The sequence below is a fragment of the Amblyraja radiata genome, chromosome 38 (genome assembly GCF_010909765.2).
Source record: "Amblyraja radiata isolate CabotCenter1 chromosome 38, sAmbRad1.1.pri, whole genome shotgun sequence".
Taxonomy (NCBI): domain Eukaryota; kingdom Metazoa; phylum Chordata; class Chondrichthyes; order Rajiformes; family Rajidae; genus Amblyraja; species Amblyraja radiata.
In genome coordinates, this window is record NC_045993.1 from 8,654,480 (window position 1) to 8,726,568 (window position 72,089).

The 72,089-nt window shown below is 41.1% G+C and overlaps 1 long non-coding RNA gene across 2 annotated transcripts; it reads right to left on the reverse strand.

Moving 5' to 3' along the window:
* Positions 1-272: 272 nt before the first annotated feature.
* LOC116967022 lies at positions 273-40,535 on the reverse strand. Of its 2 annotated transcripts, none has more exons than XR_004410119.1 (5): positions 40,288-40,535; positions 18,330-18,400; positions 17,448-17,547; positions 8,057-8,125; positions 273-343 (listed from the first exon to the last, which is right to left on the reverse strand). It is a non-coding gene; the product is annotated as an uncharacterized LOC116967022 (long non-coding RNA). The 2 variants fall into 2 exon arrangements; XR_004410120.1 differs by lacking the exon at positions 40,288-40,535 and adding an exon at positions 22,754-22,831.
* Positions 40,536-72,089: the final 31,554 nt, after the last annotated feature.

Consider the following 72,089-nt stretch of genomic DNA (forward strand, 5'->3'; position numbering starts at 1 on the left):
TAGCTGATACATAGGTTTAATCACTCCTCCAATATTATTCCAATTGCATCTTAACAATACACCCATGCTGAGATCTCAGCAAGTTCATAGTCAGAAGCAAACAACTCCAAACATTTGATGAAAACCATTTTCTGTGAGCAGCATCAAGCCCTAAAATGGAGGGAATAAAACCACATCAAAAAGAAACACCTCACTTCAATGACAGCTCTTTGACAAAGCAAAGCATCATAAACCAACTACATCTACAACCTGAAATATTTTTCAATACTCACTGCTTGCTCTCTTCTCTGGGAGATTCTGATATGTCACGCTGCTCTTCTGATGCAAAATCTTCACGTTCAGTCTGCAACAGGAAAAGCAAGGACTGAGAAAGGTCACAAGCAGTAAAGCCTCACCAAACTCAATAACATTTTGTATTTTGTATTCTCTGTGAAATCTCCCTCGAATCACCTTAGTACATAGTACAGGAAACATAGCACAGGAAATATTTGTGATGGAGATAATGACATATTCTCTAAGAGTGAAAGAAAACGAGTTTAACAGAAAATGGGCAAAATGGATTAGGTATAGAAATAAAGACATCGACACTGTAAAATTGTATTGACAATAATGTAAGTTATTGGAAAATGTTTTAATAAGAAAATAGTTCTGTATACTGCATCATTAATTGTAAACTGAACCCCCCGCTGCACTGTTGTACGTTTCACTGCATTGTTGTACATTTCCTTGTTATATTTGTGTTTTATTTATGTATGCATAAAAGCAATAAAGACTAAAGCGAAAGAATCACCTCCCTTCCAGATCTAAACACTTTATTAATTTTCTTCACAGGACATTCCCTTTACTCAAGGGATTAGCCTTGCTATTCTTTTCTGTACCTTTTCCAACAGAAATGAATTTTATGGTTTGGTTTGTTGCTAGATCCATTATCCCCATAGGTGACTTATTTAGTATCTGTTATTACCTTTTGGAAAGCAGAGGAAATAAAAAATACCTGACCCTATTCAATTAAGTCCCCTGCACTCTGGTGCGCTCTCTGTTCCCAGAAACACTGTCCTCCTTCCCGTGCCCACCACTTCAAGCTGATGTATTCAATCCCACTCAAGCAGAGTCCATACTGCACACTGCCTTCATTATAGTCTTTCACACATCAAGCAACCATGTTTAAAATTGGTAGCTAACATTTGCCAACAAAAAATAGACCAGCTACCTAGTTACCACAATATCATATGTGGTTCCCTATGTGCAACAAGTGGCTGGTAGATTCGCCTATATAACAATGCCGACTAGCCTTTAATAGTAATTATCTAACTATGCACAGTTCCGTAACTTTGTAGGAAAGTACAAAATATGTACAACAGAGCTTTTGCTCCTTTATTTGAATCCATATATTACAAGTAATACTGCTACAGTAGAAGCCAAAACTCAAATTTTATGAGTGGGGAGTTAAACGTTTCTCTCTTTCAAATTTTTCGTTAAGTTTTACAGTTAACATTTTAACTTATCTATAACTTTAACTAGTACATTCTTTCATTGCCACTAGCTTTAAGTGAGGAATTACGAGTTCATTGGTGGCTAGCATTTCTTTGATTTTCTTATGTTTCAGCAAAAGTGGACCAGAAAAAGCTGCTCAAGGGTAAATTAATCGCATAGTAATGGGATGTATTCCAGAAAAGATTCAAGGGGTTCATCATAGATGAGCAACCTCACCTCCAAGCTCTGGGACCAAGGATTCAGCACCCACCTCTGCAACTGGATCGTTAACTTCCTGAACTGTAGGAATAGGTGACAATATCTCCTATTATCTCACGATAATTCTCAACACTCACAAGGCTGTGCACTCAGCTCCTTTCGGTATTCTCTATACACTCAAAACGGTGTGGTCAAATTCTACACCAACTCCAGCAAAACAATTTTGCAGATGCTACTACAGTAATGGGCCGAATCGCAAACAAGACGTAGTATAGAGATAGAAAGCTTAGTGTCAGGACAACAATCTCTCCCTCAATGTCAGCAACACAAAGCAGCTGGTCATGAACTGCAGGAATCAGGGTGGAATAGCCACAGTCTGCATCAATGGTACTGAGGAGAGGATGGACTGTTTCATGTTCTTGGATGAAAACATAACAAATAATTTGTCTTGGTACCACCGCATTGACACTACGGTCAGGAATGCACACCATGCCTCTACTCTCAGAAAGCTGAGAAAATTCAACATGTCCTCAATGACATCAACTTTTACATGCCCGATGCACCACAGAAAGCATCCTATCTCAGGATGTATCATAACTTGATCAGACAACTACTCTGCCCAAGACTGCAAGAGATCAAAAAGAATGAACACTGCTAGTCCATCATGTAGGCCAACCTCCCCTCCACTGACTGCCTACAATTCCCGTTGCCTTGGGAAAGCAACCTACCTAATCAAGGTCCACTCCCATCCAGGTCGGTAATTCTCTCTTCTCCCCTCTTCAAGGCAAGATACAGAAGTTTGAAAGCACATAGCACCAGTCAAGAACAGCTTCTTTCAATGATTCATCTCAAGAATAGCTTCTTTCCCAATTCATATCAGACTCTCAAATGGTCCCCTAACAAGCCAAGATGAATTCTTGATCTCCGAACCAACCACGCTGCAGTTCATGCACTTTTTCATCTACACCTTATTTGCAGATGTAGCACTATATACACATTGCTTTTATTTTCTACTACCATATGATCTGCCTGAATGGAACAAATAAAAATAATTGTATCTTGGTACATGTGACAATAATAGTAATAATAGATCTGTTGACATAAAGAAAACAGTTGCCAAGTATCCGAGGCTATTAAAAGCAGCGACGGAAGAAATTGCAGAGACTTTGACCATAATTTTTTAATCCTCGTGGCTCTGAAGAGTGATGCAGAGAATTGAAGAATTGACAATGTTTATAAAGGGAGGAAGAAATAATCGGAGCACTTAAGAGACTTTGTTGCCGAGCAAATTATTGAAATAAATATTCTGAGAGATACCATCATTCAAAAGGCACAAATTAATCAAGGATAGTGCACTTAGACCTATTAAGAAAATCTTGTCTGACCAACTTGATTTGAGCTTTTCTTTAAAAAAAAAGATAGGAAGTAAATTATGGCACTACATGAATTAGAAAGGCTTTTGAAAGGTTTTATTTGGTAAACTGGTCAATGAAAACATATTAAATCCATGGGAGAGCAGCAAATTGGATCCAAAATTGGTCAATGTCATGAAGCAATAAGTAATGGCTCACAGATGTTTTTGACGGGCTGTTTTCAGTGAGTTTCCACAGGGTTCAGTACTCAGTCCCTTGCTTTTCTGTAGTACGCATTCATGGTTTAGTGTCATGTAAGGACCATGATCAAGGATTTTACAGATTAAACAAAAATTAGCCATATTGTTTACATTGTAGAGAATCTATTAAAGTGCAAGAAAACAGATGGTTTGATTACTTAGGCAGAAATGTGGCAAATAGAATTTAATCCAGAGGAGCACAAGGCTATGCTTTAAGGGATTTGCAATGAGCATGGAATTATATACAAAAAAAGGTGTGGACAATCTCAGGGAGCTCAAAGTGTGTCACTGCACATCCTTGAAAGTAGTAGAGCAGATCAATATAATGTGACTAAAATGAGACTTTCCTTTATTTGCCAATGTGTAAAGAGCAGGAGCAGAGAGGTTACATTTGAACTGCATGCAGTTTGAGTACTGCATAAGCCTTTGGTTATCACATTACAGGATAAATGTGATTGCACTGGACATGGTGCATAGAATGTTTACCAGGATGTTTGTCATAGAGTCATACAGCACAGAAAATCTGTCCCAATTTGTCCATGACAACCAAGATGCTCCATCTAAGCTAATCCCATTTGCCTGTGTTTTACCTCTATCCCTCCAAACATTTCTTATCCATGTACCTGCACAAATATCTTTTAAATGTTGTTAAAGTGCCAGTCTCAACTACTTCCTCTGGTAGCTCGTAACATATACGTACCACCCTCCGGGTGGAAAAAGTTACCCCTCAGGTTCCTATTAAATCTTTCCCATCTCACATTAAATTTATGGCCTGCAGTTGACAGGACTGGAAATCTTTAACTATTATTAAAGATCGGATAAGTAGGGTTGTTTTCCTTGAAAGGTTAAGCTGAGGGTATACTTCTGAGATGAAGGACCCAGGTTGATTAAGTAGAAGGGACCTACTTCCATGAACAGAGGGGATTAAAGCCAGAGGACACAGATTGAAGGTATTTGTTGGATGGACGAGAGGGGAGATGATCTTTTGATCCAGTGAGTGGTGGGGTAAGAAGCTCACTACCAGAAAGTGTGAAAGAAATTCACTATTAGAACCACAAAACCCTCATCACATTTTTAAAAAGTAAATGGAACTATATTAATGCTGTGACCTACTGCCCTATGTCAGAAGGTGTTCTTTTTCAACAAACATGCACATGATGGACCCAACAACCTCTTTCTGAGATAAATGTCTCTTTAAATATTCCCTCATCCACATAAACTCCGAGTAGCTTTTCAACAAGTATCGTGTTGACATTGAAAACAAAAGGATAATTGGTCACCCAACTTCTTTCTTGCCAGGTAGACAAAAGTGCTGGAGAAACTCAGCGGGTGCAGCAGCATCTATGAAGGAAATAGGCAACGTTTCGGGCCGAAACCCTTCTTCAGAACCCTTTTTCATCTCCCCCGACCTCCCCCTCTCCGACACCGAACGGTCGGTCCTCAGCAGAGTGCTTACCTTTGTCCCCCTCCGTCCCCACCTCAATGAGTTCCGCGCTCACCACAACTTGGAGCTCTTCTAACATCGCCTCCGCCTCACAGCGTTCTTCCATGGGAATGAGTCCTCGCCCCCCCATTGCTGATCCCTTTTCCCATCTCCAACGAACCCCCTCCTCGTGGGCCCCCCCTCGTGGCCCTCCGGCTTTAGAACTTTTTATCCAAAATTGCCATCGCGACATCAACGGCCTCAACTTCTCCACTCCCCTGTCTCACTCCAATCTCTCCCCCCCCTGAATGTATTTTATCACAACCTCCTTTCTTGGCAGAGCAGATCATTCCATCCCACTCTATTAACTTCAGAAATGTTTATTAACTCCACTAAATTAAACCAAAGTGGTGAATAAAAATTGGTATAAAGCAGAACAGATGATAACTTTAGCCTGGTTTGAATATTTTAATCACACTGTTACCGGGACACCCAGTTACCAATAAAAAATGTCAACTAAGAATACAGGATTTTCTTTCAATCTAAAAATATCATCCATTTTTACAAATCAGGACATCATGCAATAACAAATAAATTGGTTTCTATGCATATTTTTATGCACCATTGCTGTGGCAGAACCACCAGCTAGTAACGCGTGGTCTTGAGTAGACATTGTCAGCACTGTCAGTAAGTGAATCTTGGGAAAATCTGACAGTTTTGGTTTTTGTGTTGCAATTAGGGATAGTAGGGGATGAGGAGGATAGGAAGAGTCTGCAAAAGGATATAGATAAGCTAGGTGAGTGGGCAACAACTTGGCAGATGAAATTTAATACTAATAAATGTGAAGTCATTCACTTTGGGGAAAAAAATGATAGGGCAAGTTATTTTCTAAATGAGGAGGAGCTGCGTTGTAATGCAACGCAAAGGGATCTAGGGGTATTAGTACATGAATCACTAAAAGTCAGTATGCAGGTGCAGCAAGCAATCAGGAAGGCCAATGGAGTTTTGGCCTTTATTGCTAGGGGGATTGAGTATAAAAACACGGAGGTCTTGCTGCAGCTGTACACGGTATTAGTGAGACCACATTTGGAATACTGTGTACAGTTCTGGGGTCCATACTTAAGAAAGGATGTACTAGCCCTGGAGGCAGTGCAGCGAAGGTTTACAAGATTAATTCCTGCAATGAGGGGATTGACATATGAGGAAAGGTTAAGTAAGCTGGGACTCTACTCTTTGGAGTTTAGAAGAATGAGAGGCGATCTCATTGAAACGTATAAGATCGTGAGGGGCCTTGATCGGGTGGATGCACCGAGGATGTTCCCAATGATCGGGGAGGCTAGAACTAGGGGACATAGTTGCAGAGTGAGGGGGGGGCTCTTTTAAAACTGAGATGAGGAAGAACTTCTTCACCCAGAGGGTGGTTAGTTTGTGGAATTCACTGCCCCAGGGAGCAGTGGAAGCAGAAACGTTAAATATATTTAAGTCAAAAATAGATGGTTTTTTAGCTGCCAAGGGGATAAGGGGCTACGGGGAGAGGGCAGGGATATGGACCTAGGTTTGGTTAGTATAGTAAGACCTGAGTGATCTCCTGGACAAGTGTCGATCGCCTGGATTGGGGTCGGAGAGGAATTTCCCGGATTTTTTTCCCGAATTGGACCTGGGTTTTTATCCGTTTTTTTGCCTCCCCCAGGAGATCACGCGGTTCTTGGGGTGGAGAGAGGTGATAGCGGTATAAAGGGGAGGGTAGTGTCTTGTGTTCTGTGTCTTGTGTCTACTGTTTGTGGGTAAGTGTGTCTGTTTAGTGTTCAGCCATGAGTGAATGGCGGTGCGGGCTCGACGGACCTGGTGGTCTACTCTCGCACCTACTTTCTATGATTCTATGATTCTATAATTACTATCTACCGGGAAGTGGTTGCACTAACATGTCGCAGCTGATATACAAAGCATCAGTTCCAAATTAGCTCATAGAATTATCCATAAATACAACAATTGTAACCTTAATGAAATAATAACTAAATTAGAAAGCAATTGTTTCCTCCATGAAAGAACAATATTACTGAACTGTGCGGGCTAGTCAATGTCTGACAAGATGAAAGGGATGGTTACCCTTTTGGCTGTAGAGTGTTCATTTCAGTATTAAGAAGAAAGGGTCCCACTTCACATAATGACATAATTTAAGCATATGCTGGTTTAGCTATTATGCTACCCCAGCACTTGCAATCACTTTGTATTTTTAAGCATTTGCTACTATTTTAAATCTATGTTTTAATTTGGATTCTGTTAAGGAATTCTGTTGGCAAACTAATCACATCTGCCTAATTTGTTCCAGTTTTACTAATCACTTTTCTAATGCTTTTAGTCATATTATTATGTACTTGCTTGTCATACACTCTTCCCACTGAACATTATAGTTAAACAGAAAGCAGATGGTGATTCTTGGCTGCTTCATGTTCCTACACGTCCAGTGAGAAAATGAACGCTTGCGATAACCAAGGTGACCTCAATATCTGATCTTATTAACATCTTACTCTGCTCGTTTGCCAAGACTCTGGGGATTAGATTACTCACTGGAATAAAGACAGTGAAGGAATAATTTGTATGAAGTTTTACAATGTTTATAAAAATAATAGGAGATACATTTTTTGGAGGCAGTGTGCTCACAAAATGACAATTGGATCAACAGAAGCTGGGAAATACTTTCTTTAAACAATGTGTGCTAAACGCACAAAACTCAGAGCATTCCAGCCCATGCATTGTTGCGTAAAGTCCAATATATATTGGCTTTAATGATCACCTAAAGTGAGAAGCTTCTCCTTTTCCCCCCAAAGGTGGAATTTGTGACTGTTAGCCTTAGTAAATCATCTGAACTTTAAGCTTAAGGGTCAACCCATCTTTGCAAATCTGAGACATTTTATTTTGTCAGTGGGTCATAAGTAACAACAATGCATAGCACAAAACAGGTAACCTATGAACTGTTAGCTACTCATTTCCAAAGCCAGACTGTCCTTCAACACCATTGGAAAGATATTGCACATCTTACCTTATTTCTAACAACTGAATGAGAGTATATTTTGCATTATTATTAACTGGGAAACAATATTTATTAACGGCCATGTTGTGATTTAATTGAAACCTATTGAATTTAATTGAAACCTTTAACACCAGGCATTCCCATGGTTACGGCTGGGAGTATAATAGATACAAGATGATCTTTAACCCGACTTCTCAGCATGAATGATGAGAACCAGTCGAGAAACCAGCTAACCACTGGACCTCTACTCCCCTATAAAGTCACATGTGCATCTCTAACATAAAAAACAATATTTTACCTGAATCTCCGTGTTCGCATTTTGTTCCTTGGTCTGTATGTGCAGTTCCTCTGTCATCTTCTCCATCTCCTAGAAACATAACAACATTAGATTGTAGACAATCTGTAAAATCACCAAGATCAAATTCTGTACGTTGGTTAGATCAGCACTAAGGTGGAAAATTCAAAAGACATGGCACAATAACTCAGGGAAGTCATCATAAAAGTGGGAGGTAAAGGAAAACAGAAAGGGATTGATTCGTCGAAGCAACTTAAACACACGTGAGAAGGTATACTGTAAGGAGGGGAAAGGGATAATGCAAATGAGAGTTAGAGCAGGTGATAGAGGGGGAAAAGGTAATAACAAATACCTCACAAAAGTAGGTCACCATCCAATGCAAGAAAGCATTCTAAAAGATGGCAGAATTGCTATCCTACAGATCCAAGATGAACCATAATGTGATTTTGTTGTTTAATTCTAAGAACCTATATAATACACTAGAGAAAGGCAAATAAATGCGACAGTTTATAACTTTGGATAGCTCACCCATTCATAAAGAATATTGCTCAAAGCCCTTTCCACAACTTGAATTTATCACATACTACTCCAGTCAACCATTGTGTTAAATTGATATTGAGAACAGCCTACAGATGCGACTATAGAGGAGGTGTTAACTCTGGATTTAGGTTTAAAAGTCTCACAATGCAATTGCAAGAGAAGTACAAAATTAATATGATTTGTAAACCATATTCTTGCCTCAACCAACAGAAAAAGATTAATCGATTATGTAGTCCGAAGCAGTTGACAAGAGCTTTCTATATGTAAAATAATTCCCATATTTACTCATGTCAAATGTGGAAGTCAGATTCACACAAAGATAAATAACTGTCCAGCACATTTCCTGAATCCGAAATGCAGAAAATAATTTAAGTAGCAGCGGTAATCAGTTTTGAATAGTTCATGAAAGCAAAGCAAACAAGCCAGCCCTTAACACTCTCCTCCTCAGTTTTGAACTGGGCATAAAGTGAAAATGTGCTATATAGACACAATGGTGATGAGTAAAGAGGCTTTAAAGTACATTTTGGTAATATTTTGTTCTCATTTCTTCCTTCTTTCCTTACGCACAATTCTCCATCTCCTCAATCAGCAGTACATTTTCAAACATAGAGACCAGATACTAATAGCTGTAAGAATACGTCCATAGATCCTAAAGTAAAGAGGAAACGCCAATGAGGTAGTCAAAAGGCTTATGGGATGTTTTCCTTTCTGGCTGAGTCACAGAATATCAGACTATGATAGCACTGTGCAGAGAACTATGTAGCCCACAAGTTGAGTACTACATAGTTTTATTCATTTATTTTGCTGGCAATCAAGATGTTTGTACTTATTTCCATGCAACTGTATTAATAACACACCTTGTAACTGAAAATAAATCTATAATATGTAATTATTCCATGAATAATATAAATAATGGGTTAAAATTATGTCATTTCAGTTACCAATAAAAATGTAAACACTGAAAACGTGCATACAAAAATTCAACATTATATTTTTAAAGTATAATTACCTCTGAGACTCAAATCATTTTCTGCATTTAACATTCAGGAAATATGCTTGGCAGGTCAACTCAAGTACAGTTCTCTTTGAATAGGTATGTATTCTGCACTGCGTGTAAATTTACCTGATGATTTCAATATCCAAGTGCTTCAGAACACACCATTTATTTTTAATCTGGCTGAAAAATCTAGTGGACTCTGGAGCCACCAACATTTAACTGACCACAAGAAAAAAGCACTATGTTTCACGATTGAGGTAAATACATTTTGAGTGGTTGTCCCAACACCTTTGGAAAACTAATTTCAACAGAGAACTGGAGTTGTTTGAATTGAAAAAAACAAATCAGAAGGGATAAATGGTAACAAAGACATTTTCCCCAATAGCATTAACAATCATGACAAATCACTTGAACTAATTTGTGAACTAATAATCATGAGCCATTGCATAGTATTGGTGGGTCAAAATTCCCGATTAACATGATTAAAGCTCCTTTTAGTGCAAAATTATATGATGAAAAACCGGGCAAGGATGGAGAGTTTAAAAATTCACCAAGAAAACGTAAGCTTCAATGTCTGTCACACAGTCAATAGATTATTATTAGCTTCAAAAGAAAATTCATGGTCCGCAGAGTCATTTGTTTGGTACCAAAATTGCTCTTTCACATAACTATAGGTAATTCAAAAAGTGTTGAGTACCATTTGAGAAACAAGTTGCATCAGATCATAAGGTGAAGTAACAATTGAGCTTATGTTTTTCCATCAAAATTATTCCTATTGCATCATTGTGTTTTATTTCCTAATTTCCTAATTTGAGTAAATTCAAAGCATCTCTTGCCAAGTGCCAGTCAAATGTGCTCGCAGATTGGTTTTCAAGTGTTAAGCATTTACCATCATAAATACATGATGTTTTAAATCCCTGGTTGACAACCTTGTTCTGCATAGGGGCCGGGACGCATGTCTGTGAGCGGATGGCGGGTCACATCTATCACGTGTACACATGGATCCCGCCCCGGTTGGCAGGCACCAAATCACGTGTTTACAAAAGGTAGACAAAAATGCTGGAGAAACTCAGCGGGTGAGGCAGCCTCATGCAATCCTTGCATGTCTCACCCGCTGAATTTCTCCAGCATTTTTGTCTACCTTCGATTTTTCCAGCATCTGCAGTTCTTTCTTAAACGTGTTCACAGAAGGGGCGCGGCGTGCCGTTGGCTTTGCGCAGGTTGCGGTACAGCCAAAGCTTGGCCGCGTTCGGGACACCCAGCCACGGCTTGGGGCGATCGGCCGCTGCCTGGGGCTTTCGGCCGCTGCTCGTGGCGTTCGGCGGATGATTACGGGAAAAAAAAGCTGAATATGAAGTTCACCCCCCCCCCCCCCACCATGATAAGTAGCTATGATGCAACACCAGGGCAATTCTGTTTTTGTCTCCAAAATATAGCCTAGAATACTTCAATTAACATCCCCCCCCCCCCCCCCAATATGCCTGCTCCCGCATTCAATTAAAATTATTGCTTTTTTTAACTCAGCAACATCTACTTGCATTAACCCATATCGCTCAATTCCCATAATATTTTAAATCACATAATCTCTATATTTAAAATAGTCAATACAGGTCACTATAAAGTATGCATGCAATGCAAAGGGAGCAGAGGAATTTTGCCATGGTATCATCTGTACTCGATGGAGTTTAGAAGGATGGAGGGGACCTCATTGAAACTTACCAAATATTGAAAGGCCTGGATAGAGTGGATGTGGAGATAATGGATCCAGGAGTGGGAAAGTCTCGAACCAGAGCACAGAACCTCAGAATAAAAAGATGTACCTTTTGAAAGGACAGGAGGAATTTCTTTATTCAGACGGTGGCGAATCTGTGGAATTCATTGCCACAGACTGCTGAGGAGGCCAAGTAATTGGGTATTTTCAAAACTGAGATTGACAGATTCTTGAACAGTAATGGTGTCAAGGGTTATGGGGAGAAGGCAGGAGAATGTGGTTGAGAGGGAATGATAGATCAGCTATGATTGAATGGCAGAGTGGACTCAATGGGCCGAATTGCCTACTTCCGCTCCAATGATTTATGAACTTACATGTTTATCAGTCTGATTGAAAAACCATAACCGAGGAAAGATTCAAGAGCCTAAGTTACTTTCTTTGAAATAGGTTGCTGTGAGAAACCTTATTGCTGCTAAAAGATTAGCATTTAACGTGAATTATTGTAAAATTGAATAACTCGCACCCACAATTCAAAGGGCTTCATGTAACATCACTTTGTATATGAAACAATGAACCTTTTTTTCCCCCAAACTGTTTTTTTCTGCAATTATATTTTTAAATTAATCTTTCTGTATGTTTTCCCTGTACTTCTCTCCATCTGTCGTGACTTGATCCGATTCCATGGACAACAGTGGTCTGAAGTTAAATCAGTTGGATAACGGTTCATCCCTATTAAAATTCAGCAATATTCAAGGAGGGTACAAAATCAGAATGGATAGCAGAAGTATCTGATTATGTCCCTACCTAATGTTTATTCACATTCTCCTGGAATGTCAAAGGATAGTGGTCAATTCCAGGAAGATGACATTGTAATTTACTTCAAGTGTGAAACTTCATTCTGTTATCTTAAATGCTCTATCAGTCGAGAAATGCAATGCAGACTAGTGAAATTAGTGAAAATACACAAACCAGTGAATAATGTCAGATTAAAGTATCCAATACATTGTTATTTTCATTTCTGAAAAGAGAACAAAGATCAAAGCAGCAGAGGAAGAAGCAACAGGGTTTTAAGTGTATTCAATTAACAGCAGAGTGCTATGAAAATCACCTACATGCCTGGACTAGAGAAGAAGTAAAATAGCAAGGATTCCACATTCTTGACACGTCAGAGATGCATAGCTGAAAGTGAACATTGAATCAAACTGGAATCCAGTTTGGCCTTAATTTCTTACATGGATGAAATGAAAAACAAAACTATTTCAACGGCGCCTTTCAAAATTTCAGGAATAATGCAGGTGATAAAAGCAGGTGAAAGTGGTCACAGTTAAAATGAAGATAACCCAGCAGGAATACAATGAAAAAAGTGGCATGGTAATCAAAACACAAAAACTGCGGATACTCAACATTTGTGGAGAAAGAAATAGAGCTAACATTTCAGGCATGTCAGATCTACAGCATAGATTTTTGGGAAATTAATAGGTATTCTATTTTAAGTATTTGAGTGTTAGCATTGTAATTCTTATAGGCTTCTCTGAATAGCATCAAAGGATATTTTATATCCATCTGAGAGGGTAGACAAAATCAGAGTTTGATGTCCCTTTAAAAAAAAGAGGGGGACCACCACAGTACAGGATTCCCTCAGAAAATAACCAAACTGTCAGCCTTGATTATATGTTCTAATTTCTCCAATTAAACTTGATCAGACTACGATGCTCTCAGTGAACGAAGCCAGACACCCAGCAACAGTCACCGTCAAAGCTCACCCATAAACAAGGACCACTTAACCAAAATACAGGATGGCCACTGATTTTTGTAAAATACAGGATAAATTTACTAACTCTTCACTTCTGTGTTTGTCTCTTCCAATTATTCACAGAAAAATTCAGATGATACAGGAGCAAAGGAATTAGCAGAGGCAGCTAAAACGACAGGGTTGCCGAAGCATGCTTTACATCGATAATTCATTTCCACCGATATTAATTCAGCGTAGGCTCAATGACTTCTTTCAGCCAGCTGCCTCCAGTTCAGGTTATAAACACTGGTGTCACAGTCTCATATTTCCTTATCGTTGCAGCAGGAAGCAAATAGAACTCCCCACAATGTACGCTAAGATTTTATAAGTGTTTTATGATGTTTTTAATATGCAATGTATTTTTATGTAATGTTGTCCATTGTCTGGACCTTCAGCCCTAAATAAATTTTAAAAATTATATGTGATGCAACGATTCATTCTAAACATATGCTCGAAGGTATAAAAAAAAACAAGCCCATAGCATTAGCTTTGCGCATAGAAAACATACAAACATTCTAAAATAAATTTCTCCAATTTTGAAACAGTTATTCTTAAGTTTTCCCCATGGCCAGCATATAACTGAGTCATGTGTAGGAAAGAACTGCAGATGCTGGTTTAAATCGAAGGTAGACCTAAAATGCTGGAGTAACTCAGCGGGACAGGCAGCATCTCAGGAGAGAAGGAATGGGTGACATTTCGGGTCGAGACCCTTCGAACGTCACCCATTCCTTCTCTCCACAGATGCTGCCTGTCCCGCGGAGTTACTCCAGCATTTTGTGTCTACCTTTGATATAACTGAGTCAGCCAGCCAAGGACCAACCCAGAGCTAATTATTGGGCTATGCTGTATCAGCTCATTATAATCAAAACTGTAGCTGGAATTATACCAACCTCTTGACTACAGAAAAATGGTATAGAGTAATAATGATAATGATATTTAAGAATAAGGAGTAAGCAATAATGATATTTAAGAATAAGGAGTAAGCCATTTAGAACGGAGATGAGGAAATACTTTTTCTCACAGAGAGTGGTGAGTCTGTGGAATTCTCTGCCTCAGAGGGCGGTGGAGGCCGGTTCTCTGGATGCTTTCAAGAGAGAGCTAGATAGGGCTCTTAAAAATAGCGGAGTCAGGGGATATGGGGAGAAGGCAGGAACGCGGTACTGATTGGGGATGATCAGCCATGATCACATTAAATGGCGGTGCTGGCTCGAAGGGCCGAATGGCCTACTCCTGCACCTATTGTCTATAATGATGATAGTGCAAACGAGGGTGTAAGTGTCAGCAGGGGAACACTTTGGAAGCAGTGACCACAGCTCTATTCATTTTTAAATAGTTATATAAATAGATAGGACTCATCCACAATTTAAAGTCCTAAATTGGGCCAAGGCCAATTTTGAAGGAATTAGACAAGAGACTGGGAGATATAACTTACAAGTAAAGGGATGTCTGGCAAGTGGAAGGGTTTTAAAAGATGGGAGTGAGAGGGTTCAGACAGAATGTTCACGTTTGAGTAAAGGTAAGGCCGGCAGATTCAGGGAATCCTGGTTGTTGAGAGAAAATGAGGCTCTAGTCAGAATAAAGGAGACTTGTCAGGTATAGGCAGCTGAGATCAAACAATATCTGTGAATATAAGAAATGTTGGCGTACACAAGAGGGAAGTCGGGAGGACAAAAAGAGGACTTGAGCTAGCTCTGGCAGAAAAGATAAAAAGAAAATCCTAGGAGATTTTAAGAGTCAAGAATGTTTAATTGTTAAATTCACCGGGACCGGAACAATGAATTTCTTACTTGCTGCCGTTTTGCAGACACAGTAAACACAGCAGGTATATTAAGAGGAAATGGGTAACAAGGCAGAGAATAGGCCTCCTTAAGGATTAACATGTCAGGCCATAGGAGATGAGCCAAGTCTTAAATGATTACAACTCACATGCACTTACTGAGATGGCCATGAAAGGATAGGAATTTGCATGGTAGGCTATTCATGAGATCCCATTACATCACATGGGTTTTAGGGTGAATTAGTCAACTGTATTTCACATCGGCTTGGTTGAACAATCAGGTGATGGTAGTGGCCTGTTGGTTTTCCCAATTGATGTGCCACAGATGGATCTGTGCTGGGTCCACTGTTGTTTGTCTTAGCAGCATGAAATATAGATCGAGTCAATGGTGAGAAGGCAGACAAATCGATAGTATACGCACTATGATGCATTGTAGAAGTTGGTAAAAGGTGTTGAAGACATTTTTGGACTCCTGAGGAAGTAGAGCCATAGGTTGCTTTTTTGGCCGTAGTTGGTTGGTCCAGTATAAATTGTTAGTGGTATTTACGCCAAAGAACTTGAAATTCTCAACTATTTCCAATTAGATACCAGTGATGTTGATGGGGGCATGTACTCCACCTCGCTTCTTGAAGTCAATAACTTGCTCCTTTGCCTTTAGAAGCATTGAACATAGAAAATAGATGCCCTTCGAGCCAGCACCGCCATTCAATTTGATCATGGCTGCTCATCCACAATCAGTACCCCGTTCCTGCCTTCTCCCCATATCCCTTGATTCCTCTAGCCCTAAGAGCTCTATCTAACTCTCTTTTGACCGCATCCAGTGAATTGGCCTCCACTTCCTTCACAAATTCACAACTCTCTGGGTGAAAACTTTTTCCTCATCTCAGTTCTAAATGGCCTACCCATTATTCTTAAACTGTGGCCCCTGATTCCCCAATATCGGGAACATGTTTCCTGCATCTAACTTGTCCAATCCCATAAGAATTTTATATGTTTCTATAAGATTCCCTCTCATCCTTCTAAATTCCAGCGAATACAAGTCCAGTCGTTCCATTCTTTCATCATATGACAGTCCCGTCATCCCTGGAACTAACCTCATGAACCTACGCTGCACTCCCTCAATAGCAGGAATGTCCTTCCTCAAATTACGAGACCAAAACTGCACAATACTCCAGGTGTGGTCTCACCAGGGCCCTGTACAACTGCAGGACCTCTTTGCTCCTATATTCAAATCCTCTTGTTATGAAGGCCAACATGCCATTAGCTTTCTTCACTGCCTGTTGTACTTGCATGCTTACTTTCAGTGACTGATGTGCAAGGACACCCAGGTCTCGTTGCACTTCCCCTTTTCCTAATCTGACACTATTCAGATAATAATCTGCCTTCTTATTCTTGCCACCAAAATGGATAACCTCACATTTATCCACATTATACTGCATCTGCCATGCATCTGCACACTCACCCAACTTATCCAAGTCACCTTGCATCCTCATAGCTTCCTCTTCACAGTTCACACTGCCACCCAGCTTTGTGTCATCTGCAAATTTGCTAATGTTACTTTTAATTCCTTCATCTAAATCATTAATACATATTCTGACATTGAGGGAGAGGTTGTTGACTTGACATCATGTTACTAAACTCTCTATATCCTCCTGTACCCATCTCATCATAGTTTAAGGTCCGGATCACTACAAACCTGTAAATGGAGTTAGAGTAGAATTGGCCACACAGTTGCGAGTTTATAGGGAGTATAGTAAGGCGTTGAGAATGCATCCTTGTGGGTCACCAATGATAAGTTATTGTGGGGGATTTAGTTTTACCTATCCTCACTGAATGTGGTCTGAATCAGAAAGTCAAGGATTCAGTAGCAGAAGGTGGTGTTGACTCCTAGGTCCAGCAGTTTGGAGATGAATTTGGTTGGGATTAAGGTATTGACCTAAGTTATCTAATTGTTTTATAGAGAAGTGTGATGCTGACATCTTGTAACAGTAGGCAAAGTGTAGTGGATCAAAGCTGTCTGGGAGGCTGGAATTAATGTACACTATGACCAGTGTCTGAAAGCGCTTCATGATATAGATGATACATGGTAGTCATTAAGGCATGCTACATTTTGTACTAATGTAGAACATCAAATATTCAGTAAATCAGATGAACCCCAACATGTACTATTATTTTTTGCAGATATCAAAAACTAATCCATGATACCATTTTCACAGACACCAGTGATCAAAGCAACTAGAATTGGAACACTCAATGTTTGATCAAATTTAAATGCCTTTCTTGGCTCCCGTTAGAAAACAAGCCCAGACATAATGTGCTGGCAAACTATTCTGTTGCATGCACATCACAACTTCTGCAAAAACAAGCAGTAGTAATGACCACCAAGGACTTTGGATGATTTCTTCCTCTATAGTCCTTGTAGAGGTCGATTATAGTACTCTCTGTTCTGGACAAGATTAAAGTATCTAAATCAATCCAGACCATGAATTTCCCAGAAAATCCTTTAATATAAACGTCTAAACAATTACAAGCATAGACCTGAATAGAATCCAGAAAGTCTAAAACTGACATCTTTACCTTGAACGTCTTGGGATTTGCTTCCTGGTGCCTTGACCCGTCATTAACCTGCATGAGAAGGGTTTCTGTGCAAATATCCGCAAACACTTTTGTACAAACACTGAAAAGAAAAACATTTTAATGTTACAAAGTCAGAAGATATTATTACAAAGACAATGCAATTGAAAGATCTATTTCAACCAATGATATACCTACTCAAGCATTGTAAGCATTTATATTACATCTGAGACCTAACTACCCTATCCACTAATATAACTTTATCATTCTGCTATATCATAATTACTATTATCTGAAACTAGACTCCAAAGATGGGGAATAGAATATTTTCCATTTCACCTGGACAGAGTTCACCGGTCAGGAGAAATGCAGAATAGTTCATGATAATCTGCACTAATATTATACATTAGACTACTCCTTAGTAACAATATGTATAAGTCTCATATGTATAAGTCTCAACTACACTCTAGTGTGACATTGCTCCATTTCCAATACCAGTCATCCAGCTATCAAGCGCCAGATTTGAACGGGAAACAATAATCTGTTGACCATTCGGTTTAATCTGTAAACGATTAGATAACAGGTTAAAACTATAGCACTGTTGACCTTTTAAATTTTGGAGGAAGGTGGAACCAAGCGTTAAAAGTAACCAACAAGAACAAAATGCCAATGATCATACATTTCCTATTTATTAATACCTTAAATTCATTAAAATAAATATTTTCACAATTCCCACAAATCAAATTCCAAATCATTCTAGGCATCAATGTACATAGCTTGCTGCTACTTTATGCAAAAGTACAAAATAGATTTTAATATTAATTTGGAGACAGGTTTACATTAAAAAAAAAAAGCTCAACAGCTTATTTCAAAAATACATATTACCTGTAACAGTTTTTCAAGGGCGTCTATAGCCCAACAGGTCTTCACTCCCAACTACATATGGTGCAAAGATCCTGCAACACAAATAATTACACATTTCATTACTTCACCAGCTTGTTATATAATTTCACATAAACAGAAAAAATAAACTTTATGCACAAGCATTCTTATGAATTATTTAAAACAGATATATCTTTCAATTATACATGACAAGAAAATTGTATTTTCCAATAGATTCTTTCCAAGTCTAAATTCCGAATTTAGTGTTCCAAAATATATGTTTATTATATATTTTAACTAAGCTTTTCTGCAGCCATAGAATCAATCTACAAACGGGTATTATGGGATGCGTACATTTCTGTGAGATGATACCAATTGCAGTACTTTTTTAATAAATTACAATAACTACAGATGCTGGGTGAAAAATAGTTAGTCCCACGAATGTGAATAGCGAGAAGAAACAGTGCAAAAACAAATATAATTTTAAATTGTCTTGGGTGTTACGCATGCCACTCTTAATTCCCCACTTTAACTGCTTCCATAATTGACATAATTACTACATTCCTTAGTGGTTACACAAGGTTCAGTTTGTTCTTTTTGCATTTTGGGTGATGCAAAACAAAGTTATTCACCATAAAAAGTTATTCATTATATTCACCCATATTCCAAGAATCAATGAAATAAACGTTGAATATAATTTAAATCAAGATTCCATATAATGCAAGACAAAGGATAAGTATCTTTTTAATTAAGCTGTAAATTATTTCATAAAAATAACTCCATAACTGAATTTCCATTTATATTTTTCATGTATTTTTCCCAATCACTCCATCTGCTAATCTTCACCCCATCACCTCCGAGTACAGTTTGTATTTGTCAACAGAATTAAAAGAAAAATGAGGACCAAGACCCTCAGATTGATTTAGATGATGACTACAGCCCAAAATCACATCTGACGAAAAGCCATCCATACTTGCTTCCTATTATAACTTCCAGCCCCTTCCGCATCCTGATCTTAAACACATTCATTGGCAACCTGCTCCAGCTGCTGATCACCTTCAAAATATAAAAAAGACCACCTTAACATCTGTTTTTCCTTCACATCTCTTTTCCAGTTGTTCTAACATATACAAATGCAAATACCTTAAGACTACTTCTTCCCCTGTTCATTGTCGGATATAACTTCGTTCTACAAGGATACCTCGAACGTGTCTATGTGAACCTAAAGAAGCCCCAGTTATCAAAACAGAAGTAACTGTTGCCGAGTATCAACACCAGCCTGCGTTCCACAGACTGAATTTTAATTTATCATGGACCAAAACAATCCACTCAACCACCTAAAGGAAACGATTAACCAAACTGAAAATGAGCAAGTTGTGAACTTCTCCTTAGTTCCTAAAATAAACTTATGCTCGTATAGAAAAAAAGATTCTATTTTCTGGGTCTAATCTGGAAGCTTTAACGTAATGCATTCATCTATTTTATCACCAGTGGTGAATCTGGACTTCAATTTCTATCAAGGTTTATTGAGCAAAGATATTATGCAGCTACAGTGCCCTCCATAATGTTTGGGACAAAGACCCATCATTTATTTATTTTCCTCTGTACTCCACAATTTGAGATTTGTAATAGGAAAAAAATCACATGTGGTTAAAGTGCACCATCACCTTTGGAAACTTTTATTGCTGTTTATCAACATGAGGACCAAAGTTGTGCCAATGAAAGTCAAAGAAGCCATTATGAGACTGAGAAACAAGAATAAAACTGTTAGAGACATCAGCCAAACATTAGGCTTACCAAAATCAACTGTTTGGAACATCATTAAGAAGAAAGAGCACTGGTGAGCTTACTAATCGCAAAAGGACTGGCAGGCCAAGGAAGACCTCCACAGCTGATGACAGAAGAATTCTCTCTATAATAAAGAAAAAGCCCCAAATACCTGTCCGACAGATCAGAAATACCCTTCAGGAGTCAGGTGTGGATTTGTCAATGACCATTGTCTGCAGAAGACTTCATGAACAGAAATACAGAGGCTGCACTGCAAGATGCAAACCACTGGTTAACCGCAAAAATAGGATGGCCAGGTTACAGTTTGCCAAGAAGTACTTAAAAGAGCAACCACAGTTCTGGAAAAAGGTCTTGTGGACAGATGAGATGAAGATTAACTTATATTAGAGTGATGGCAAGAGCAAAGTATGGAGGAGAGAAGGAACTGCCCAAGGTCCAAAGCATACCACATGATCAGTGAAACACGGGGGTGTTATGGTCTGGGCATGTATGGCTGCTGAAGATATTGGCTCACTTATCTTCATTGATGATACAACTGCTGATGGTAGTAGCATAATGAATTCTGAAGTGTATAGACACATCCTATCTGCTCAAGTTCAAACAAATGCCTCAAAACTCATTGGCCGCGGTTCAATCTGCAGCAAGACAATGATCCCAAACATACTGCTAAAGCAACAAAGGAGTTTTTCAAAGCTAAAAACTGGTCAATTCTTGAGTGGCAAAGTCAATCATCCGATCTGAACCCAATTGAGCATGCCTTTTATATGCTGAAGATAAAACATGCATAAGCTAAAGATGGCTGCAATACAGGCCCGGCAGAGCATCACCAGAGAAGACACCCAACAACTGGTGATGTCCATGAATCGCAGACTTCAAGAAGTCATTGCATGCAAAGGATATGCAACAAAATACTAAACATGACTACTTTCATTTACATAACAGTGCTGTGTCCCAAACATTATGGTGCCCCGAAATGGAGGGGACTATGTATACACATTGCTGCAATTTCTACATGATGAAACCAAAATGTATAAAAATTGCCTTTATTAAAATCTGACAATGTGCACTTTAACCACATGTGATTTTTTTTCTATTACAAATCTCAAATTGTGGAGTACAGAGGCAAATAAATAAATGATGGGTCTTTGCCCCAAACATTACTGGAAGACCACTATGTTAAAATAGCTTATATAAGAAAGTAGGCTATTTTCTTCTTCATTGTCTACAATAATCATGGTTTATATTCCATCTCAACTCTTAACCTTCTGAACTAACCTTTCCTATTTGAAAATACAGCAAATCTAGGTTGAATTTGTTTCAGAGATATTTACCAACATCTAAGCTTTCTTTAGGCCATAAGGTCTGAAAATTTGATAGTTTTTAGTTCCATTAGTACTCATGTTCCTTTTCTCTATAAATAATATTTTAAAGTTCCTTATTTGCACCACTTTTATTTTGGATCACTTTCAATTTCAATATAAAATTCTATGATGATGATGGTTCCCTGGAGACACCTTCACAACAACAATATTGCAGATTATCAAGTGTTGCACAAAAATAGGTTTAAAATTCATCCTTCCTAGTTGTCCCATTATATATACTTCGAGGAAACTGGCACAATTAATAAACATCCTCTACTGGTTTGTTCAGTCTACGTGAAGATTAAAGATTCCAATTACTATACTGGTCTTATTACATTCTTGTTTAATTTTCGGATTACAGCCTGCCTAACTCACCAACACCCTTGGGGGAAAAGTGAGGGCAGGGAAAAAGAAGAAGAAATGGCACCATCACCTACTTCAACGTTTTGGCTCTTAGTCCCACCATCATCGTCAATATCCTGACTATCTAAGCTAAGAAATGTTCTATTTATTCCATAGTTCTCCCTTAGCTAGCATTTCTCTTTATAGTGGCATTACAACCATCACATCACACCTGAGAGAAAGAAGAGAAAGCTAATTAACCATGCCTCTTGATTGGTTTCCAGCTTGCTGAAAAAAATGTATGCCTGATTGTTGGGTGAGATAGTTGCACTGTTTCCAACAGTCAAAAAATTTGACATATTCAGAGTCAAGATTTGTATTAGAGATTGATCATTTGGGCAAAGGACCAACAGTAAACTGGCACCCGTGTACATCACTGGTCCTTTGCCCAATGGGAGGATACAAAATCCACAACAAATTTAAAAAAATGTGCAAGGTATTACATAGGAAAAGAAGCGCATCAGATCCTAAAAAAAGTAGTAACATTATGAAGTATGCAGTGGGGCAAATACAGAATAGCAAAATTACCACAAGGACAACATTTTGAACAGAAGCAATCAATAGAAGATTTAAAAAGTAACTGTACATTCTAAAAATACATAAAATGCAAATATCAACATTGCACAGCAAAATAAACCCACGATTAAAAAGAAATCTGCACCAAATTATCAATTCAGACCACATCTCAAGAAGGTCGTTATTTTCTATGGGAATTAAAAATGAAACAGCTTTTTTTTAAGCAATATATTGCAAATATAAGGATTTGTCATTTGAAATCTTCCCTAAATATGGCGTTTATTGTTTTCCTCAATGAGGTAGGGTACATTGCATTTTGGAAAAAAAATTGCATATTTCTCATTCCCATTTAACGCTCACCAATCTCAAGTGCGTCTCAACCGATGAGAGACCGGCAAAATAAGACAAAAGATCGCTGCGACGGTTGAAAGCCAGCCAAATACCAGGACAGGAAATAAAAAACTACATTTAAAAAAATACGAACATCGACACACACACAAACACACACACAGTGGGAACTTGAAAATTGCAATAGAATTCTGGTCTCGCTCTCTCTGTAGTAAAGTAGTTTTTGCTGGGTACTGAGGTCCTGATGAATGGTTGCTTGCAGGCACCGCCTCCCCAAAACGCAACGCTGTTTTGCATACGCTTAATTGCTGTCACACATTTTTGGCAGTTTGCCCATCTCATAACCAAACAGACGACTCTCGCTGAAAAGGTGGGAGGTGGCAGAGAAAGCAGAACCCCGTGTAGTTTTCACAACATCGCACTGAAAGAATTATGCCGAGGTGACTGTAGAGAAAATGGAGGCTGGAATTTGAAGAACTGTAGGGAAAGAACTTTATTAACCCTTGGCTGCCATAAACAGATTCATTGGTCTGAATTAAAACACACGTTTCAAATTATACTGCACATAACGAATAGGAGTTCATCAGATATTGGGCATCTGAAATCAAAAAGATCTTCCTGGAAATAAAAACTCAATCAAGAAACAGTTCTGGTGCTATCCATTCCACAATTTTCCTGAGCATTTCAACAGGGAAATAATCAATTGTTTTTTAATCTGTGATGACTGAGGAAAGAATATTTAAAAGCAAAGAGAAAGACAAAATTGTGCTTGGTTGTGATGGTTTACACTAATCATGCTAATCACAAATGGATGACCTACAGCCATCCTATTGAACAAATCACAAATCAAACTACTTGGGAGATTGCACAATGAGATGGTATGTTCCATTGTTCAACTAACATTGCGTTATCTCAATTTAGATGAATGTGGTCAAAAATCACTTGATACCATGCACTACAAAAATCTACTGTTCATTCTTGCAAGTTTCAATTGACCCAACAACTATAGTTTGTATTATGGCGAGGCAAATAGTAGTTCTTCCTAGATTTGTGTCGGCTCCAATTTCATTTTCCAAGTGGAGAAGTCCAGATGAATACTTACATCAATTGATGGATTTGCTGATCAGCCCAGATCATTCCCAGAATACAGATGGGCAACGTTTACAATTTCACTTCAAGGTGCATTTCACAGCTCAATGGACATAATATTAAACGCTTCACACAACTGTTGTCAAATTGTCCATATATATATATAAACAATACACATACAATAATAACATACAATAAACAACACACATACAATAATAGCTAGTTTTCAGATGAGGAATAGGTGCATTTTTAAGTCCTTTTTATCAGGAATTAGTTATTTTTATCAATTTCTTCAGAAAAACAATCCTGAGACAAACCTAAATAGCCATGTAAATGTCTATCAAAATCCGTACAAGTTGGCGTACAATTTTATCACATGTAGAAAGTTCATGTACATTCTCCCAAATTCTATTCATTCCCTTGGTGAAGAATTTGCCATGTGCAGTTTCATATTCCACTGTTACAGCATCTCATTTTGTTACTGCATATCTTTTACAAAGATTTTACTAACTTAGATTATGCTACAATATCTTTGTACAACTACCTCAGCACTTCCAAATATTGTTTTTTTGTATGAGCAATGCTAAAGACCACCAACGTGCCTCACTGTTACTTTTCGGCAATTATTTTTAAATTGTTTTCTTTGACCATGTCTGTTTGTTAGTGAAACTTTACAAAAACATTATCATTTTGGAATATTTTTTTAACTTTCACTCTGTCTTCGACAACTAAAGTTACAAGATAGCTGCAAAAGAAATGATTAAAACATGATTATGAATTAATTCTTGGTTATTCCAGAGTTTTGATTTCTATATAAAGAAAAGGGACTCATTTGGCCTGAGCAGCAATTAGCTATTACTAACGACCCGAACCATTTCAAGTGCTCAAATCTCTTTTGAGTGATGTATATGAATTGCTCATTGGCCACAATTCTCCCATTTACCTACACTATTACACTTGCAGGTTGCTGATAAACATGCAAAAAGAAAAAGGAATCTGATCCACAATACCAGTAGACAAGGGCACTGGTAAAAGACAGTTGCGCTGTTGCGCTTTCCAGCCAGAACAATTACATTGGTTGAGGACTGGCCAAACGATTGGTGGAATCACCCGTTAGTCTCATCGCTGGTAAAGCACATTGTTTATCCTCATACATTCCATGCATTACCTGGGCAGGACTGTGCTATTTTTTTTAAAGTCTTCTGTGAGAAAAACTAAGCACCCAACTGCCTACTCAGAAGGACATGGAAGATTGTATGATATGAAAGAGTTTTGACCATGCATTTGCCAAATATTTATCCCTCAGCAATTGTCATCAGTATCTACTCATTATAATCAAAGACTAAACTTCAAAAGTACTTAATTGTCCGTATTATACAATTAAGTACTTTTGAAGTGCAGTGTTTGATGATATGGTTTGGAATATCCTGCAGTCATGAATGATTCTTTATAAATATGAATTTTTCACATAGGAATGGCTACTTTGGGGGAGTATTGGAAACATCTAGCGGGTGAAACCAGCATTCCAGGAGTCAGTGTCTTTGCAAAAAAAGGGGGAAAGAAGATTAAAAGATAAAAGGATTAAACTTTGGTAAACTATAACAGGAAAAGGAACATCAATATCAGAGGTCAGAAAAACACTAAAGCCATTGTTATCAGCAAACATTTATTTCAGCAGAACACAAGAAATTGCAAAGTTGTGGACGTAGCCCAGACTATCACACAAATTGCAGCCTCCCTTCCATTGACTCCATCTGTACCATGCTACCTCAGCAAGGGCGCCAGCATAATCAAGGACCAGTCTCTCCCCAGTCACTTCCGCTTCTCCCCTCTACTAACAGGCAAGAGGTACAAAATTTAGAAAATGCATACCTCCAGATTCAGGAACAGTTTCTTTGCAGCTGTTCTCAGGCAACTTAACGGTCTTCTCATAGAAACATAGAAAATAGGTGCAGGAGTAGGCCATTCGGTCCTTCGAGCCTGCACCATCATTCAATATGATCATGGCTGATCATCCAACTCAGTATCCCGTACCTGCCTTCTCTCCATACCCCCTGAACCCTTTAGCCACAAGGGCCACATCTAACTTCCTCTTAAATATAGCCAATGAACTGGCCCCAACTACCTTCTGTGGCAGAGAATTCCAGAGATTCACCACTCTCTGTGTGAAAAATGTTTTTCTCATCTCGGTCCTAAAAGACTTCCCCCTTATCCTTAAACTGTGACCTCTTGTTCTGGACTTCCCCAATATCGGGAACAATCTTCCTACATCTAGCCTGTCCACCCCTTAAGAATTTTGTAAGTTTCTATAAGATCCCCCCTCAATCTTCTAAATTCTAGCGAGTACAAGCCGAGTCCACCCAGTCTTTCTTCATATGAAAGTCCTGACATCCCAGGAATCAGTCCGGTGAGTCTTCTCTGTACTCCCTCTATGGAAAGAATGTCTTTCCTCAGATTAGGAGACCAAAACTGTACGCAATACTCCAGGTGTGGTCTCACCAAGACCCTGTACAACTGCAGTAGAACCTCCCTGCTCCTATACTCAAATCCTTTTATAGAATAGAATAGAATAGAATATGTTTATTGTCATTGCACAAAACTGAGCAACGAAATTCCATTTGCTTCTCCTCCGTTAAAAGAAATACAACACAACAACCAATACACATATGTACAGTTAATAGTAAAATAATAGATACATTTTTTTTAAAGTTTAAAAGAATTTAGCGGTATTCCTCGAAGTTACTTCTTGCTTCCCAGTGTTCACTATTGGAGTTAAGCTCTTTTACTGCACATGGGTAGAAACTATTTTTTAGTCTACCGGTGCGAGCCTGCAGAGACCTGAGTCGCCTCCCCGAGGGTAGCAGAGTAAAAAGGTGGTTGGCAGGGTGGGATGTGTCCTTCTTGATATTTATGGCCCAGCGCAACTTTGCTACGAATGCTAACATACCATTTGCTTTCTTCACTGCCTGCTGCACCTGCATGCCAACTTTCAATGACTGGTGTACCATGACACCCAGGCCTCGTTCCATCTCCCCTTTTCCTAATCGGCCACCATTCAGATAATAGTCTACTTTCCTGTTTTTGCCACCAAAGTGGATAACCTCACATTTATCCACATTATACTGCATCTGCCATGCATTTGCCCACTCACCCAACCTATCCAAGTCACCTTGCAGCCTCCTAGCATCCTCCTCACAGCTAACACTGCCCCCCAGCTTTGTGTCATCCACAAACTTGGAGATGTTGCATTCAATTCCCTCGTCCAAATCATTAATATATATTGTAAATAGCTGGGGTCCCAGCACCGAGCCTTGCGGTACCCCACTAGTCACTGCCTGCCATTCTGAAAAGGACCCGTTTACTCCTACTCTTTGCTTCCTGTCTGCCAACCAGTTCTCTATCCACATCAATACTGAACCCCCAATGCCGTGTGCTTTAAGTTTGCATACTAATCTCTAATGTGGGACCTTGTCGAAAGCCTTCTGAAAGTCCAGATATAACACATCCACTGGTTCTCCCTTATCCACTCCGCTCATCAGCTAGATTGCAGTGCTGACATTGGAGACATTTGAACTAACTTTAATCAGACTTTATCAGATTTCAATGTTATAGCTTTACACTAAACGTTTGTAACCTTTATCCGTGTACTTGGGATGGCTTGTTTGTATTCATCTATAGTCTTTTTGACTGGATAGTATGCAAAAAGAAAGCTTTTCACTGTACCTTGGTGCACGTGACAATATTAAACTAAGCTAAATCGAATGAGAGACAAACAGATCTCTTGAATATCAGGAAATTCAGTTCATTAACCCAACACAAACAATGGAACCTCACTCACGGGAGAGGAGAATAATAGCGCATATTGAATATTAAACCTTTCTTTATACTCACCATATTAAGTCAAACTCCAAGCAGTATATTTTACTGAACCACAAAAGGGAAATGATGTAGCATGCTACAAAAAAGGGATCAGATTGCTATCCCCATGAAGCCCAATATTTTATCTGATCTTAAACACATCTATTCAACTTCAAATCATATCCTTCAATGTATTTTCAATCCACGGGTCATAAATAGGATTTGAAATCTGAACTTTAAGAGACTTGAGCACCACTGAGGGAGCATTGCACTATCAGAGATATAACCTTTCAGATTTGAAGCCAAGGCCCTCTCAGATAAATGCAAAAAATGCCACGGCATTCTGTTGAATAGTAGCAGAGATATCTGAGTACTTCCAATATTTATGATTCAATTAACATCACTCCAAACATTTGGATCATACTGCTCATTGTTAAAACATATACTGCACAAATTGGTTGTATGTTTCCAACCTGACAACATTAACATTATCTGCAATAACAGCATCGTGAATTAAGCTATGCAAATACTAGTATTTTTATTTGCTTTATATAATCAAATAGACTCTCAACAATATTTTTACTCATACACACCTTATTTTGTAGCTCTTAAAATATTCAGAATTGCTTTCTCCACTTGATTGTTTTTAAATGAACAAAGCATAAAAATATCCATGACCTTGCATTGAAATTTTCAACGATATTACCAAGGATACAAACCACCATTCCGTAACCTCAACCTAGACCACAAGCTATCAAGAATAAGAGAAGTAAGGCCAAAAAGTACCTTCTGTTAACACAATATATTGAAAGCAAAACAGAAAACGCTGGAAACACTCAGAATGTCAGTCTGCATTTGAGGAAAGTGAGGCAAATTTAGCATTTTGCATCAAAGACCCTTCATCAATACTGATGACGCTTTGACGAATGAACTGTGCCTTAATCATTAATCGTTGCCTTTTTCACAGATGCCAATTGATACCTTGACTGTCCTGTGTCATTTCCGATTTTCTGTATCTCCACTTTTCCTTTGATTTTCAACACCAAAATACCCCTCTAGGCCGCTATACATAAAATATTTCAATGAATATCACGTGTTGCTCACTAGATAAATGATATCTCTGTTAATGTTTGCAACAGAACTTCTTAGCGGCAAATGAACAAAATTGCTGAAGTATGTACAAAAAACTTTTTTTTTTTAAATGTCTAGTTTCTTTGTGAACATTTTCTAGAGCAGGAAGAAAACTACCTACATTGTTAGCTACAGCTTTCTGACTAAATATTAGCCAACCAAACATTACAACTTTTGTAACAGCTGGAATTCCAACAATGTAATCTTCTATACCTAATGGATTATATCTATTTTAATTAATACCTTCAGGAAGGACGCGCAAAGTCACCCATTGATACACAAGGATAAACACCTTAAGACGGAGAAAAGCTAGCTACTTAAGGATGTTATTTTAGCCTGGGAGCTGACCCAACAACATTTCAGAAATCAGAATACACATAGTTTTCCAAATCATTTAATGCGCAGCATCAGATACAATGATAGGTTTAGATGAGAAGCATAAATTGTATCAAAATCCAGTTCTCTTCCATCTTCTGAAACCTACCTGTATGATCAAATATTTTACCTTGCAAAACCATATGCAGCTCAGCATTATATTCTGTCTGATAATCACTTCTGTGCAGCTTTTTCGGTTGGGTTAAATCATTTGTTTCTGTGCTGCAGATTTGCGATATCTTGTATAAGAAAACAAAATTGCATTTTTCCCCAAGAGACCATAAGACATTGTAAATTAAAGAATAAAGTCTGGGTCAAACCAGCAACAGGTAATTAACATATTAGAATAACTTGCGTCAGACATAGAATACATTCATTACTTAATTCTTCAGACTTTCTCCTAGCTGGCTTTCTACTTACTGCTTCCATAACCCTAAGGCCTTACAAATTTCCACTTCCCCTTTCCTAACTTCCACCACTTCATTAATCCATCACTGTGCATTCATTGCTAAACTCTCAGAGAATAATTTTAAAATTTGTATCCTTGTTTGGAGAATCCCTCAAAGCCTTGCCCACTAAAGTGATTACCCTCCTCAAACTCTCTCTATCATCTCTTCCAACTATCATCGCTTCCAAACTCATTACCCTCCAAGAACTTTAACGACTGCAGACTTCAGACATTCCCAAACTCAATTACTACACCGTTGGTAACCATGACTTCAGTTGCAGGGCCTTAAACTCTGTAATTTCCTCCCAGTCTCCCTTTCCTCCTTTAAGATTTGCCTTGAAAACTATCACAACAATCAAACTTTTGGAGATTTAAACTCATCCCCTATGTGGCTCAGTGTCAAGTTTTGTTTGATAATCGCACTGTGAAGCCACTTAAATTTAATAAGGTAGAATACATGTTATTCTTGTTAAAACCAACTCCCACAACTACAAACTGACATATGTTATTTAAAACATTCTAAAACCTTACCACCATTAATACTGCACAAATCACATTTGATGAAATACTCTACACCTACATGGATGCATGCAGCTCCATCAACACTCAATAAATTCAATGCCAACAGAATAACGCTTTGCACTTCCTCAGTCACTGGTGCACCATCTACAGAATGCCGAGGTGCTCACTTGGGCTATTCCAATATCATCTCCAAAACCTGCAACCTGTAGCACCAAAGAAAACAGCAGCAGGCTCACTGGACACAGCCACTTGTTGGTTTCTTTCCAAACCTTACACCATCCTCATTTGGAAATATCAGTATTTTTTTCAACATCACTACACCTGGAACCCTCTCTAGAAACACATGGGAGTATCTTCACCATACGACCTGCAATGGCTCAACAAAGCAGCTTATTACTAACTTCACAGAGCAAACAGGGAAGGGCAATAATTGGTGACCCATTGATTTCAGCTTGTAGCCTATGTTCAGGCCCACCCCTGTTGTCTGGCATCCGCTCGATTGATTTGAGCTTCTAGCGTATCCTGGTATTCCCTGCTGGCATCCCTGGTAGACATGGAGATCATACTTCGACTTCTAGTACAGCACAGGCTCGACCTTCTTGAAAGTCTTGAAACTGGACCAGCAGAGATTGAATCTCCCAGTTCATTCAACATTTATGCTTAGTATAGACCCCAATAGTCTTTGGTGGAATGCAGTTGTCAATGCATTTCTTGATGAAACCAGTAATGACTAAGGTAGACACAAAAAGCTGGAGTAACTTGGCACCATCTCTGGAGAGCAGGAATGGGTGACGTTTCGGGTCAAGAACCTTCTTTAGACTGATTAGGGATAAGGGAAATGAGAGATGTAATCGGTAATCTGGAGATATAAAGAACGATGAATAAAAGATATGCAAAAAAGTAACAATGATAAAGGAAACAGGCCATTGTTAGCTGTTTGTAGGGTGAAAACGAGAAGCTAGTGTGATGGGTGGGGGAGGGATAGTGAGAGAGGGAATGCCGGGGCTACCTGAAGTGAGAGAAATCAATATTCATACCACTGGGCTGTAAGCTGCCCAAGCGAAATATGAGGTGCTGTTCCTCCAATTTGCATTTAGCCTCACTCTGACAATGGAAGAGATCTAGGACAGAAAAGTCTGTGAAGAAATAGGAAGGAGAATTAAATTGTCCGGCAAGGGGAGATCAGGAAGGTTCAGTCATTGTCTGGATGTAGCGATCTTGAACATGTTCCCATCCTCTGAGTCAAGCCAGTCATCCTCTTCAGTCTATTGCTGTGTTGCTCTCATTGTTGCTGCCTCGTGTTTCAATGCCAGTCTAAAAGCAGGCAGCAGCAGCACCGACAGCTGATCTGGCTGGGTGAAATGAAGGGAAGGGATTGGTGTACTTTGGTGGTATAGCAGTGGTCTAGAATGTTAAACTCAGTGTGAGGCAGGAGACATGCTGCTGGTATTTGCGCAGTACGGGCCTGAGATTTGCTTGATTGAAGTCATCAACGATGATGAACAGAACATCAAGATTCTCCATCTCAACAGTGTGTAATTCATCCAGTGTAATCTTAGCATTGGCTTGGAATGGTACATTAACCACAAACAAGATGATAGACGTAAATTCCCTCAGTGGATAAAAGGTACACAAATTTATGATTAGGTATTCCAGTTGAGGGGAGAAGAATTGAGCCAAGATTGTAAAATCTTACCCGTGGATTCTGTACAGTCCATATAATAAATAATAATAATAAATTTTATTTATGGGCGCCTTTCAAGAGTCTCAAGGACACCGTACAAAAATTTAGCAGGTAGAGGAAAAACATGTAAGGGGAATGAAATAAATAGTAGAGACATGACTAGTACACAAAGTAAAGACAGAATTCAATACAAAACACAATATGAGGCAATTAATGCACAGATGAAAAGGGAGGGGGACGTGGGGCTAAGGATAGGCAGAGGTGAAGAGATGGGTCTTGAGGCGGGACTGGAAGATGGTGAGGGACACAGAATTGCGGATCAGTTGGGGGAGGGAGTTCCAGAGCCTGGGAGCTGCCCTGAAGAAGGCTCTGTCCCCAAAACTGCGGAGGTTGGACGTGGATGGAGAGGAGACCGGCTGATGTAGATCTGAGGGACCGTGAGGGTTGGTAGGGGGAGAGGTCAGTGAGATATGGGGGGGCCAGATGGTGGAGGGCTTTGCAGGTGAGGATCAGGATTTTGTAGTTGATCCGGTGGGAGATGGGAAGCCAGTGAAGTTGTTTGAGGGCTGGAGTGATGTGATGCCAGGATTTGGTGTGTGTAATGAGTCGGGCGGCTGCGTTCTGGACCAGTTGGAGTCGGTTGATGTAGGTGGAGCTGATGCCAAGGAGAAGTGAGTTGCAGTAGTCCAGTCGGGAGGAGATGAAGGTATGGATGAGTCTTTCAGCAGCGGGAGGTGTGAGAGAGGGTCTGAGTTTGGCGATGTTGCGGAGATGAAAGAAGGAGGTTTTAATGACATGGCGGATGTGAGGCTCAAGGGAGAGGGTGGAATCAAAGATCACACCAAGGTTGCGGGCCTGGGGAGATGGGGAGACAGTGGTGCCGTCGATGGTGAGAGTGGGGTTATTGATTTTGCTGAGTGTGGGTTTGGAGCCTATGAGGAGGAATTCTGTCTTATCGCTGTTGAGTTTGAGGAAATTATGTTGCATCCAGGTTTTATAGCTGACAAACAGGAGTTGATATGGGAGAGGGGGGGGTTGTGGGGGGGGATTTGGTGCCGAGGTAGATCTGGGTGTCATCAGCGTAACAGTGGAAGTCCAGGTTGAAATAGAGAAACCCTCAGGTTAAACATTCAATTAAAAATCGACAATGAGGTGCAAAAGACAATATTAAAACAAAATTAAACAGAATCGTCTGTCAAACATAGAGAAACAAAAAATTGCAAATGCTGGAATCTTGAGCAAAAAGCACTGCTGGAGGAACTCAGCATGCCAGGCAGTATCTGGAATAAAAATGGTCAGACAACATTTTGGGTTTTCAACATAAACAATAAAATGGGTCACTAAAATTCTGAGCAAAGCACAAATCAGATGAGAAGTCTTAGAAGTGCCAGCACAGTAAACAAACATGAAGAGCATTAAATATACATTTCAAAACAGAAGAACATATCTGAAGTTAATCTGCCATAAAATTAAACACAAGAAGCACTTTAATATATTTACAATGAGTAAAAGCTAGATAAATGGACACCTTTGGATTCATAAGGACATCTCTGTGCTGGCACCCAAAGACAATACATTTTCAAACTCTGTCCACAGTATGTGGCTTTAACTCCCATAGCATAGGTCTGGCATTCCACTGCAATAGTACAAATAATTATTGAATAGAATAGAATACCTTTATTTGTCATTCAGACCTTTCGGTCTGAAAGAAATGCTGTTGCCTGCAGCCATACATGTAATAATCACAAAACACAATAAACACAAATTAACATCCACCACAGTGAGTTCACCAAACACCTCCTCACTGTGATGGAGGCAAAAGTCTTAGAGTTACTGTCTCTTCCCTCCTCTTCTCCCTCTGCGCCGAGGCGATACCCCACCGGGCGATGGCGGCCCGGGGGGTGGTCGAAGCTGCCCGCAGCTGTTGCAACGGGTGCTCCGGAAAACAGGCACCAGCCTGTGACCTGCGAGCTCCCGACATTGTCCTCCACCGGCCCGCGGCCGAGCCCAGGATCCAGGTTGCCGCCGCCTCAGCCGCCGTAGCACCGTCTCCGCTCCGCACCGGGCCGCCCACAAGGCAGCGTCTCAGCCCCGCACCGGGCTGCCCCCACGGAAGCACCTTCCAGCCGGTAGCCGTGCCGGCCGCACAGGAGTGTCTCAGCTCCGCACCAGGCCGCTCGCTCGGGAGCGCCTTCCAGCCAGTAGCCGTGCCGGCCGCACAGGAGTGTCTCAGCCCCGCACCGTTCGCCCTCACCGGAGCGCCGAGTCGTGCCGCTACCCGGATGTCGCCACAGCTCGAAGACGGCCAGTCCTGGTGAGTCCTGGCTGGCTCTACCTCCGGACCCTCGAGGTCGGTCGCAGGTTGGAGGCCGCCAGCTCCGCCATTAGGCCTCAGCGCAGACGGGGGAAGAGAAGGGGGATACGACAAAAAGTCGCATTCCCCCGAAGGGAGAGACAGAAAGCTCTGTTTCACCCTCCCCCCACACACATAACACCACCTAATAACCAAAAAAATTACTAAACTAGACAAAAAAAACCGACATAAAAAGTAAAAACAGACAGACTGCAGGCGAGCCGCAGCTGTATCACAGCGCCGCCACTTCCGGCTTCTTCTGCTTTCTCCAGTGGGCATTGAGGATTTCATAGCACTATACTGAAGTATAGCGTGTGATACAAGCATCATCGTTCGACAAATATAATTAAATTAGACTTTGTGCCATTTTCACACTTTTTTGTAGAAGCATTGTTAAACACTGAACTGGCTACCCCACTTCCAACAGTAAGAACTAGAACTTTAAAAGTACTTCATTGGCCGTAAAAAAAACACTTCCCAAAGTAAAAGAAAACCTTAAATAAAAACAAGGTTTATTCCGGGGATTACTACAATACAAAATAGGACTATCCCAACACCAACTATTTTTTTACGACCTACAGAACAGATTAAAAACAATACAATAGAGCTTCAAACGACAGTGCCAACAGCAAAGGGCAATGCTAAAAACCCAAGCACAAGCACATGACCAACATTTTGAAAACAAAAGTTCTCAATGTACCAGACGTTTTACAATGTAACAACAGGATTACCAAAAAAATCACTGACAGTATGTAGAAATGGATGAGGGCTGAGGGCTTGAAAATGTCATTTAAAAGGATACTTTTTTAAAGTTTTAGTTTCAGTATTTGATATCAACAGAACTTCAGCTGTTCAAAAAACTTGCAACAGATTACAAAACTAGTCAGTCCATTATTAAATTATGATGCTTAAATTAAATTAAATCTATTAGAATATTAGCACCGTTGAAACTTGAAGAGTTGCTTACCAATCAACTTTTCATATCAGATTTGCATGGGAGAAGTAAACTCATGATTCAAATTGTACACCAGTTACATGCTCAGCTTGTAATTTTTCATACTTGATTAGTTTGGATGCGCTAATCAATATTTGAAAATGGCATGTGTAGTATCATCAAAACATTGGAAGATGAAACAGAGAATGCTCTTGCATACTAAGAAGATGTCGGCAGAGGACATTTGAAACTGCAAATCTGATGCAGATAACTAGCGAATCAATTTATGATTTCTAGCTAGAATTATTCCTTCTCAGATAGACATTTTGGTCATTATTTTGAGCGCTTACACAAAGTGCTAAAATTAAATGTTTTCTTTAAAAGTTTTTTTCAAAGTCACATAAAACTCAAAAGAACTCGGGCAAATTTCAAACTGGCTTGAAAAGCATGGGAGCGTTAGACAATGTTCCAACAGTCCAATGGTACAAATTAACCCTTCCAAAGGTCTATTGAGTAATCTGAATACGCACTTTTATTTATCCTACAAAAATCAATATACGAGAATCATACTTGCACAATCTTAAAGAATGTTGACCTAATTGCAATTTTGTTGTGTGGTATTGAGTCATCATTTTTGTTTAGTCTACAGGTTGACAGGAGATCCTATTGAACTGGTTCAAGGTCAAAGGTATCGATATGTTAAACCTTACATGACCTCAACAAAGCACAGCTGAAGCTTAGGAGACTGCATGTGATCAAACAGAATGGATACAATTATTGATACAGAGCAAGGTGAGCAGGTCGAGGTACTTGCCCAGAGAGGAGGAAGAGGCTGCTAACATCATTATATTTAAGAGGGAACTGAAGAGGCATTTAGTGATAAAATCAATCAATATATATAGATATCAAACGGGTCCAAATTTCTGGCCAATTTTTACAATTCTTCTTTTCTCAAATAGTAACATTTCAGTGCATATAAACAAAAAGATGCACTAAGAAAATGTTTGTGAATAGAAAAGGCAAGGAGTAGGAAGATAATGTAAGCACGTGAGAAAGATTATCAATTCAATCCACATTGGGACAATCCTCAACAATGCTGATGTTCAACAACATAGTACTAGTTCAAACAACTAGTACTCTTATTACTGCCTTGACCTCTTTAAATGGAAAGTGATGACCAAACACTGAACATGTAAACTAAACCTTGATTAAGACCAATTTGCATTTCCCTGCCATAATAATAAATGCCTTTGCTTTAATTATTTTTAATTTTACCACACCCCATTTCTTCTTCTTTCACTTTCTGTTTCCCTGAGCCTTCAGTGATTACTTTGCAATCCAAATATAAACTCTGCTTAGTCTGATCCTCTTCAGTTAATCCTGCATGTAGTGCATTTTTCAGACAATTTATCTTCAAAATGTGAAATTATAAGCTTTAACAAGAGATTTTTTGAACCCAGGTGTGCTTCAATGTTCCCAAAAGAAATAAATGAACTTAAGTACAGCTCAAGAGCATCTGACAGAATTCATACAAATAAACAAGGTTGGTAGATAGCCTAATCACAGGACAATCTAAATATACTGAAAATGGAACAAGCATGTAGAATGAACATTTCTTTTATTACCGTACATAAAGTTAAGAGATATAGAACTTGGAAATAAAGTGTTTTTCAGGATGTAAAATTTGCACCATAGCTTACTTTCCACTTAAAACTCTTGATACCATAATGACATAGTAGTCCCTTTCTAAAACTTCCCATATCACTACTTATTTTGAAGCCTACCTCCTATTGGCCCGATGTTTAAACTTGTCTCACTGTGCTTTTGTGTAACGTCATGGGATATTTCTTCTGTTAAATTAATAATAATTGCCAGTTATAGCTTCCCTAATCAGAATATGACCATCCCTCAAATATATGTATTTCTTTTGTCTCTTACCTCAGAATACTGTTTAGCATTATCTTTAGAGATTCAGAGACAAAGGCGAACAATTGTGGAGATCACTTAGAGGAATTATTTGAAGGAAGGCATTGCTGTCTAAAATTGATATGAATAACCAGAAAACAAAATCTTTCCCCAGAAAATTGCATATATTCCACATCTTAAAAGATACAAAAAGTCAAAACTTGGTTCTCCCCCTCTCAGGATTTTTTTTTCATGAACAGTATAATTTGTAAAATGCAGCTTCCATATGGCAATAATTGGTGAACCTGAGGTTCCATGCAACAACATGCTTCTCGATTTGAGGCACAGTGGAAATTACTCTGTACATTTACTGGGATGCAAAAGGAACTGCCATTAAACTGCCAAAAACCATCAACAATACAGATCCATCAGAATTTGCAAGCCTCAACCCATTATACAGCATTAAGATACTTTTTGACATTTGAAAATCTGGTAGCCAACTGAACATTGTAAGTCTCCTCAAAAGGCATAGTGATATTTCCCAGTTGTCCTCCTCTAGTTATGTTGATAGAGGAGTAAACACAATCCTTTACATCCACATGACAGGGCCTAACCGAAAAACATTATTGTAATTAAACATCAACCTGGATTTATGTTTTTGAATTTCTGGATTGAGGAAAAAGTTAAATTTAATTCAGAGGTAGGTTACAACCATTGATCAAAAATTGTTTTGAAAAATACTTGAAGAAAATTGTAGTTAAACATAGCAGAATATTTCATAGACTTTTTTTTTTTAATGCCCTGTTCCAACTTGTAAAACATCTTAACAGATATTTAAACATAACTGATTTAGTTCAGCACAATGCCATAAAGAGCTCATCTTTCCTCTGCAAACAGTCAGTTGTAGAATGTGTGCAATGATGAAACATACAGGTGATGATGAAATTTTTACTGACTAAAAAGCTTTTACTCATCCGAAAGGAGATCCTGAGTAGGAACCCCCTATTAGTATTACGTCTTTCTTTCATTATACTTCAATGATCTTTGCAACCCTCTCCCCATCTGCAGTATTCGTTCTCTTCATTTCCTCTTAGTGCTCTACTCATTTTTTATGTGCTTAATTTTAATGTGACCTTCTCAGTTTTTAATGTTAATTTTAATGTGCTTTCAAACTACAGGAAATATTTAATTGTAAATTATGCTGCTCATGCACCACACCCAATATGAGTATAAATTCAAATTTATCAATGTAGATTATTAATTTTGTCTATAACTTATGCACAATTTATTTTAGAAACAATAACATTAAGGATGGCTCTATTCATCTAAAGCAGATGTTCACTTTTACTTTTTGGGGGGAAAAAAATAAAAAAAACAATGATTTAATAAAGTTTCCCTTTTTATGTCACTTTTAGCCAAAAAGGCTTTGCATCCATGAATACGTGGAAATATTTCTGATTTGAATCTCTTCCAATTTCCTCACTGAGTGCACTCCTATTTATTCAAATCAATGTTTAGTGTTTAGATAAAAGTAAGTACTTAAAACACTGAAAATCTTAAATGAAATGTTAAAAATGTGTGGCTACAAAGCTCTATACATACGTTCAGGTTTTAATTTCTTCAAATTAGATGAATGAAGTAAACTAGCTTTGTTTTATTACTCAGCCCTCAAATTCTGACTGGCCACTATAGGGTTGAATGATACTTCTGCAATTGGATGGAATCCACAGCAATTCTAATCCTAGCCTGGAACAAATTTCCATGAAAAAAAGCTATCTTTTATTACAAGTGAGACAAATGTGTGTAACCAGGCTGAGAATAATTAAAATAAGTGGCGGAGAAGTTAATGGCCCAAGGTTACAGAATTAATAATCCCACATCAAAGAAGATAATATTACTTTAACTCAAGAGAAAACTAACTACTTTTCTCCCCATCTCACAATCACCAGAAAAGATGTTTAAAAAAGTTATTATTATCTGCCTTTTCATTAGCCGATCGCTGAAATGGTGAGATGCCATCAGGAAAGGGTTTATGGCAGATATATGGCTATTAGTAGACGTGGCTATAATCGTCAATTAGCAGGTCTGCGGTGAGCAGTGTAGATGTAAGCGATAGTCTTGCTATCATGAAGGGTTTGGATAATTTAGAAGGAACGGAAGTGATGAGTTCAGTAACATAGGTGTTTACCAAATATAATCAGGCAGATACCAGACCCTCAAGGATGTGAAGATCAAGTGAACCAGGAATAACTAAAAAGGTGGGGTGAGGGCAGAAAAAGAGCACATCTGGGATAATGCAGTATTAACCACAATCAAACTTTCCTCTCCATTCTTTCTGTCTACCCAATCATTCTCCTTTCATCCCACCCTCCCCCAAATTATGTCTACCTTCCACTTACACCCATGCCCATTCACTGCCCAGACTGCACCTATCCTTACTCTGAATTCCGTCAGCCTCATTTCTCCGCCCACCCACACCCCTCACAAATAATCTTGTCCACCTTCCCCTTCAACCCAAACACACACCCCACTGTCTCCCAGACTGCGTCCATTCCTACTGCCATCCTCGCTGCCCTCAACCACTGGTCACCGCATTCAATCCACAGAACGCATCTGCCATCCTCATTGGCCCTAACCACTGCTGTCCATTCTCCACTTCCATCCCATTCAACTCCACAGAATACAGTCTGAAGGGTCGCGACCCAAAATGTCACCCATTCCTTCTCTCCAGAGAAACTACCTGGCCCGCTGAGTATTTTGTGTCTATCTGCAGTTCCAAACTGCACATCCATCCCTACTTACTTCCACCCCAACCATCCACATTACCCCCAACCACTGCTGCCCATCTTCTACCAACCCATTCGCTCCCCAGACTGAATTCATCCTTACCACCACCTTATTCACCCATCCCTGTCACACCTTCTACTATCTGCACCCCCGCATCTAATCAACCCTTCCCTCATTATCCTTTTCATCTCCGCCTGTGTCCCACCACCTACCTAGATTCCCATTCCTCTAACCTCCATCGCCAATGCATCCATTGCCCCTCCCCCTCCCCTCCCCCTCATTCCTTCGGCTCCCCGATTCCCCCTCCCAACCCTTCACTCCTCCCCCGAACCACAGTCCCTCCTAAAGCCCCGCTCCACCCCCCTCGCCTTCACCCTCCCACCCACGCGTTCCCTCTTCTCCTCCTCCTCCTCCTCCTCCTCCCTCCAAAACTCCTCACAGCCATTTGGCCCGAACTCACCGCAAACCCAGGGGCTCCCGCAGAATCTTCTGGAAGTACCTCGGCTCTCGCGCGCCGCCGACTATCCCATTGACTTCCGATCCCCGCTATTCTTCTGAAGGGTTTTCGCTCCTTGCTCCGCGACGCAAAACGAGCCGGAGGATTCGCCGGAAAACTTTCTCGCCGACCATCACAACACAACACAACACAACACAACTCAACTCCGCCACAGGGCACCGCCCCCTCTGGCCCTCCTACCGTCCCTCCCACTGGCTGCCCCACCGACGCCTTCGCCACCGATCCACAATCCCATTGGCCACCACCAATGCCCGTCAGCACACCGGGCTGCTGTGAATGGCTCAAACTCACGTCGGTCAAGCTAACCCCCGCCCCTCCGACGCGGGATTGGACACCCCGGCCGTCGCTCAAGCCGCGAGCCCGCCCATCCGCGTGACGTCGCCACTTCTGCCCGAACTCGACACGCGATTGGGCGAAAGTGCCGTCAATCACACCGCGATGTCCCGCCCCCCCTGTTGGGTAAGACGAACGTCCATCAAACGCCCCATAATAATGAGTGCGTGTGTTCCCCTCAGCATCTTTTCATTGGCCCACTGCTTACCATTACCTCACTCGAATCTTGTCAGCCAAGGCGTATAAATTGCCGTCCTTCAAAAAAACGAAAATAACCCGCCTCAGTTTTGGCTTTGTGCCTGTTGGCATGCTCCCCACAGCCCGTTGCTGGAGCGACATAGGCTCAGGGAAGCGTCCATTACAGGAGTCCCCGCCCTCCATGTTGTTTGCTGCTGTTTACCTTGTCTGAGGAAGGTTCTGGACCTTGAACGTCGGCTGCCCCCTTTTCCCTCCACTCATGCCGCCTAAACCGCCGTTCCAGCAGTTATAGACTCGTACAAACCACAACCCTTTCCCTATCACTTCTCTTTCTCCCCTGACTCTCAGTCTGAAGACGGCTCTCGACCTCTAACGTCGTCGTTCCCTCCACTGATGCCGCCAAGTCCCCCCCCCCCCCCCAGCATAGAGAGTTAAGCAACACAGGAAAAGGCCCTTTCCCTATGACTTCTCTTTCTCCCCTGACTCTCTTGGTTTCTTGGTCCTCCAAAATATTCCAAATGGAATTTAAACTGGAGGTGGTGGAGGGAGGACTTTCTCAGTCTGAGGTGGTGGAGGGAGGACTTAGGAAGGAGGTGGTGGAGGGAGGTGGTGGAGGGAGGACTTAGGAAGGACTTTCTCAGTCTGAAGAAGGCTCTCGACCTCAAACGTCACCCATTTCTTCTCTGCAAAGATGCTACCTGACCCGCTGAGTTACTCCAGTATTTTGTGTTTAAGTTCCACCATGCCTTTTTCGACCTCAAACGCCGTCTGCCCGTTTCTCTCCACAGATGCTGCCTGACCGGCTGAGTCCCTCCAGCAGCCACCGAGCCACACAACACAGGAACGGGCCCTTCAGTCCAACTTGCTCATACTGACCAAGATGTCCCATCTACACTAGTCTCACTTTCCCACATTTGGCCCACACCCCTCTAAACCTTTCCTATCCATGTACAAATGTTTCAACAGTTGGTTATATTTCCCTCAAGATTCCAGTATATGCAGTCTCTAGTGTCTGCTATTTATCTTGCATCTGTCATGGCAGCAGACTAGTTCTTAATTATTTGTTCTCTGCTTTCTAATTCAAATTTCTGCCCAGGAGACCAGCAGAGGGCGGTGGATAATAGAAGTTTACATGCAATACTCCGATCTGTGAGGACTTCACGCCAATTGAACTACCTCTTTAAGGCTCTTTAAAGGCTTTAAGTTAAATATATTGTGTCTCAGCTCATTGAACTGATAAAGCAATGCAGAAGGGAGGATTTAAAAATAATAAAGTGTTTACAGCCTATTAATTCCTCTTCAAGTCCAGGAATATTGAAACCATTGTGATAATAAGAAATACATTCTTGCACTTGTTCTGTACCTTTCAGGCCATCCGAAAGTGCTTTGCAGGTAATGAAGTGCTATTTGAAGTGTAATCACTGTTGTAATATAAGGTGCACCACATTTGATTATGAGCAGTCTTTAAGATTCCAGAAACAGCAATGTGATCTTTTCTCTTAACCAACAGTAGTTTATGGATGAGTTTCAGTTCTGGATAAAGTCCTTTGATCTTCCCTGCAAGCGATCTACCTGCGAAACAGTATCAGTTTAATGGCCTGCCTCTAACAATGCACCATTCCTCAATAATCCACTGTACCACCCTCGATGTTTCTGATAAAGTTTCCAAAGTGTGACTCAAATACACGTCCTTATGATTCAGAGGTAAGAACGTGACCATTGACCTATTATGGCACAATGCTGATGTTTACACAGGGTCAAATGTTTATGGGTGGGTTGGTGTATTTGAAGGTCTAATTGGTAAAGTACAGAGGATAAGGGGGTTCATAAATAGAGATATAGAGTTCAAAACCAGAACATGATATGTTTTTTAAATCCTGCAGGAAAGATGAGGAGACTTTTGAGGATGCAGAGGAGGTATACCAGAATGCTGCCTGGATTGGAGGGTTTCAGCTACAAGGAAAAGTTGGATAAATTTTGATTGTTTTCACTGGAACATCAGAGGTTGAGAGAAGAATCAAATACACAGGACAAGATGTTAAGAAGTCCCTTGTGCCAATAGGTGGGGAGCATTTCACGACATTCGTTGATTGTTGAGAGTGGTAGACGCTCAACATCGGTGGGGGGCGGGGGATACGTATATCTTGGCCTGGGTAACCTTCAGGACAGTTGGGCACAGGACACATCATCAGTAGTGTACCCTTGCATCACTGGGTGTTTCGGCCTTTTAACACTATACACCCTCCACAAGGGCGGCCCGCTGCAGGATGATCAGCCCTTAGCGCGTGTCCCGTGTCAAACCGTCCCAAAGATTCACCCTGAAGTACTTGGGGCCCAGCATGGGTCTTTCCGCTTGAGCCAAATCCACCGGCTGCTTCTTTCAGCCGCCTCTGAGAGTGATCTTATGGTCTTCCGCAGAGCCTGACCGTGGATTCCAAGCTCCTTCAGCAGTCTGATGGTAGATGACGCAACAAATCCTCTGCATCCCACTTCAACTGGATAGACTTTGGTGTTCCAGCCACGCTGCGTTGCCTCTGCTGCAAGCTCTGCGTAGCGCAGCTTCTTACGCTCGTAGGCCTCCCCAACAGAGTTCTCCCATGGAACTGTGAGCTCTATGATGTAAGCAGTCTTCTGTGAAGGGAACTAGAACACCAAGTCTGGCCTGAGGTTGGTGGAAGCAATTTCAGGTGGAAAAATTAGTTGTCGGCCGATGTCCGCCAGCATCCTCCAGTCGCGGGCCCTGCATAGGTTTCCTTCTTCTGATCTGGTGGAAGGATGTTTAGATGTTTTCTGTCCTTCTCGGACAAAGGTTGTTGCCCTTGGGGGGGGGGGGGGGGGGGTTGCTTGCTCTCGGAGGCAAGGAGTTGGTCGCACACCGCCTGTTCTCAAGGTCTTGCAGCCTACCATGATGTGTTTGAGGGTCGCTGGAGTTGGGCAGAGGGCACAGGTTGGATCCTCGCCGTACCACTGATGGAGGTTCTTTGGTGATGGAAGCACGTCATAAGTCGCTCTGATGATGAAGCTGATCTTGCTTGCTTCCATTTCCCATAGTTCTTTCCAGCTGATCTTCCTCCGCTCCACACCTTCCCACTGCATCCATTGCCCCTGTTTGGCAAGAGAGACCGCCTTTGCACTTCTTGCGGCCTCCTCCTGTCGCCGCACCTCCTCGACCACCAATGTCCTCCGCTCTGATGTTGTGGCCTTTCGCCAAGTTGGTTTACTTGTCGTAAGGCCAAAGCCTCCTCTTCCCTGCTGGACTTGCCCCACGATGTCTTTGTGTCTCAGGGCTGATGAAGCTTGCTGTACTGCATCAGATGGTGTCCACTTCCGGCCAGTTACTAGGGGCGGCGCAACAGCACTGATAGCCTTGTCTCTAGAGTCCCTCAGTGTCATCTGGAGTCTTACTTTAGAACACTTGTATTCCTCTGTTAGACTAGTGAGAGGTAGTTCCAGGACCCCTTTGCCATATAGGCCGATGTTAGTTAGACATCGTGGGACCCCGAGCTATTTCTTCGCGTATGAAGTTATGGTTCGCTCCATCTTCTCCACAGTTGTTATTGGGGCTTCATAAACGGTCAGTGGCCACATTGTCCGAGGAAGGAGTCCAAACTGTAGGCACCAGAGCTTCAGTTTCCCAGGCAGTAGGGTCTGATTGATGTTCTCCAGGCCGTTGACAATTTCTTGCCTTAGTTGTTGCACCTGCTCTTTGTCCTTGAGACTTGCGTTGTACCATCTGCCCAGGCTTTTAACTGGCTGTTCAGACACTGTTGGTATTGGGTCGTCACCGATACAGAACCTTGTGTCTCTAAGCACCCCCTTGACTATGGAGATGCTTCGAGATTTACTTGGTTTGATTTTCATTCGGGCCCACTTGATGTTCTCCTGCAGCTTTCCAAGTAGCCGCTTGGTGCATGCTGCAGTAGTGGTTAGTGTTGTCATGTCATCCATGTATGCCCTGGTGGGTGGCAGACGGAGCCCAGCCCTGGTTCGTTCACCGCCCACCACCCATTTTGAGGCCCTGATGATGACTTCCATGGCCATTGTAAAGGCCAAGGGTGAGACTGTGCAGCCTGCCATAATGCCTACTTCCAAGCGCTGCCATGTTGTACTGAAGTCAGCTGTTGTGAAGCACAGCTGCAGGTCTTGGAAATAGCTCTTGACCAGTATGGTGATGAACTCTGGTACATGGAAAAAGGCAAAAGATTCCCAAAGGAGTTCATGGGGAACTGAACCAAATGCATTAGCCAGATCGAGGAAGATCACATGTAGGTCTCTCTTCTCCTTCTTAGCTGCTTGGATCTGGTGCCAGATCATGCTTGTATGCTCCAAGCAGCCCGGAAATCCTGGAATTCCTGCTTTCTGTACAGATGTATCAATGTACTTGTTTGTTACCAGATAGGTGGACAGCCTTTGATACAATGCTGAAAAAGATTTTTCCCTCGACGTTGAGGAGACATATTGGCCGGAATTGGCTGATGTCTGACGCATCCTTTTCTTTAGGTATTAGCACGCCGCCGGCCCTTCGCCACGCCTTAAGTATTGTTTGCTTCTTCCACATCACCCTCATGAGCTTCCATAGAAAGCGTAACACATCCGGTGCGTTCTTGTAGAGCTTGTATGGTACTCCGTTTGGCCCCGGAGCTGATGCTGCTCTTGCTCGCCAGACAGTGTTCTCTACCTCTTTCCATCTTGGAGGGCTGGTGTCCAGGTTGAATTCAGGTGGTTGAATAGGCGGGATGTCATGTGGGATGACTAACTGCTCATGCCTTTTCGTGTCTTGGTGGGCCTTTTCCAGGTGTTCCTCCAATTCCCGTTTTGATGTTTTCAAAGTTCCACTTTTTTCCTTTGCAAAGAGGTCTTTGATGAACTTGAAAAGGGTCTTTGTAGAACCGTGTTCTTGTGTGTTCTTTCTTCTTGCGAAGTTTCCTCAAGTTCTCTGCTTTTCGCAAGGTTGCCAACCGACTCTTGATGTCCTCTTGGAGTAGCATGAGACCTTCTCTCTCTGCGTCAGTTGCTTTTTTCCATTGCTTTTTCAACTGTCTCCTCTCTCTGATTAGCCTCTCGATCTCCTGCTGCCTCCTGGACTTGATTGGTGTTGGTAATTTCTTTCCACCTCTCCCTTTACTCACCCCAAACCGTTCTTCTCCGTAGCTGTAGATTGTGTTGCCCATCCTTTCAAGCTTTTCCACTGCTGTGCCCGCTTGTTGCTCCAAGATATGTATAAGGTCACTGTTGACCGTCTCCCACTCTTTCTTTTCAACAGCTTTGGGCCATTTCACTCCAGGTTTGTGCCCTTTGATCTTTCCCTCCAATGGAGGTCTTTGTCGTTGTTGTGTGGGCTCCTCCACCGGCATTTCTGTGCTTGTATCACCCTCTTCAGTGACATGGGTGCTGATGCTCTGCGAACTTTGGTTTGAGTCCCGTCGCTGTGCTTCACTCGACTGATTTGACTGGTTGCTTCGTAAGAAGTACTGGTCAATGCGAGGCCCATTGAAGTGCGAGGAATATGGATCATGTACAGCCAGATGAGCTCAGTTTAGCTTGGGGTTGTGTTCGGCACAAACATTGTTGGCCGAAGGGCCTTTCCCTGTGCTATCCTGTTCGATGTTGAATATCTGAAATAAAAACAGAAAATGGTAGAAACGTTCAGTAGATCAGGCATCATCTGTGGAGGATAAATATATTTTTTGTCACACTGGGTGGAAAAAATCCAAAATTGGAGAGCTTTTTTCAAAATCAGAGAAGATTGATAACATCAAGAACACAGGTTAGATCACAAGTGGACAATTATGTTCATTATTAAAAGAACATGAAGGTGCTAGAAGTTTTACTAGTGCTTTGAGAGATGACAGATTCCAATTTAGTTTCGAGATACAGCGTGGAAACGCCCTTTGGCCCACTGAGTCCATGCTGACCAGCATTCACCTGTACGCTAGTTCTATCCTACACACTAGGGACAATTTACAGAAGTCGATTAACCTAAAAACCTGCATGTCTTTGGAATGTGAGAGTCAGGATCATACCCGTGTCTCTGGCGCTGTCAGGCAGCAACTCTACCGCTGCACCACAGTGCCAGCTGCAAGACTAGATTGGAGAAATGGGAATCTTATCTTTGGCACAAAGGAGGTTCTGAGGAAATTAGATCAAGGTGAAGAAAATAATGGGCTTGGATGAAGTAAATGGAGTACCTGTTCCCATAAGTGATTCAAGGACCAAATGTAATTGATTAAACTGATGGGGGTGGGGGTGGGGGGGTATATATCAGGATGGGAGGCATGAGCAATAACCCCTTTGCTCTTCACGCAGATGATGCCTGACCTGCCTAGTGTTTCCAGAATTGTTCTTGATTTCAGATTTCCAGCATCTGCAATGTTTGAGTTCCATCTCAAGAATACCATCATCTGGTAAACTTGAGCTTGTGAATGATCATCAGCGTCTTTGAAGAAACTTCATCAGTACCTGTTAATGAAAACAATATATGTGCATAACGGTTAATCATTTGAGATCATTGCTGTTCTACCACAAAACAGAAAGGAGGTTGCAGAAAATGCTTATTTAAGTGCACACATATGCATAAAGGATCATTTATTAAGAAGTCCATCTCCCAGAAATTAGAAAAGTAACAACCAAAAAATGTATTTAGGTGAAACCAATCTGATCCATCTTTATTTGAAGCAAGGAACTGCAGGTGCTAGTTTACAAAAAGGGAACGGAGGAAGGATCCCGACCCGAATCGTCACCTATCCATGTTCTCCCGGGATGCTGCTTGATCCGCTGAGTCACCCCAGCACTGTGTCTTTTTTTTTAAATCCATCTTTTGCTCATGGTTAGGAGCTTGATGAGAATGAAGCATTTCCTTTCTTTGGTTCTATTCTCAGGATCCCTGGCCAGTAAATGCTGTCATGTTCTCGGGGACACAACCCTTCACTCCCATCTGTGAGGGGTGCACATGCTGTCCGCTTCATGACTTGAAAGGAAATGCCCTTGGCCTATAAAGATCAGGTCACTTTGAGTGTTGAGTTTATACCTCTCATGTTAAACTATGATATGAGAACAGATTCAACATCACAGAGTATCATTTTCCTACCCTGTTTGAACCAACTTGCTACAGCTGCTGCACTTGATTCTCTAGAAAATCAAAAATAATTGTTAACGCTGGAAATCTGAAGTAAATATAGAAACACTCAGCAAGTCAGGCAGCATGCCTGGGCAAAGAAACAAAGTTAAGCTTTCAAAGATCAGCCATCAGGCTATTAAACCTGGCTCGGACAAAACTCTGATTATTACCAACCACTTTCTGTTATTTGCACTATCAGTTTATTTATTCATGTGTGTATATATTTATATCATGGTATATGGACACATTTATCTGTTTTGTAGTAAATGCCTACTATTTTCTATGTGCTTAAGCAAAGCAAGAATTTCATTGTCCTATACAGGGACACATGACAATAAACTCACTTGAACTTGAGATCCCTCATCAGGTCTGTGGAAAGTGAAACAGCGTAAACATTTTACTTTCAGCTGAAACATAAACCCTGTTTCTCTTTCCATAGATCGTCTGACCTGCTGAGTATGTCCAGCATCTATATCATCTTGTCTGATAGCTTCCTCAATCTCCTGTATAAATGACTTTCCTTCGATAGCTCAGCTGGTCGAGCAGAGTACTGTAGTGGAAACGGTCATCTGTTTCGACGACGGTTTGAAGGGAATGCTTCCTTTAGGGCGGCACAGTGGTGCAGCTGGTATAGCAGCTGCCTCAGAGCACCAGAGAACCGGATTCTATCCTGACCTCAGTTTGGCTGTATGGAGATGAAAATATTCTCCCTGTGACCATGTGGGTTTCTCCAGGTGCTCTGGTTTCCTTCTACATCCCCCAAAATGTACATGGTTGTGGTAAATTGCACCTAATTTGTTGGGAGTATATAAAGTAAAGTAAAGTATCCCTTTTTGTCATTCAGACATTTCAGTCTGAACAAAAATGTATACCTTGCAGTCATAACATAGAATAAAATAACAAAACACACACTTAACACAGTTTAACATCCACCACAGTGAGTCTACCAAACACCTCCTCATTGTGATGGAAGGCAAAAGTCTTAAAGTCCTTGCCTGTTCCCTCCTCGTTCCCTCTGCGTTGAGGTGATCCAGCTTTCGATGTAGGGACCCCGGCGGGTGATGGTAAGTCCAGCGGCCGCATCCGAGCTCCACGAGCTCGCTGGTTCAAACTCCGCGGCCCGGGGTGGTCGAAGCTGCCACCCTCCAGTCCAGCGACGAAGCTGTTGTTGCGGGAAAGGAAATTGTAAGGATCATTTATTAAGAAGTCTATCTCCCAGAAATTAGAAAAGTAACAACCAAAAAATGTATTTAGGTGAAACCAATCTGATCCATCTTTATTTGAAGCAAGGAACTGCAGATGCTAGTTTACAAAAAGGGACCGGAGGAAGGATCCCGACCTGAAATGTCACCTATCCATGTTCTCCTGGGAAGCTGCTTGATCCGCTGAGTCACCCCAGCACTGTGCTTTTTTTTAATGCATCTTTTGCTCGTGGTCTGGAGCTTGATGAGAATGAAGCATTTCCTTTCTTTGGTTCTATTCTCAGGATCCCTGGCCAGTAAATGCTTTCATGCTCTCGGGGACACAACCCTTCACTCCCATCTGTGAGGGGTGCACATGCTGTCCACTTCATGACTTGAAAGGAAATTGCCTTGGCCTATAAAGATCAGGTCACTTTGAGTGCTGAGTTTATACATCTCATGTTAAACTATGAAATGAGAACAGATTCAACATCACAGAGTATCATTTTCCTACCCTGTTTGAACCAACTTGCTTCAGCTGCTGCACTTGATTCTCTAGAAAATCAAAAATAATTGTTAACGCTGGAAATCTGAAGTAAATATAGAAACACTCGGCAAGTCAGGCAGCATGCCTGGGGAAAGAAATAAAGTTAAGCTTTCAAAGATCCCTCATCAGGTCTGTGGAAAGTGAAACAGCGTAGATGAGAACGTGGGATAACATAGAACTAGTGTGAACGGTAAATCGATAGTCAAGGTGGGCTGAATGGGCTCTTTCCAAAGAAAATTGCAATGCGTCCAGCCAAATTGGAGATACAAGAAACTGCATTTGCAAAAAAACACAAAGTGCTGGAATAACTCAGACTGGCGTTTGCATCATAGACCAGCTCGCCCTAATCCAAAATGTTGCCTATCCATGTCCACCACAGATGCTGCCTGATCCACTGAATTAATCCAGCACTTTTATGTTTGTCTTGCCAATTTGTCCATCTCAAGCTCTTTTGTATCTTTGAGATAGTTCATTTTTGCTTGAACCTTATTCACCCTTTATGTTGTATGCCTGACTTCTCATTAGCATTCACTGTGACCTCTTTGGCACTGTTTGTAAGATTTTAATAACAATGAAGTCAGATGACATCTAATCACTGTGTTCACATGCCATTTCCTTAATTGCAACTGATGATATTTCTTCAGTCCAAAGATGACAGCAAGCAGCTCCCCTTTTCAGCTTGTGTGTAATATGTCTCCATATCTGCCAGACCTCTGCTTGTGTATTTCATCAGTTGACCCTCCTCCAGGTTGATTGCTCTATCTTTTACGAGTCTGCTTATGCAGGCAACTCCTTATCATCAAAGTAGTGCACCATAACCTCTTCCATGAATGTTTCCGTTTCATTTGAGCCAACCAACACTTCACTGATGAAAAGACCTTGACTCAAAACATTGACTCCTTAACTTGACTAGGCTCTTTAATGTATCTGGAACCTAAGCATATTCTCAGGCCCACAAAATCAGAAAATGACGGATGCATTTACTGGTGCCGCTGTCAGTGTTTTAGTCGGTGTCTCCACCTCCACTTTAGTTTCTTCTTGATAGCCACCAGTGCAGGTCTCAGTTGGTGTACTGCTGGTGACTTCTACTCATTTAAGACAGGTGGTATTTGCCTTCTAGTGTACCTGATCCATTAAAATTTTCTGCATATTCACTTGTGAGTTGTAAGGTGAAGTCATCGCTGGTAATGAATCAATCTTCATGACCCTCTAAAAGCATCCTTTTATCATTCTCATCTCTGCATGGTACTTCTTCCAAATATGAGTGTGACATCATTCCACTTTACCACAAAGAAATCTATATTGTTTCTCTCAGCTTTCTGGATTCTTTGGGTCCCCTTCCATCATTGAATATGTCCCAGATGGCTTCAATATGGTCTCATTCACAAACAGCACATGGTTTAAAAATAGATGACTTGCCTTGGAAGAGCATCGCATATTACTCTGGACTCAATCAATGTGTCTGGTTACCCTTGCACTGACATCTTGAAAGACTTATTTCTAGTGAGCGTTCCTTGACAGATTGACCACCTTTGGCATCTGGTATATTGCTTTCAATTGGTATTCGAAATTGGATCGTACATGGCATCTCATCCACTCCATGGACATTCAATGTCCTCATTATGCAATGATTTTCAAATCCATATTGTACATAGTCCTAACCAGAGCATTTGGTTGTGTTGCTGAACACAAAATGTGGAATCTTAAAGGAAACATGGCTCTACTTATTTTGTTTATTGTCTTGCACTTTGCTATAAGTAGTACTTTTATTGGCCATCAGACACTTCTAGCACCCATAGCTTTTCATATCTGCATCCATTTTTCTAGGTCTAATTCCTATCTCACATAGAAGTTCTTCTTTCCGGATGGACTACCAGATCCAACAATAATTTGATCTCTAATCCATTAAATTATGTATATCTGCCAACAATCTTTGCGCACTAGAAAAGTGAAAGGATTCTCTCTATTCCATTGAAGGGTTTGAGATATACTGTAGTACAATTCTCTTCCCATCATGACCAATGGTGTACAATTTTCTTTTAAAATTTAGTTTGCTTTATTTGTGCTAGGTAGCTCAGTATACAAAGTAAAAAAAGACACACAACGATGGAGTAAATCAGTGGGTTAGTCAGCAGCTATGGAGAACATGGATAAGTGATGTTTCGGATTGGGACCCTTCTTCAGTTTCAACCCCAAATAATACCTATGCATGTTCTCGAGAGATGCTGCCTGACCTGCTGACTAAATCCAGCACTTTGTGTCTTTTTTTTTTGTAAACCGGCATCTGCATACATCCTCGTATCTCCATACAAAGTAAACCTTTCTGGTTCAATATCACATTTGTTACAATCTTGCTAATGGATAAAACAACTTTTACTGTGAACACATAACTTTCTAAGCCTCAATCACTTCTTTCCCCTATCCGATGTAGTCAGTGGTGGCTTATTGGTGGTTTTCACAGACTCTAGATTAAAGATTCAAGTCTTATTCCAGAGATACTCCTTCATTTCCACTCTGACCTTGGTGGTACCTTTTCTGCCCTGTTTGCGTTGCTCACTTCAGTCATGGTATTCCTGGAAATTATACTTCCCACCTCCACCTACTCAGCTCAGTTATTACCCCCATATCAATGTCTTTACAAATAGTGAACAGAAGTGTTCAAAGAAAATGGAAAAAGAACACCACTTTAATGATTTTTCACAGTGGTTGCTTGCAGCAGTGTCTAGGTGATTAATTGTTATCGTATTTGAGACAAAAGATTCTCGTTCTTGCTCTGTAATCCCAGAGGAGGCCCAGATACCAAAACACATGTCTAACATCACAGTGTTCCAAGCAATTCGTTTACATAAAATGTACAGAGCAGATATAGGCCATTGGCCCAAGTGGTATATTTCCCACACAAGCCACCCTCCATCTTATTTAACCATATGTTATCAATATGCCTTCTATGTTATCTAGTTTCCCCTGATATTCATACACATTCTGCATTAAACCACAGCAATTTTGCTTACATTTTAGAATGCTTTAGTGTCAAGTGAGAAAAAAAAGGATTTACTTATTAGCAGGATTATCCTTCTTCCTAGCACATTCTTTCCAAATAAAGACTGGCAAATTAATCATGACATTAATGGTAGTGCTATTCCCAACATTCAAACAATCTTAAAAATGAATTTCTTACCTGCTCATAGAAAATAACCAGATTTTACTAGTTGACTCCCCTGATCCAATGTTATTTAAAATGACAATACTCAAACTGCATTCATTATTCTCATTGAGATGTGCGACCTTTGACTTCAAACCGATATGTGTTTAGACTGACTTCTATGGAAGTAGGGTCAGGGGCTCTCTCAGTTTCTTAGTTTTGAGACAATTTCAGACAGCTGTTGCTGACTGTCGTATTTCTCTATGACATAGAAGGAGGTAATTCAATCCTTCAAGTCTTTTCCAGCTTTCAGATCAGTCCCATTCGACCCATCTCGTGAAATTTATACTTTTTCACTTACCCATCAACTCCCCACTGATTATCCTTCTATCTATCTATTAGACTTTCGACTTTGGAGATACAGCGTGGAAACAGGTCCTACCGTCCACCGAGACTGCGCCGACCAGCAATCACCCCGTACACTAATATTATCCTGCACACCAGGAACAATTAACAATTTTATCAAAGCCAATTAACCTGCAACCCTGAATGTCTTTGGAGTGTGGGAGGAAGCCGGAGCACCTGGAGAAAACCCACATGGTCACAGGTAGAACATAAAAACTCCGTACTTACAGCACCTGTAGTCAGGATTGAACTCTGCTCTCTACCGCAGTGCCATTGTAGCGCCCTAAAGAGGGCAAATTCTGAGGGTTAATTTACGGTAGCCATTTAACCTACCAGCATGTTTTGGATTGTGGGTGGAAATCAAAGTGGTGGGTAGAAACCAGGGAGTGGAGGGGATGATGAGTTGGGGGGAAATGGAGGGGGATGAACCCCATGGGAGAATGTGTAAACTCATTGACAGGACTAAGGGTCAGGATCAAACCTGCTCCCTGGACCATAAGGTACATTCTGCATCACTGTACTGCTCGATCTCTGCCTCAGTTAGCTGCTCAAGGGTGCATTAGGGCAGATATTCAGAGAACAAACCATATATTCTTGCTTCGGGCTTACAGGAATGGACAGAGCAGAAACAGACGTGTGCCTGCATTGTGGGCTACTCCAGGCTACAGGTATTCATGTTCCAGAGACCTTCCATGCAGTCACATATCAGAAGCTTAAAGGTTCTCCATGACTCCCACGCATAGAGAACAGCCCTCCCCTGGACAAAAGTCGCTTTCACCCCATAGGCACACTCTCCTGTTACCTTCCATCATTGTAGCCTACATTAACTCATAATAATAGGAAGAGTGCTACTTGCATCATTTTAGGTCAGTTTAAGAACTGCCTACGAAGATCACCTCTGCTTGTTACATCCCAAGAACAGGGAGAATCTGTCAACACATTGATAGGGAAATCCAGGTTGAAACATCTGTGTTAGTGCAGTGTTATCCATGTAAAACCAGCAACACTTGTCCTATGAACCTCTTTATTAATATTCTCGGACCTTATGCAACCTCCAGACACAGCATTAGGGTCACCCTGCAGTGCTGTTCAAACAACAGCTATATAATTAATAATTATAATTTCTTTATTTATATAGCACATTTTTAGTCAACTTGCATTGACCCCAAAGTGCTTCACATAATATATATATAGTGTGGAGCAATTTCTAGGCCATCTATTTTGTCAACCAGCAAGAGTTACTGTACAAGTATCCTGAAGTTATTATATTTATCTGGAGATATATTTGCATTGCAACAGCTGCAAATTTTAAATTTAAGCAACTACATAAATATGGAATGAAAGTATCAGTAATGGTGACAATAAAATCATTTGACTGTCATAAAAATTCAACCAGTTAGCTAATGTCCTTCAAGGAAGGAAATATGACATTCTTACTTGATTCGACCTACATGCTACACCAAACCCAAAGGAATGCGATTCCTTGCCCTTTGAATCGATCTACTGAGGGAATGCAATTAGAACTGAATATCAAATACCAGCCTTGACAGTGATGTACACATCCAACAAAGAAATAATTGAAAATAAAATCTTTTCATAACCCCTTTTGGGCCCTATTCTTCAAAAAAAGAAAGGAGTTCCAATCTGTTCACTTTTAATTATGAAATTTAAAATATCTTGGTCATGCCGTTGCCTGTGTGAATCTTGTATGTTCTCCAGTTCAGTAAGTTAGTACCTTGTGTCTGAGTAATGTTCCATTTCTAATGTTGCTGAGGCCAGAAGAGAAAAGACTGACTTATCACATAGTATTCAAAAAGCAAAAACTGCAGGTGCCGGAAATCTGAAATATAAACTGAAAATTGTGGATATACTCAGGAGGTCAGGCAGCATTTGTGGAGAGAGAAACGGAGATACTCAGGTTAAATACCTTTCATCAGAACTTGGAGAATTCAGGAAATAAACACATTTTAAGTAGAGAAGGGGAAAGGTGGAGAGAACAAAGTGAATTCCTGTGATAGGATGGAAACAAAAAGAGACAGAATGATACAAGTGATGCAGGCAGAGAAGTTGGGTGGTGAATGCTTGTTATTTACAGCACTCTAGACAGCACAAACACCATCTGTGTTGATCAGTCTCTATCCTAGCACAGACAGCTGAGAGAGTGGGCGACAACCCTCTGATCACTGATGGAAGAAAATGTGAAGTCATCCATTTTGTTGCACATAAAGAAAAGCAGAGAATGTGTTAAATGGTGAGCGATTGGGTAATGTTGATGTTCAAGTGAACTTGGATGAGCTGGCACACAAATCACTGAAGTCCAACATGTAGGTGCAGCTAATGTAGGTACATCAACCTTTTTTACAAGAGGGTTTAATTTAGTTTATTTTAGAGATGCAGTTTGGAAACGGGACCTTCGGCCCACCCAATCTATGGTAACCATTGATCACCTGTTCACACGAATTCGATGATATCCCACTTTCTCATCCATTCCCTACATACAAAAGGGGGAATTTACAATGGCCAAATAACCTACAAAACCACATGACTTTGGGATGTGGGAGGAAACTGGAGTACCCAGATGTGGTCACAGGGAGGACATATAAACTTCACACAAACAGCACCGGTAATCTGGATTGAACCTGGGTCTCTGGCACTGTGAGGCAATGGCTCTACCAGCTACACTCCTGTGCTACCCAGGGTTTTTAATGGGGGAATAAGGAAGGATTATTGCAATATATAGGAGCTTGGTAAGTCTGCATGTGAAGTATAGTGTATGATTTTGGTTGTTAAGTCAATGCAGTAACGTACTTGTCAAAGAGGAAATGCAGCAAATAATTCATAGACTGATCTCTGGAATGGTGGGGCTGAAGAAAGAAAGGTCTCAACCTGAAACGTCACCTATTCCTTTTCTCCAGAAATGCTGTCTGATCCGCTGAGTTACTCCACCATTTTGTGTCTCTCTTCGGTGTAAATCAGCATCTGCAGTTTCATTCCTACACACATGTGGGTTTGCTATTTGAGGAGACACCAAGTAAACTGGGACTGTAGGATTTAAAAGAGTGAAAGGAGATTTCACTGAAGCTTAGAGTTTGGTAGGCTGGATGCAAGGAGGACATTTCCCCTGACTGAAGAGTCAATGATATTTTCTTCACTCAGAGGCGAGGAACCTTTGGAACACTTCCACAGATGGCCATGAAGTCTCAGACATTGTCCTCATTTGAAATTAAGATTCATATGCTTTTGGGCATTAGGGGAATCAAAGTATATGGGGACAATGATGGGACATGTTGCTGTGATAGAGGATCAGTCATATTTTTGATGGATAGTTGAGCAGGATAGAAGGGCCATGTAGCCTACTCCTACTTCTTAGTCTCTTGTGTTGTTATGAAAAATTGTCATCCTGAAACATTAGCTCTTTCTCAGTCCACAGATGCTGCTCATCCTGCTAAGTATTCCTTGCATTTGATGGTGTTACTCCACGCTATGTTTCCCACACCTCCCTATTCAGCGTTGCCAACTCTAATATCACATATTTTGGAAGGTATTATCACAATTTCCACCTTCCAACTATCCCATCTGGTCAAGCTGCCTTTATTTTCTCCACCTCCAATAGTTTTATAATCAGTAAACAAAAACGACATGAAGTCCCACGCAATTTTATTTTGAACTTTAGTGATTTTTGTACAGAGTTTTACTCAAAGCCGAGGTCTGGCTATTAATCTTCAATGAGGTTCCAGGAAATTCTAGTAGTAGATGATTTTTTCCCCTCCCCCTCCGAAGGAATGATTTGCTCTATTAGGTGAAGCCTGTTGGCTAGGCCAATGGCCAATCTCTTCAATGTGTGGTGAAGGAAAGGAAGGGTAAAGGCCTTGTGAGAATACAGACAAAAGATAAATCTGCAGTCTGCAGGCTAAAGCTTGCCTGATAAGGTGTGCTCCTTAATATTCTTTCTCTTCTTTTGGTTGCCATGGCATTCATTTGGGTGCATTCTCTATGCTGCACTGCCAAAAGCCACCAGGTGGCAGGCTGAGAGAGACAATGCACTGAGGGGGAGCTGATTAAGGGAGATACAAGTTTAAGTCGACATGGGTATCTTGCGACATCTGGAGTTCTGTTCTGCTTTCTAACCCTTGGGGCAGAGCAGAAGTACACAGCTCTTTCGTCTTTGGAGGCCATTTTTCATGTTGAAGCAGTTTGGGGTGGCACAGTGGGGCAGCGGTAGAGTTGCTGCCTTACAGCATCAGAGACCCGGATTCGTTCCTGACTATGCCTGTATGGAGGTTGTACGTTCTCCCTGTGATCGCGTGGTTTTTCTCCAGATGCTCCGGCTTCCTCCCACATCCAAAGATGTGCAGGTGTGTAAGTTAATTGGCTTTGGTAAAAATTGTAAAATTGTCCCTAGTGTGTAGGATACTGTTAGTGTACGGCATCGCTGGTTGGCTCGGATTCCATTGGCCAAAGGGCCTGTTTCTGCACTGTATTCTCTAAACCTTAAAGCCAGAATACACCTGTGTGCAAGATTGCAATGTTTTAAATGTAGAAACAAGGAACTGCTGATGCTGGTTTACAAAAAGGTCACAAAATGTTGGAGTAACTCAGCGGGTCAGGCAGCATCTTTGGGGAACATGGATCAGTGATGTTTTAGGTCAGGACCTTCTTCAGATTGTTCAAGATGTTTGTTGGCCACTTGATGCCGCTTACAGGAAATTCTGCCTCCTGATGTAGTTATGATGTTAACCTTTGATGATGCCTGTCTGTTGTGCTCAGTTGACATTTCACCATGTGAGCGGGGTGGGAGATTGTAACCTTCACGTGGTTCACTCTGTTTCAACGAATGCAATCAACCTGGCGTGCATAAACAGAAGATCAAACAGAACAAGTTATCTTACAATTTTAGGCTGTGGACGCCATACGCAAGAAGAAGACCATGTGAGCAATTATTTCCCCTTATTTTCTCAAAATAAGACCGGCATTAATTCCCCAATCCTTATTCCCCTCAAGAAGGTGGCGATGAACTGCCACCTTGATCTGGGTAGCTCTTCCAGTGAACACGCTCTCTCAAAACCATCAGGTATCTCCATATACTTTTGGTTACGATAAATAGCGATACATTTCCAGGACTGAATGATGGGCGACTTGAAGGGGAACCTGCTAATGGTGTTCCCTTGCATCTGCTAGCCTTGTCCTTCTTGATGGTAAAGATCATGGGTTTGGGAGGAACAGTCAGAGATGTCTTTGTGAGTTCCTGGTGTTTTTCTTCCGATGGTGCAACTGCAACCGCTGTGTGGTGGAGGGATGCACGTTTAGGTTGGTGGATGGGTTGCCAATCAAGCAGGTTGCTTTGTTACGGATGGAGCTTTTTACTGTTGTTCGAGCTGCATTCAACCTAGTTATCTTGCACTCCTGACTTGTGCCTTGTATGTGATAAAAAGGCTCTGGGGAGTCACACAGCACAGCATTCCCAGCCTCTGAACTACTTTTGTAGCCACATTATTTATGCAGCTAGTCCAGTAAATTCTCCAGCCAGTGTTAACCCCCAGGATGTTTATAATGGGAATTCATCGGTGCTAATGCCTTCGATTGCGAAAGGGAGATGGTTATAGTTCCTTTAAATGCAATTATTGTTGGTGATTACATATTTTTCTCCTTCCCCTTGGACATGTCCATGGATAGGAAATGTTTAGAGGTTTATGGGCCAAAAGCTTGGAGGTGGGACTAGCATAGATGAGGCATCTTGATCGGCGAGAACAAATTGGGCCCAAGGGCCTTTTTCGGTGTTGTATGACTATGACTTTGAGAGAATCAGAACTGATATTTACAAGAGGTAGGGTTTGCTGTAGTCTTATCTCAAATGGGTGGAGATATAAACAAATGGGTGCAAGTGAACAGATGTTTCCAAAGAGCATGTTGAATGTATCACTCGGATGCGAGCACATTCAGCTTACAGATTCCCATCACTGGACCACCAATCTCTGGGGCACCACGCTGTGGACACACAGCTGCCCTTACTTGGCACCCGGTTTCCAAAATCTTGGCAAAGGTCACGAGTAGCATGGCAACAGCTGCAGTAATGCCAACTTTTGCCAGGTCCCAAAACAGATGGAGGAGATGTAAATCAAACTTACAACATTGAAATGGGCCATTTGGTTCAACTGGTGACTATCAGCGCCCTCTCCCACCCTTTTTCACCTCAGTGTAGGAATGAATGTTTGCTCTGTCAATTTTTAAAATGTAGCACAAGACCTGAATTCACAAAAGTTTGGAGAAATTATCAAACTGTTGTCTCACAGCTTACAATTTTGCAATTTGTTCATGACCCATTTGGAAAACATGGAGTTCCAGAGTATCTTTCAAGAATTCCAGGATGTCCCAAAATATTTTTACAATCACTGAAGTACTTTCTGCTTATTCATCCAATACACAAAAGTAGACTTTACTTTAGACTTACAGATACAGTATGGAAACAGGCCCTTCAGCCTACCATCCTACACACTAGGGACAATTTACTATTTTACCCAAGCCAATTAACGTACAAACCTGTGCATCTTATGAGTGTGGGAGGAAACCAGAGAAAACCCATGCGGTCAAAGGGAGAACGTACAATCTCCATACAAACAGCACCCGTAGTCAGGGTCGAACCAGGGTCTCTGGCGCTGTAAGGCAGCAACTCTACCACTGTGCTGCCCCATAAATAGCAGCCTCATTGTGTTCAGCAAGAGTCACCCAGCAGTGATTACCCAGAGTATCAACTTGAGTATTGCATATCAAGTGATAAATGTTAGTTGTGGAACTCCCCTCCCTCTTCATCATGATGGATCATGGGGTACTTTGTACACATGAAATTGGCCACTGTATAACACCCAGCCAGAAGACAGATCCTTCGACTAAGCAGCACTACCTCAGTACCACACCCAGGATTAAGTTCAAATTTTCACGCTGAGGACATGAGGGTGAGACTACTGCCATAGAGGTAAGAGAGTTACCCACTGAACCTGGCCTGGTAGAATAGAGCCAGTTGATGGCAGCAACTTCCAAAGAAAGGAAGGTGTTGGATATAAGAGGCAACTAACATGTTTGAATGATTAGACAAAAGCAAATACATGGAAGCAAAATGCATGGTTGTCAGGGAAACAAGCCCTGATTTGTGAGAACTGCAATAAATCTCACCTGAGCTTTTCCATTCCAGAATGAGAGTGGCGTGAGTGAGTGGGAACGTATAAAGCACTGCCTTTCATCTTCTGTCTAACAATATGTAATCTGTACTGTATGTTTGCTGAATATATCGATTGCAACATGAAGAAGTCAGTGTGTGTGCTTGGCGTGTGAAAGACTGTTGCAGACTTTCTCATGAACTTTCTACTAAACTATTTTTCCCAACCCAGAGAGCTGTTAGTTACAAGGATGATGGCCATAAAGTTATGAACATCATTTGCATCTAAAATCACTTGCTCTACATTCTCTACCATTGAGTAACCTCTCATCAAAAATCATCACCCCCATAGCCTTGCTGCCCTAAACAAGGAACAGAAAATATTGGAAGCACTCAGCAGGTCAGGCAGCATCTGCAGGGAGAGGAGCCAAATCAATGCTTCAGGTCAATGTCTTTTCATCAGAACTGGAAAAGTGAGAAAACAAATTTGTTTTAATTTGCAGAGATAGAGAGCTGGTGAGAACAGAGATAATATGTGTGATAGGGTGCAGTGTTGTCAAGGTAACAATCACTTCAAAACCTGGCAGTTAGAGACGGTAACGAAAAAATAAATGGATTGAAAATTAAAGATACAGTCACATTCGTGGACACGGAGAAAAAGTGACGGTTTGGTTATCTGAAAAATATTAAATTCAAATTGTCCCAAAAGCTGATACATGCCCAGATGGAAGATGAGATAATGTCCTTCAAGCCTACTTTGGGCATCATGGTTGGAGACCAGCAACAGAAAGGTCATAGTGGGAGTGGGGCTGGAACCTCAGGGTTGCCATTGACTATTTAACATGGTGTTTAGAAATGGAGTTCCCCAATCTGTGTTCATTTTATCAAATGTAGAGAATGCCCTTGTGAGCCATTTGAAGTGACTGATACCTTGACAACACTGATCTGCACCCTATCATAGATATCCCCTTTGTACTCTCCATCCCTCCCCCTCTCGGCAAATTAAAACAAATTTGTGTTGTCACTTTTCCAGCTCTGATGATAGGCCCTTAACCTGACTCTGTTGACTCTGTTCCACATCCTGCAGATGCTGCCTGACCTGCTGTGTGCTTCCAACATTTTCTGTTCTTATTTTAGGGCAGCAAGATTGCTGGAGAAGTTCAATAAATAGGAAGAATTCCTGTTGCCCTGTTTGATTCTGAACTGAGCAACTCATCTTGCATCCTACAGTTTACTTAGGCTTTCTAGTTCCTCCTTCTGAGGGTGATTATTGGGGTTGAAGGCTGACTTCAAAATTATGGAAGGCATAGATAGGGTAGACAGTCAGAACCTTTTTCCCCAAAAATCAAATACTAGAGCGCATAGTTTTAAGATGAGTGGGGCAAAGTTTAAAGGCGATGTGTATGGCATGTTTTTAGAGAGTAGCAAGTGCCTGGGACATGCTGCTGGGTGTGGTGGTTGAGCAGATACAATAGGGGCATTGAGGGAGACTTTTTAAAAGGCATATGGATATGCAGGGAATGGAGGGCTATGTGTTATGTTCTGGTGAATATGAGTTGGTCTTGACATCATGTTTGGCACATACATTCTTCTGCCATATTGTTCTCTGTTCTATTCCCAGGATCTGGGCCACGTTGGCAAGGCCAGCATCTATTACTCATTCCCCAAGACACCATTGAGAAGATAGCAGGGAACCACCTTCATAACACACTGCAGCCTTCCTGGTGAATGTACTCTCACAGTACTATTTGGGAAGGAGCTTCAGAATTTAAACCAAGAGACAACAAAGAGGCAGCAATATATTTCCAAGTTTGGGTGTTGTACAACTTGGAGTGGACCCAGCAAGTGATGGTGTTCCTGGGTAGATGCAATACACATCCTGATTGATTCTCCTCTCTGTTCCAGGGATCCAGAAGCTGGTGTGGCTAGTTGAATGTCATCCAGAGATGAGGAACATATAAACATAGAATCCTAGAAATTCAAACCACAGAAGGAGACCATTTAACCCATTGTCTGTGCTCATCAAACAAAAGAGATACAGCGTAATCTCAGGCACATTAAGCTCTAAACGAGATTATTTCTAAACATAATGAGGTTTCTACCTCCAACACCCATTCAGGCAATTCCAGATCTCCAACATTCTTTGGGTGAAAAAATGTTTTCCTGAAATTCCCTCCACCTCATCCAGTTATTGAATTCCTTTTAAGAGAACTTTGTTCTTCCTCTTTACCCCATTTAGACCCACCCTCCGCCTCCTTGCAGCCAAAGAAAATTACCCAGCTTAGTCAGTCTGATAACTAACCAACTCCCAGAATTAGCAACATAAATCATCTCTGTACCTTCACTAATGCTATGACTCCCTGCAATGTGCTGACCAGACCTGCAGACAGGACCATATCTATGGCCCAAATAGTTTCATCTTCCTGCCCTTATATTCTTTGTACCTTAGACCTAAAATGCAAACTGTGTTTCACTTCCCATATATTCTCCTCTCAGAATGTTTCCACCATTTTCTTTTTTTATTTCTTGTATCTTACTGTATGCCTCTGCTGATTAAAAAAAATAAAATAATTTGCACATGATTACTTCACTACCATACTAACCGTACCATTGTTGTTGGGGATGTGTAGAGACGCTCCCCAGAATGTTATGGTCCTTCCACATCATTCAATGTCCTACCACTAATTGTGAATTCTGTTGTTTTTGTTTGCTTTTCCCAAATCTCTGACCAAAATCCATCTGTCAGTATTTACCTCCCCTAACTAATCCATTGATATCTTCCAGCAGGCTGCAGCTTTCCTCCTCATTATTAAGTGTACCGGCCAATTTTTGATCATCTGCAAACTTCAATCATCTGCTCATCCATTTATGTCTAAATCATTGATATTTATACACGAAAAGCAAGGGATCTAGCATTGATCTTTGTGAACCCCCACTGTTGACAGCCTTCCAATCACTGAAACACCCATCGACCATTAAAATGTAGCGTGCTTGATCTGGGGAAAAAACAATTTAATTAATGTGTGTGCACAAAACAGCGTTAGGATTTGATGGAATATCATTAACTCCAGCTCTCCTGAAGGTGTGCTTCCCTATGTAGGGTCTCCCTTTAATTGGTTCTGCTTTATTTTCTGTTTATTGATTCTCGGTGCACAGTATAAAATTGCTTTACCAAACTGCTAAACAAGAATGTTTTGCAGTTTATTGACTGTTCCCTGTCCACTGTCAGAACTAGGCTCAGTCGGTAATATCTCAGGGGCTTGCATTCAGCCACATTATCATATTGTCAACACAAAGCACAGCACACTCATTTAGCCAGGCTGGGAAGAAGAAGGAAGTGATAAAGATTTGACTTGCAATGTAAACAGATGCCAACATATCTGATGGAAAGCCTGATGGTCAATGAAGTTTCCCTAATGCAGTAGGGAAGGATTGGGCTTATTGTGACATTTTATTCCAACAAAGGGAAAGCCATCTCTCACAGAGGTAAACAAAACTAAGAAGTCCAGAGATAGGGTAGATAATAGGCAGCCTTTTCTCATAGCCAGAGTTTCAGAACTAAAGGGCCTGTCCCACTGTACGAGGTAATTCAAGAGCTCTCCAGAGTTTAAGAAAATTCAAACTCGTGGTAAGTACGTAGAATGTACATAAAGGCTACGTCGGAGCTCGTGGATGTCCCGTAGCGGCTCGTAATGCTAACGGCAGGTACTCTGGAAATGCGGAAACTCGTGAAGTTTTTTCAGCACTGTGAAAAATGTCCACGAGAGCCCCGAGTACCTACGAACGGCTATTACTGTAATTCTCCGAGTTTGAATCAGGGGAAACTCGAGAGAACTCTTGAATTACCTCGTACTGTGGGACAGGCCCTTAAAGGGCATAGTTTAGGATACGGGGAGATCTGAGCACAAACATTTTACTCATAAGCAGTGGCTGGAATCTGAAATGCATCATCTGAGAAGGCATTGGAGACAGGTATCTCAACATGTAAGAGGTATCTTGACCAGAAAAGTCACCCATTCCTTCTATCCAGAGATGTTCCCAGTCCCTCTGAGTTACTCAATAATTTTGTGTCTATCTTCTATCTATATAAACACTTCAGTTGGCAAGAGGCTATGTTGAAATGCTGGTAAATAGGATTGGTATAGATGGATTCTTGATGGTTAGCATGGCGCACAGGGATGATTCGATGATATTTTTGGATAGTTCAAAGCTTGGGGGCGAGCATTCAAAATCAGACTTGCTTACAATATGACATTAGATATATAACTCCACTACATTTGCTCCCTCTGAAGTCCATCCCAGCAGGCAAGTACACTGACACCCCCCTCAGATCCTTTCGCCAAGTTCACTGATTGTATAACTCCAGCCATCCATCCAGTACAGTGATACTCCATCTCTCTGTCGACCCACTCTGACCAAAAACCTATCACCCACGGACTCTTTCAGTAAAAATCTTCCCTCTTATACATTACAGAGAAGAAGAATAGGGGTCATTGTGAAAGACAGTGTACTGGAGGGGATAAGCTTTTGTTGGAGAGTCAATGTACTAGGAAGATGAAGACTCCCCACCAGGAGAGTCAGCATACTCGGGGATAGGCTTTGATTAACGAGTACAGGCGACTAAATGTGTACAAGCGAGATGAAGTTCAGAGGGAGAGTCAGTGTGCTATGGGTGGAATATAGGCTATGACTATAGGGTTGGTTTACTGAAGAGATAGTTCAACAAGGAAATTAGAAGGGAATGAGCTTTGGCTGGAGACTCAGTGTAATTAAAGTTCAGTGGTAGTGTGTGTGTGTGTGTGCGGGAAGAAATTAGTTTTAGTTGGTGAGTCACTGTACTGAAGGTATCGGTTCCAGTTCCAAATCCAAATCTTCATCCCTTCCTCCCCGTGGTATATTAACCCTTACATTTTTGTATGGAATTATAGTAATTATAAATGGAGTAACTCCAACATTTACATCCCTATTAGTTTATTTGATAGATTACTCCAAACATTAAGCAATTGTGCAATATATTTTGTCCCGATCCTTGCCATTCATTTGTTGCCTTGACATGTTTTCCTGCTCTTTGAATGCAGAATGGTTTTGGTGATGTAAAACTGCTTTGCTCACTTGACATGTGGAGATTGCATTTCTCTAACCCTTTCTCACACTCGTGTCCTTGGCATCGGTTGTATTGTCCTTTATGTGTTCTGCATTGTGAGAATCCAGACTGAATTTGGACGCAGTTTGAAGAGAACAAATAATAAAGGCCGGCAATGTATTGCCAGCATCCCCCCACAGTCCTGAGATGTTATTGTGATATTGATGGCCTTGAGGCAACAATATGCATTTTGAGTCTGCCATACAGCTGTAAGCTTCACACAATGAGTAAATATGATAAAGCACCACTCTCTGTCGGCATCTGCTTTATATTTAATTTCTATTCTTCCTTCTTCATGTGATAATGACAAATGTGAACTCCAGCTAAGCAACAAACATCTCCTGCACGTCTCATACCTCACCCAAGGGGCTTTGCCTCATGGGTGAGTTCAGCTACCAAATATCTTCTGTACTTGCCAGTGGAGAGGCTGTGGCTGATTTGCCAAGCCTTCTTTTCATAGGAACATAAGAAATATAAGAGCAGATGGAAGCATACAGCTCCTTGAGCTTGCTGCACCACCCAACAACAATATGGTTATTCCTATGTGTAATGTCCATTCTCCCACATAAACTCCCCATCTTTTGAATCTCTTTATACACTTGTACGTTCCAAAGGATCTATCAGTTAACGATCAGCAACAAAAAAGTTGTCAGTTTTTATATTTCCTCACCCAGGGAGCATTCTATGTACTGGTATGCAGGTATTTATTATATTTATTATATGTGTGTGTGTATGTGCGTGTTTCTATGTATCTGTGTGTGTGTGTGTGTTTGCATATGTGTGTGTGTGTGTGTGTGTTTGCATATGTGTATGTGTGTGTATATGTATGTATGTGTATATATATATCTATCTATATATCTATAATATATATATATATATATATATATATATGTGTGTGTGTGTGTGTGTGTGTATGTGTATATATATATATATATATATGTGTGTGTATATATTATATCTATATATATAATATATGTGTGTGTGTGTATATATATATATATATATGTTGTTGTCTGTATATAGATGCTATATATCGTATCCTCCATATATATATATATATGTGTGTATGTGTGTATATGTGTATATGTGTGTATATATATATATATACTGTATATATATATATACAGTATATATATATACTGGAATGACAGAAAATCCAACATTGAAAATAATTTTCTCAGAGCCTTTTATCGTTGTAGTTCTGTAGATACAGTATTTTAAGAGCAGATCCTCATTTAATTTATAGTTTAATGAAGAACATAAAGTCATTTTATCTTTATGAATGATCTGAGTAAGGATCTGAAGTAAGGATCTGAAGTCCCGTGATGTAATTTACGATGTCACCTCCTCCCCTCCCCTCCCCTCCGCTTCTACCACTTTTCCCACACTCTACTCCCACGCCACCTTTGGCTCCCATCAGCCAGCCAGGAAAGAGTATTCCATGTAGAATCATCGATCCAGCTCTGTTAGAAGGATTTATTTGAAATAGTTCATTGTTTCTCATCGGCATCAGTGAGTATGTGCAGGCATTATCATATGAATATACATGTGGGTGTGAATACAAAAACAATGCTGGAGGAGGAATTCAGTGGGTCAGGCAGCATCCATGGAGAGAAATGGACAGGCAGCTTTTTGGCTTGGGATCCTTGGTCAAGACTGGAGTAGCGGGAAGATAGCTAGTAGAAAGAGGTGAGGGGAAGGATTGAAGCAATAGCTGGCAAATGATAGGTGGGTCCAGGTATCGAGATGGGGTGGGGACATGACAGAGAAGACTCTGGAAAAACCTGGAGAAGACCCTGGAAAAACATCAGCAATAGGGCTTGATTGGCACCTGGTTAGATCAGGGAGAGAGAGGGGGCTACCTGAAGTTGGTGAATTCAATGTTCACGCTGTTGAGTTGTAGGCTACCCAAGTGGAATATGAGGTCTATTCTTCCAATGTTCTTGTGGCCTCGATCTGGCAGTGGAGGAGACCCAGGATAGAAATGTCACATGGGAAATTCAGCTGGAGCCCCCCAGCTGCAAGTCAGCTCATTCCCCTTTCCATTCCAATGCCACCCAGCCTACCCTCGGCCTCCTACTTTGCCAGAGTTATGCAAACGGGAAGAACAGCTCCTCGTACTAAGACAAAAGTTCTGGAGTATCTCCGCAGGCCAGCCAGCCAGCATCTGGAGAACATGGATGGGTGATGCTTCAGGTTGGGACCCTTCTTCAGACTGATTGTGGTTGGGGTGAGGGAGAAAGTCAGAAGGGCTGTGGGGGCAGGACAAAGCCTAGCAAGTTATAGATGAATACAGGTGAGGTGTTGGGTGGGAAGGGTTTAGATCATAGGCGGATGAAAGGCCAGTGCTGAAGCGACAAAAGGCAAGAGACAAAGATAGAGGAGGAAGAAATTGGTGGAAGGGGACAGTTGGAGGGCAGAAATGTATGTGGATCCATGTGGAGCACTGGGAAGGGGTAGTAATCTCATTTTATACTTGTGTATATAGATGTTGCAGTAATTGTGTAGATATGTGTGTGTTTGTGTCTATATGGTGTATCTGGGTTGGAAGGAGGGGGGACGTGGTCTGTGAATGTGTATATATGTACATTATTGCTTTAATTACTGAAAGCCTGGGCATTAGGCCCCACCAAGACACCAAGACTACCTTCACCAGAGGCCATGTATGACCTGTACAGCCATACACCTTCCCCCAGGCAATGACCCAAGGCAATAGATTAACCAGAGAGACAGACGGTATGGTTAAAAATACTTTACATCGCGTAGGTACTTTTCACTTAGAAGACCCTGGAAAATCGTCAGCAATTGAAACTCTAGCTGTTTCTGTGCATTGGTGTTTCTCAGTCTTTTAGCAGACAGGTGACAGGCTAACTGGCACAGTGTGACTTACTGAACTCATGGAGTCACCTCAATACAGCCTGTAAACGAACTAGATTGGTAACATCTGATGAAAAGTCATTAACCTGAAATGTTAAACCTATCTCCTGACAGAGTGAATATTTCCAGCATCTTTGTTCGGGATTTCTCGCATCTGCAATATTTTGATTTTATCTTCCACGATCTCACTTAATCCAATTTGTCCATAAGAGACGCATCTCATATTGAAGATATTTTCTTAAATACATAACAATTCTTAATGCACTCGATGCTGATTTTAGTGTTATAGGTGCTTTACAAATACAACTTGTCATTATCCAAGGATTTAGCAGACAATTTAACCTGCTCTTATTTTAACCACATCCATAAAAAGGATATTGATGTGCTAATAAGCCATTTTGCATTTTATACTTTAGTTTATCCATAATGTTCTACAGATTCATAAATTTGATGAGGGGGATAATGAATTAGTCGAGAGAATGTGGCTAAAGTTTAGTGCTCCACCAGCTCTATAAAGATCACCAGAAAGTGTGTAAAAGGACTGGACTACTCCAGTTCAGGAGAGAACTATTAGAAAGAAATAATCCTTCCCTGGGCCAAATAGTCTTTCCAATTGTCCTCAAAAGAAGTGGCTCGCTGGTACGTTTCACAGGCTATTTAGGAGTCCACCACATTGGTGGCTTTGGAGTTGCAGATAAAGCAGATTTGTTTTCATAGATATCATTGAACCAATTGCAGGTATTTGCACGTTATCAATTATATAAATCTGGAATATTTAAAATAAGGTAATTCAAATTTCCCCAGGTGTCTCAATAGAATCTATATTCTTGTCCCTGGATCAGGAACCCAGGCAGCTGCATACTCATCCAGTAACTAATAAATTAATCACTAGGTCACTGCACCCTGTGCCCAAGGCCTGCTGGATCACCTGGTTGCAAACCATTTTAATTCCCCGTCCCATTCCTGTACTGACATTTCTGTTCTTGTTCTCCTCTATTGCCAGAGTGAGGCCACGCGCAAATTATAGGGACAGAACCCCATATTCCGCTTGGGTAGCTTACAACCCAACAATATGAACATTGAATTCTCTGATTTCAAGTGTTTAAGAAGGAACTGCAGATGCCGGAAAATCGAAGATGCTGGAAAAAAGATATCACTTGAAATCAGAGGTAGACAAAAAAATGCTGGAGAAACTCAGCGGGTGAGGCAGCATCTATGGAGCGAAGGAAATGGGTGATGTTTCGGGTCAAGACCCTTCTTCAGACTCACGTTTCGGGTCGAGACCCTTCTTCAGAAGAAGGGTCTCGACCCGAAACGTCACCTATTTCCTTCGCTCCACAGACGCTGCCTCACCCGCTGAGTTTCTCCAGCACTTTTGTCTACCTCTAATTTCAAGGGATATCTCTTCCACTCCGGTAAGCTCACATTCTCCAACCATCTCCCATCACCAGCCTCCTCCACACCCCCACTGTCCACCTGTGTGTCGGTAGTAGGTGGATGGAGCCAGGTGAAGAGGAACAAAACTGCATGACGAGGTGGGGGGGGGGGGGGGGGTTGGGGGCTAGAGAGGGCCATGGAAAAAGACGGTGGGAGAACCTAAGTAGATCAGAAAAAGAGAAAGCAGAGGGGGACACAGGGGTGCGGGGGAATAAGTTGTAAAATGTAATGTTCATACTATTGAGCTGTAGACTACCTCGGCAGAATATCGGTTGTTGTTCTTCAATTTTACATTTGTCTTCACCCTGCCAGTGTAGAACGCCGAGTGTAGTGACATATTTACACGTATAGTGACAGTAGCTACACCGAGGATGGACAGGTCAGTGTGTGAATGGGACGGGGAGTTAAAGTGGCCTTCAACAGACAGCTCAGGATCGCCATTGAGATGGAATGTAGGTGCTCTGCGTGTTTGGATTTGCCGTGGTAGAGTGACTTTTGGGTCAACTTTTAATTTTAAACTCTACTTGGTTAATTTTTAACCACTATTACTTTCTGCACCACGAAAGGGGGCCATACCACAGAGTGGAGATGGTGGGATCCAAACGGATGTAATATAGTGTAGGAAGGAACTGCAGGTGTTTGTTTAAACCGAAGATAGACACAAAATGCTGGAGTGACTCAGTTGTCCCGCTGAGTTCCTCTAGCATTTTGTATCTATCTACAGTGTAATATAGAACTGAAGCTCTCAACATGAACCATTCTGTCCTTAACTTTCTCAGATGCTTACCAAGTATTTAGTTTCAGGTTTTGTAGAACTTCCACCAGTTGAGGGGACAGAGAGAGTACATTCAGCCCATCATGCATAACCTAGCTTCTTGAAAACCTAAGTCAGCCCCTCCCATACTTTCCCAACACACACATAATATTTTTAATATTATCAGAGAGGTTCTGACCCAATACCTCATCATTGCACACCCATTTCATCCACAGTTGCTGCTTGACCTGCTGAGTTATAACAGTGCATAAACTTCTTCCTCCTTATGCCATTCCCTTCTTAAAGATCCTGTTGAATCTAATTCCACCCTCTTCACTCACCACATTTAAAGAAGTGCAATCCACACCACAACTTGCCATGTAAAGTAATGCTTCCATGGTGCTGTGCGCTCTGAATTCTTCCCATTTATGCTCTAAAATTCCTGCAGAGATGTAACCACTTTTGCCTTTGTTTTCTCAATCCAAACTATTCAAATTGGGCATGTTGAACAGTTTGTGAGGCATTGCATTTAGCTATCACTTACTTACTTACTTACCGCCTATTATGCCTCCTGGCATGTAGGGCAGCAAGGAAGGTCCTCCACTCCTGTGTGTTCTGGGCTAGCTTCTGGACACTACCCCAGGTCAGGTCCATTGTTTTACTCTCCTCCTCTACAGTTCAGCGCCAGGTGGATTTGGGTCTGTCTCTTTTCCTTTTCCCTTCCGCTGTCCAGTGCAGGGATATTCTTGGGATGCTGTCTGGTTCTCTTCTCAGTATATGGCCAATCCAGTTCCAGCGCCTTCTCATGATGATGGTGTCCATGCTCTCTTGTTGGCATTGAGCAAGGAGATATTGGTTGGATATGGTGTTTGGCCAAAATATCCTAAGGATTCTTTTCCGGTTCTTAGTATGGAAGACTGACAGCTGGTTGGTCGCTCATTGTCATTCTCCAGCATTCCGAGCCATATAGGAGGGTGGAGAGGACACAGCTCTGGTATAACTTCAGCTTGATCTTGGTGCTATCAGCTGCGATTTTTTTTAAATTTCAAACTTTATTCAGAATAAAATTCATATACAAAACAAAAACTGCAAAAACTCTTCATCCATTCACAGTGTCTATACCTTCAATAGCGTTATACTCAGAGTAACGTTCGCAACTTTCTTTACGGAAAACACATTTACCACACTCGTGTGGCACCTGGGGTGATATCCCTTGGTAGACAAGTCTGACGAAGGGTTTCGGCCCGAAACGTTGCCTATTTCCTTCGCTCCCTAGATGCTGCCGCACCCGCTGAGTTTCTCCAGCACTTTTGTCTACCTTCGATTTTCCAGCATCTGCAGTTCCTTCTTAAACACGTGATATCCCTTCCCATGTTTGAGGGGTATCTGCACCAGACCTGGCCCCTTCCATGTTCGGTAGCTGAAGAACCGTGGAGTGCGGTCCTCCTTCACAGAGTCTTG